The sequence below is a fragment of the Gossypium arboreum genome, chromosome 8 (assembly GCF_025698485.1).
Source record: "Gossypium arboreum isolate Shixiya-1 chromosome 8, ASM2569848v2, whole genome shotgun sequence".
Taxonomy (NCBI): Eukaryota; Viridiplantae; Streptophyta; class Magnoliopsida; order Malvales; family Malvaceae; genus Gossypium; species Gossypium arboreum.
Window position 1 is genome coordinate 34,480,692 of NC_069077.1, and position 72,089 is coordinate 34,552,780.

Below are 72,089 nucleotides of genomic sequence, written 5' to 3' on the forward strand. Positions count from 1 at the left end.
ACCAGGGCCTCAACTCCTAAAATCATTGTACATATAGGTGAGTACTCACAATTCCATGGCATGCCAACTATATCCTATGGTTTCAAGATCACAAGACCAAAATATCTGAAATCAAACACATATCACTTATAGACATCTGTGCACTTTCACTGCATATTTGCATATTTAGCAAAACACTATCACTAAAATTTAGCATATACATAACATATACACATTTTCAATTTCACAATGGTTATCACAACCACATATCACATATTATAACATCTCATCTTAAATCACATATTCATAAACACATAAGCACATTATTCACAAGATGGCATAAGTATGAGAAAGCTTACACTTGGAATTTTGAGTAGGGGCTTAGGCTACTACTAAATTCCCAAATAACACATTGAATCATGTCCATAAGCAATTATTCCAAACATTCACCAATTATGCTTTCGCTAAAAAGCTGGAGGTTCAAATAGCTTTTCCTTGCCTTTATCTCTACTCGTAGAAGGTCCTATCGAATCTAAAACTTCAACACAACAATTCACACAATAATGTAATCAATAGTCAGCCAAAAGATCACCACAAGCAATTAAAAACATAAGCTTAAGCTATGTTCCTATGTAACTGAAACTTTTAACATAACAAACTTAAAACTCAATTATCTCAGTCTATACTCAATATTTTCACATAAAACGAGTTTCATTCATCTAATTATTCATCCAAGACTAATTACCCACCTTTAAACTACACTAAAATACTCAGGTATCAACTTTTTTAACATGTTTTATGGCTATTTTCTAAAAATTCATTAAAACTCAAGATTTCTTTAACGAAACTTGAAAGTAAGTTTAGAAACTTCTTAATCATGTCAAAACTAATTGTAAAATACTTTGAAACCTTGTTTTTACTTAAAATCCCCAAATCCACCATTAACGACTCAATTTTTGGGCTTTTATTCAAAACATGTAATTTAATGGCTAAAAACTTAGTTTTAAAGACTAAATAACATTTAAAACTATTTAGGATTTGAATCATTACCTTAGATGATGAAAAATCAAGTGTTTGATCAAAAACTCAAAAAACTCACAAGCTTGACAATGGAGAAAATTATGGTGTTTTTGGGTGTTTTTCTTAACTTCTATGGTGATCTATAACTTAAGAGATGATAGAAATCAAAAGGAATTAGAATTTAGAATTCAAAATCGATTGGGAGAGTTGGGAGAACTATGGACGGTACAAGTATGAGAGGAGAAGGCTAACGTGAAAATAAAAATATAAATCGGGTTTTTAGGTTGGATTTTAAAATTTGGTCTAATTGCCTCTTGAAAACTCTAAGTTTTGACTCTTTTACAAAGTAGTCATTTTTTTTCAAATTTAAAGGTATTTAAAACTCATTTTTAGAAAATGATTTAATTTTCTAAAAACCATAGTAAAAAAACATCTACGATGTACCATGTCATAGAATTCCAAACACTCTAAAGCTAAAATCCTTAAAATACCCATAAAACTCCTAGGCCCTATTTTAGGGTGTTACATGGAAAATCTGTCTATCCACCTGTAATAGCCCAATTCCCAGAAGTGTTGAAAACAGTGGTTTCAGGACCACAATTCCAACGTGTCAGTCCATATATTTACGAGGTCATTAGTGTTGTATTAAATTTTGGTGAAGAAATTTTATCATTATTTAGTTAATTAAAAAAAATAGACCAAAACGTATAGGTTTGAAAAGTTGGTTTTATAATTTAAAAGTATTAATTGGTTAGTGAAATGTCAGTTGTTGGGCCTATGTGTTAATTAAATCATTCAATAATTGGTGGAAAATTATGGGTTAAGTTTGGTTAAGCATTGTGTTATATTAAAAAATGGTAAAATGGTAAAAGAAAATTTAAAAATAACTTTAACAAAAAAATAATGAAATTCATCAATATCTTCAAGTGATAGCCAAAGTTAGGAGGGTGAAAAACAACCATTTTTCTAGTTAGGTTTCGACAAAGCTTGGAGGGGCGCATGTAAGTATTTTCTTACCCGTTTTTCATGAATTTTATGTTTTGGGATTGTATTGACTCTATCTAGCTAAACTGGGAATTTATTTACTAAATGGTTTAATATTTTGAAAGATGCCATTGATGAATATTATAGATTTTTGAAGTTTAATGATGGATTACTCTGCTTGAATGTTAATAAGAAGATTTTACTAAGAGATTTTCCATGATTTTGGGTTTAGGGATTTATTTGAATAAATCAAATTAAATATGATATGTATGTGAAATTGTAGTATGTGAGGATTGATTTGAGATTGTTATAAATTTGGTTTAATAGTTATAAAGTTTAATTAGGGGGAAATAAGCTTGTTTGGTTTTAAGGACCAAATTGTATAAAGTGTAAATGTTGGGTGTATATGTGCAAAATTGCAATTAAAGAATTATATGAATTGAATTGAATAGAATATGAAAATTTAGGCTAATAATTGAAATAAATTATATTATAGATCAAGAACAAGTTGATAATCGTGGAAAAGGGAAGGTTGTTAATTAGTCCATGAACTTTTTGTATTTCTGCAATATGGCCCTAGTAAGTTCGTATAGTTTAATTTTAGTATATTTTAAACATTTAATTACTTACAGATGGAAATATTAAAATGACTTGGAAGTATTGAATTGTGGTAAGTGGAATGATTTGGAAAAGAAATTGTATTGAATGTTGATACATAGTAAATATGTGAGTTGATGAATGTAGGATAGGATATGATTGGCATGCCAATAGGTTATAATGCGTGTTGTACGGGATTTGGTTGATGTTGAGATTGTTATTCTAGTTTTATTCATGTTTATTGAATATATCGAATTTCAACATTTTTTGCGAACTATTGCGTTATATTATAGTGCTTTAGGTGTTTTCTGGGGGCAGATATTAAGCCTACGGTCTTGCGCTCAGGTGTGTCCTCGGTTGGACAGCTCATTTGACCGATTTGATGTGTTTGGTTGTTTAAATTTGTATCCAAATCCATTAGGTATATTTAGTGTTATAATGTAATTGATTGAATTGATTCATTCGTATACAAGTTTATGGCTCACCTGTGATTTGATTATGAATGATAGGACTATGATTTATAACTTTTCTGTATTAATTAAGTTTATTCAGTAAGTTAATTGTTTAATTTGTAGAACTTACTAAGCTTAAGTAAGCTTACTTGTATCTTTTCTATTGCTTTTTGTAGATTTGTTTTTGAGGCTTCGGGTGATCGAATCGATTTCAAGAATCACACTATTTGGAAATTTATCATAGTTTTTTTTTTTGAATGTTCATTTTAGGTTATATGGCATATAATAGGTGAATTGAATTTATGATAGTAAATTGTAAAGTTAATAGTTTGGAGAATGCTTATTTGAGATGGATTTTGAGTATAAGTAAATATGTTTTGGTTTGGTATATGTGTGAATTTGGAACCTGTTTTGTATTTTGGTATAAGGCTTATAGAATGAGTGAATATGGCATGATGAATTATGAATTGTAAATAGTGATGTTTTGGTATGAAATTCTAATTGTGTATGAACACTTTAAATGTCATTACTTTGATTGTAAATGTGATATTGATGTGATTATTGAATTGTGGTGTCAATGAAGATACATTGGTTAGTCTATTAGGTGTTTAAATAAATGAATTTTGGCATGAATTGAACTTTTGAAGATGAGGTTTTACCATTTTAAAAACAAGTATCGATACTTTGGGATTTGGTATCGATACTTAACCATATGAACAATTTTAAAAAAAACAAAATGCTAAAATGGATTCAATTTTTATTTGAGTATCGAAACTCTCATATAATATCGATACCCTAAAATAAATATCGATATCATTGTTTTGCAAAGGGAACAATATTCAGTTTTGGCATCAATTTTTAGAAATGTATTGCTTCAGTATTGATACCAACTACGGATTTTCAGTATTTTCATTAAAAATTTAGAAATTTTCTAAACTTATCCTATTCTATGCTTGGATTTTACAATTAGCTACTTTTAGAGTTTAAAATTTAATGTTTGATTGTATGGAATATCAACTATCAATAAGTAAGTATTGTTTAGTAAGTGGTTGTTTAACGTTACTATATCATCTCTTTACTTGGGTTCGGTGACCAGGCCGGGTAAGGGGTGTTACACCACCCGTGTTTATTGTCTCGGTGGACTCCTTCATGCCGCTATAGTCAAGCTATGGTCTTACTCAACACAACCCCTTGTTTAACGTCTTGACGATCTTGTTGGAAAAATAGGTTTGGAAAACGCAACAGAAAATAAATTTAGGGAAAAAGCCAGACAGGGGAAGTAATTTCAGCTGAGTTTGGAAATAAAAAAGGTGTTGTTAGGGTAATTTCAGCCTTTTCTGCTCAGAAGTTGATACAGAAAGGTAATGAAGCATTTCTAGCTTATATTTTTAACACCCGAGGTTCTGAATGGAAGATAGAGCAACTACCAGTTGTTAATGAGTTTGTTAATGTGTTTCCTGAAGAATTATTAGGTTTACCCCCAGACCGTGAAGTTGAATTTGTGATTGATGTGATTCTGGGAATAGCTCTAATATCAATAACATCGTACAGAATGGCACCGGTTGAATTAAAAGAGTTAAAGACACAGTTGCAAGAGTTATTAGATAAAGAGTTCATTAGACTGAGTACGTCACCTTGGGGTGCACCTATCTTGTTTGTGAAAAAGAAAGATGGATTTTTAAGACTGTGTATTGATTATCGATTGTTGAACAAAGTCAAAAATAAAAAATAAATATCCTTTACCTCGTATCGACGATTTGTTCGATCAGTTGAAAGGTGTTGCAATGTTTTCAAAGATAGACCTTAGATCCGGGTATTATCAGTTAAAAGTTAAAGAGTGTGATGTACCGAAGATTGCTTTCAGAACTCGGTATGGTCACTATGAATTTTTGGTAATGCCATTTGGTTTAACAAATGCTCCTGCTGCTTTTATGGATTTAATGAATTGAATTTTTCAATCACATTTTGTAATGGCCCAAATTTTAGTAGTGTCGGAATAGTGATGATAGATCACTAAATTCGACATATGAGTTAAGATATTAGTAAGTAAAAGTTAAGTGTGATTTTAGAAATGTTTTTGAATTAGTGAAATTGTGAATTAAAGGAAATTTTTAGATAAAATGAGATAAAAACGAGGTATCGAGACCTCTAATTCCTCAACCGAGCCATAAATATTTTTAGAAATATTTATGGAATGTTACTAAGTTAGTAGTAAGGTTTTGTTAAGAAGTTTTAACATTTTGGTAGACAATTGAATAAAAAAAAACTAAATTGAATAAGATGTAAAATTGTGGGAGGTGATTAAATAGCTTAAATAATAAATAAGAGGGACTTAAAGAACAATTTGACCCAAAATAAAATGGGTTGGACAGTTAGGTAAATATTAGTTGAGAAATGGTGTGAACTAAGGGTAAATTGGTAATTTAGTTGAAATCGAATAGTTAAAAATTGGATTAAATTAGGAAATTTAGAGTTTTCTTTATTTTCTTCATCCTCTCCAGCAATAACACTATTGAAGGGTTCTTTTAAACTAGTCAATCATATTTTTACAACATGTAAGCTCAATTTTTGATTATTTCTTGTAATTTCTTTTATTTTTGAAACTTTTACAACTAGGTCCACTTGTTTAATTCATTAATTTTTTATTTCACGGGTAATTTTGAAAGTTTCCATGAATAAGTTCTGAAATTTTATGATGATTTATCATGGAATTGGGGTTTTAATTTTATTATATGATGATTTTATGAAGAGATTTTTATAATAATTGATTTTTAGGATCTAATTGTGAAAGTTGTTGGAATTAGGGTTTTGTGTTGAAATTTTGAATGTTAAAGGCTTTGAAGTAGTTTATAATGTCTTGATAAAGTGTTATTTGAGAGAAATTAACTCAATTGATGAATAAATTGAGCAGGGACTAAATTGTAAAAATTGAAAAGTTTAAGGTAATAGTGTAATTTCAAAAATTAAAGGGCATAAATTGTGAAGTAGAATAGAATTGAAATATATTCTAATGAAGGAATGATTTTGTAATTATAGATAAAAAACGAAGTGAATCGTGGAAAGAAGAAATTGCAAGAACAGTCCTTGAATTTCTACGACTTTTGCAAATTAGCCCAGGTAAGTTCATATGGCTAAATTCAATGTTGTGGTAGGTAAATTTCATACATGTCATAGTATATTATGGTATATGAATGTCATTAAACTGTGATAATTATGAAATAATATTTGAGTAAAAGTGCAAATTAAGTGGGATGATGAAATTGGGTACTTTCGTTCTGTGTTTAAGATGAATTGATGGAAAAGACCATGGTTAGACCATGGCAACATGTGACATGTGCTCCCGTATAAGACCATAGCTAGACTATGGCATCGGTGTGATGAGATATGTGCTTCCGTATAAGACCATAGTTGGGCTATGGCATCAGTGATATATGTGCTTCTGTGTAAGACCATATCTGGGATATAGCATCAGTGTGATTTGTGATCCGTGTAAAACCATGGCTGGGCTATGGCTTCAGTGTGCGACATGTGACTATGTGCAAGACCATAGTTTTACTATGGCATTGTGATAATGAAGTACTCAATTCCATAATTGTTCCCTAAATTGGATAAGAAAGGTAAGTGATAAATGGGCCCAATAGAATAATTTTTTTTTATTATGTGACATTGAATCCAAATAAGTGAACTTATCATTGATTTTGTGATAGTAGGAATTATTGAATTGTATAATAAATGATTATTGTTAAATGTTCGGTAAGATTTATTTTCTATGCCTATGAGCTTACTAAGCTTCTATAAGCTTACTTACTTGTGTATGTTTATGTATATTGTAGATTAACGTATATAAATTTGGAAGATCGGATCTACATCGAGGATCACACTATCCAGATTTACTCCGGTAGATTTTGTTAAATAACTTTTTGATTTATATGGCATGTAAATTGGTTTATTTGATAATGTAATAGGATGAACGATTAAGTATGCAATGTAGTTTGAATGTGTTAGTTATAATAGATAATGAAATATACATGTTTTGGATTGAATTGGTTGATTGGTTGGACTTTATTGGTATATAAATGTGGTTTTGTGTAGGAGGTTAGTATGAGGGTGAGAAAAGTGGTCTTAAAGGGCCTATTTTCGTCCACACGGGTAAGCACACGGGTGTGTGTCAAGGCCGTGTGTGACACACGGCCTACCATATGGGCATGTGTTAAGGCCGTGTTTCCCCTGCAACTTAAAAATGAGAAACAAAATGTCTAGGTTTAGGCACACGGCCTAGCACACAGGCGTGTGCCTTGGCCGTGTGATGCACACGAGCTTTAACATGACCGTGTGATACGGCCGTGTGAAGTCTACACCTAAAATGTGAAATTTAATTATCACACGACCTAGCCACACAGGCGTGTGCTCAGGCCATGTGACTCAAGTTTCTTCTTGAATGCAAGTTAGGAGCTCTCCGGGCTTGGGACATTGGCGTGTGTGATACACGTGTAACATCCCTAACCCACATCCGTTGCCGAATAGGGTTACAATACAAAATAATTACACATAATTCCACTATTTATTTATGTTCATATCAAAGCTGTCCACTTGAGTCATAGTCACTAAATTATTTATATATTAAGCTACGGAACTCCAAATTAAGATCCGCTAATTTTTACTAAAACTAGACTCACATATCTTATTACCATAAAATTTTAAGAATTTTTTGTCTAGCCAATAAGTACAGTTTATTCTTTAAATTCTCCCCTGTTTCGTTGTCCAACAGTTCCGAACTCTCTTCACTAAAAATTAATTATCTCCTCATACGGGATTCGGATGATGTTCCCATTTATTTCTTTTGAAAATATAATAATTAAGTATTTTAATAATATAAATTATAACTCATAATTATTTTTGTACAATTTTTAATGATTTTTTCAAATCAGAACAGGGGAACCTAAAATCATTCTGACCTTGTCTCACAAAAATTAAAATATTTCATAATATGAAATTAGTTTTCTTACACAGTTTCTTTTATGTAAAACTAGACTCATTAGGATTTAATTTAATATTTTATTAAACCTATAATTCGATTTCCAAAATTTTTGGTGAATTTTAAAAGTTGGACTACTGTTGCTGTCCAAAACTGTTTTAGTGAAAAATGTTGATGACTAAGTTTATAACACTTTCACTTTCAATTAAACCCTATACATGCCATATAAACATTAAGATGCACAATAAAATTTACCGAAGTAATCTGGATAGTTTGCCCTGATGTGTTGATCCGATCCACCAATATCACGTAAATCTACAGAAACCATTAACACACAAAGTAAGCTTTGGAAGCTTAGTAAGTTCATTGGCCCAAAACATAAATCTTACCAAAATACTATAGCAATTCAATAAACAAGTATTATACACATATCTCTTAGCTCAATTCATAATTCAACACTTAGCCTCATCTGTCACTTACCCACACATGTCAAAATAAGGGACGGCTTACGAATTTGAGTACGTCGTTTGCTCAGTGCCACGATTCACAACTCAATATGGTTAATACCATACCTACGTTTCATAGCTCAGTATGGACAATACCATACCTACGTTTCATAACTCGATATGGGAAATACCATACCTACGTATTATAGCTCGGTATGGATAATACCATACCTACGTGTCATAGCTCAGCATGGATAATTCCATACCTATGTGTCATAAATTTGCCATGGATTAACCATGCTCTTATCCGTCATTTCATCACTTGTCACTGAACATACGTACTCAATCCTACGTATCCCTTAATTTTGAACTTTCAATTCGATTTTTACATTATTTCAATTTCATAATTCAATAACAATATATGAAGTAATACATTATATCATTCTCACATTAACAATTAATCACAAAAGTTCAGCCATATGAACTTACGTGGTTAATTTGCAGAAGCTATAGAAACTCAGGGACTATTCAGCAACTTTTCTTTTTCCTCGTTTATTCTCGGATTCTTAATATGAAGCAAAATTATGAATAACCAACTTAAGAGCTCTCTCCCATGGCGTTTTGGCTGTCCATTTTGAAGAAAATGTCTAGATTTCTCTTTTAATTAGATTTTTATCTATTAATCTTTTCTAAAATTCCAATTTTGTCCTTGTATCTTAAATTTCCAGATTTTTCTCTGCCCATGCCGCCCAAAATATCTCTCTTGGGCTATTTTTCTCTTTAAGTGCTTCCTTGTTTGACAATTGAGCTATTTAATCCTTCTAGCAACTTTTACACCTTTTTTCAATTTAGTCCTTTTTATTTAATTGACTACCCAAACATTAAAATTTTCTTACAAAATTTTAATACTAACTCAATAACACTCCACAAATATTTCTAAAAATATTATGGCTCGGTTTATGATTTCGAGGTCTCGATACCTCATTTTCGGCCCAATTTTTTCTAATAAATTCATTTCAATCACAAAATTCACTAATTCAAGAATATTTCTAAAATTCACACTTGACTCATCAATATCAAATAATAGATTTTTAACTCACTTGTCAGATTTTAGTGGTCTCGAACCACAATTTCTGACACCACTGAAAATCGGGCTATTACAACACGGTCTACCCACACGGGCGTGTTCCTATCCACACGGGCGTGTGGCCCTGCTTCATGATAAAACTTTCTTAAGTTTTCTCAAAACTCTGAAAGTTCTTGGTTTGTTCCTGAACTATCTCCAACGTATGTTTTAGGCCTCACAGGCTCGTATAAGGAACTTTAAGCATGTATTGAATAATATTTAATTTGGAATGAGTTTTATGATCCGGATTTGTGTATGTTTAATTTTGTTTAAGTTTGGTAATGCCTCGTACCCTGTTCCGGCGTTGAATACGGGTGAGGGGAGTTACACATTCGGATAGATTTGTAGTGGTGTTTATTGATGATATATTAATCTATTCCAAATCAGAATTTGAGCATGCACAACATTTGAGAATTGTGTTATAGATTTTGAGAGAAAAACAATTGTATGCAAAGTTCAGCAAGTGTGAATTTTGGTCACACGAGGTTGGATTTCTAGGTTATATTGTGTCAGCTGAAGGGATTCGAGTGGATCCAAGCAAAGTATCTGCAGTGGTGATGGTAAACCGTAATTTATACATATTTTTACCCCATGCTTAACACATTTTATAGATGATTTTTCCTTAGAATTGGTGAATTCGATTCTCCTAATGCTTTAATTTCATATTTTATACTCAGGTGAGCATAGGAGAGAAAAGGAACGAGAAACGGGCCAAAAACGGAGAAAATGGGCCAACATATGAAATCAACACGGCCTAGACTTCCTCACACGGGCAGACACATGGTGGTGTCAATTTGGCAGAATCGAAGCATGACTCACATGGGTAGAACACACGCCCGTGCCATTCTAACAGGTTCGAGCACGGCCTGAAGTAGTCTCACACAGGCATGTCCCTGCGGAGCCCAAGTTGAGTCCAATTCAGAAAAGGCTAATTTTTAGGGCTTTTAGGCATTCTAAAGCCTATAAATACACCCTAAAGGAAGAGGAAATGGGGCACGGAGAAAATGAGGCAGGGAATTGCTCAAGGGAAGCCGATTGATCCATCTCAGAAGCTGGATTCACCATCAAGACTGAAGATCTCCCCTCGATTTTCCTTCAGGAGTTTTGGGTTTTCTTTATGTTTTATATTCATTATTCTTCTGAGATGTTTTCCTTTTTAGTTATGAACTAAATCCCCTAAATACCTAAGGGGACTGAAACCTAAGACGAATCTTGTTATTATTTTCTGAATTGCATGATAAATATTTAACTTGTTCTTAATTATGTGTTCTTAATTCTTGTTTTGATATTCAAGGATACTGATTCAAGATAAGCTCTTATTCAGAGGAGGAATAGGCCCTGTCTAATAGTACATTTGTCATTATTAAGCGAAGTTGATTGTGCACCTAGAGATAGGGTGATAAGATTTTGCCGGATTAGGGTGAAACCTAATAAGAGGATCTATAGATCAAGTTAATGCAACCCTAGGGTGTTAATTAGAGAAAAGTATCAATTATTCAATCCAGGGATTAGGCGTTATTAGTGTTTAATAGGGATAACAACATAACTTAGGGATCTCTATGGAACAAGTTAAATGAATAAATCGTCTGATTCGGAGTCAGAATAACAAGTGAAGTCTAGGTGGATTCTTCCTTAGGTATTGTCTTAATTCAATTGTTTTTCCAAAAGTAATTCCCCAATTCTATTTTCTGTGAATTCTTAGTTTAGATAATTAGTTAGTTAAAACAAAACCCCCTTATTCTTGGGCTAGATAATAAAAAAGACAGCCATTACTAGTACTTTTAGTTTATTTGGGTTTGACAATCTAGTCTTGCTAAAACTATACTACTGTTCGATAGGTACACTTGCCTACATCGTGATAATAGTTAGTTTCAAGAATGATTAATTATAAATATATAAAACTTCCCTAACACGAAAATCGCGATCAAGTTTTTGGCGTCGTTGCCGGGGAACTAAGATATTAGGAACACTCAATTTTTATTACTTTTGCCAATTATTTTTTTTACAAGTTAATTCTATTTTATTTTTATTATTATTTATTAATTTAATTTTTCTTTCTCTTGGCAGGGTTTTATAGTTTATGACTAGAAGAAACCTGTCAAGACCACTACTTTTTGACAAAGAAATCGATCTCACAGTTCGTAGAAACCAAAGAGAAATAAGGCGAAGCTTAAGATACACAGAGAACGAGCAAGAGGATGATATTCAAACCCCAACCGAGGAGATGGCTGAAAACCAAGACAATCAGCTACTTCCTGCGATACTCGTTGAACTAGCAAATCAAAATCCTGCTCCTCGTACTGCGTATGATTATGCTAAACCTAATTTAACAGGAACTGAGTCAATTATATTAGACCTGCTATTGCTGCAAATAATTTTCAACTGAAACCTAACACAATTCAAATGATACAGCAATTTGTTCAGTTTGATGGTTTGCAGGATGAGGATCCAAACACTCACTTGGTAAATTTCCTAGAATTCTGCGATACATTTAAAATTAATGGCGTTTCTGACGATGTCATTCATCTTCGGTTATTCCATTTTCCATTGAGGAACAAAGCTAAACAGTCGTTGAACTCGTTACCACAAGGGTTAATTACTACTTGGGAACAAATGACCGAAAAATTTCTTTTAAAATATTTTTCGTTGGCTAAAATAGCCAAATTACGTAATGATATCTCTTCGTTTGTGCTGATGGACTTAGAAACTCTTTACGATGCATGAGAGAGATACAATGACCTACTGCGAAGGTGTCCTCACCATGGATTACCTCTATGGTTGCAAGTTCAAACATTCTACAATGGTGTGAACCCCTCGACAAGGCAAATGATTGATGCAGCAGCTGGGGGAACCATCAACAACAAAACTCCTGAAGAGGCTTACGAATTTATTGAAGAGATGTCATCGAATAACTATCGGTGGCAAGTCATGAGACTAAGCCAACTAAAACAAAGAAGCGTTTATAACGTCAATTCGATTACTATCTTTGTCAAACCGGTAGAACTTTTAAATAAAAAGATTGATGGTTTACTTGGTTCTACTCAGGTACATCCAGTAATGAGGTGCGAGACGAATAGAGGAGGAGCATGTACAGAGTATCAACGCTTAAACCCTAGCATCGGGGACGAACAAGTCTAATATATGGGTAACAATAACTCTAGATCCCAAAATAACCCATATAGTAACACTTATAATGCAGGTTGGAGGAACCATCCCAATTTCTCGTGGGGTGGTCAAGGAAATCAAAGACTACAACATCCTCCGGGTTTTCAACAACCACCCTATCAACAGGAAAAGAAATCAAACCTTGAAGAGATGCTGTCTAAATTTATCTCGGTGTCAAAAACCCATTTCCAGAACACTGAGACAACACTTAAAAATCAACAAGCGTTGATCCAATGGCTCGAAACTTAGATAGGCCAGCTTTCCAAACTAATCTCCGAATGACCACAAGGTAGCTTGCTAAGTAATATTTGAACCCAACCCAAGGGAACAGCTCAACGCGATTAATGTTCAAGATGAAGAAGGATTCGTTGAGTCTGAGCTAGAACTGAAGCAAGAAACTGTGATGAGCAGAGATCAAGGTGATGTAGATCATAATAAAAACAAATCAGTGAATGTCAAATATAAACCTTGTGTGCCATACCCCAACGCGACAAGGAAAGACTGCTCAGATGAACAATTTTGAAAATTCCTTAAACTCTTAAAAAAATTACATATTAACTTACCATTTATTGAAGCACTATCGCAGATGCCAAATGCAATGAAATTTTTAAAGTAGCTTTTAGCAAATAAACAGAAGTTGGATGAGGCGTCGCATGTAGAGCTAAACGCAGTTTGCTCAGCTATTCTACAGAAAAAACTACCTAACAAACTAAAAGATCCAGGGAGTTTTACGATTCCTTACTTAATTGGTAGTTTAGATGTTAATAATGCATTAGTTGATTTAGGGGCTAGTATTAACGTCATGCCTTACAAAATGTTCAAACAATTAGGTCTTGGAAAACCCAAACAGACTAGGATGATCATTCAATTAGCAGATAAAATTATAAGATTTCCTAGGGGTATTATTGAAGATGTGCTAGTTAAAATCGATAAATTTATATTTCCCGTTGACTTCATTGTTCTAGACATAGAGGAGGATAGCAACACTCCTTCTGATTTTAGGACGACCCTTTTTAGTAACTGCTAAAACAATTATTGATGTTGGCACAAGTGAGCTCACACTCCGTGTAGGAGACGAAACAATCACCCTTCAAGCTCGCAATTCTGGCAACACATCAGAAATTGAAGGTGATCGTCTAAACCATTCTACTAACAACTGACAATATGGTGCAACCTATTTTGCAGGAAATGGGTCTGAAGGAAGTACAAGAGCCATTCTCAAGTAGTAGCAAGGGACCTATTCATGAAGATCGAAGGCTACAAATCGATGAGCTACATGAATGGCGGACGCATAAACCGAGAACACATGATAAACCAAAACTACGCCAGAACAAGCTCAATACCTTCCCAAATTAACTTAAGGTTGGAGATAAAGTATTATTAGATGCTGCAGATCCTCATATTGTCACTACCAAACCGAATGAAGAAATCCCTCTTACGGTACTTAGCAATTTCCCATTCGGTACAGTCGAGGTAAGTCATCCCAAGTTCGGCACTTTTAAGGTAAACAACACCCGTCTAAAACCTTATTTTGATGAGAATGATAGTAGGAATGAAGAGTATAAACTCACGAACCACCATGACCATTCAATGAAGAGGTAAGTCGAGCTTAGACTATAAATAAGCGCTTCTCGGGAGGCAACTCAAGCACTAACTGTATTAACTTCTTTAAATTTTAGTGTTTAACACCTAACTTACTAACAGAGCTCTTGAATACAGGTTTCCCACACAGACACGGCCTATCCCATGGGCGTACCTTAGGCCGTGTGGAAACAGGGTAAAAGTTATCTTTCCCAGCATGGGCTACGATAAATCACCACAGCCGTACGACATAGCTGTGGACGAACCTGCCAAAACAACACGGGTGTGCGACATGCCCGTGCATTGTAACTGTGGCCAAACCTGTCAAATTAACACGGGCGTGGAAGAAGCAAACAACGCTAGACACGACCGTGCGCACGAATCAGACCCGCCCAAATTCAAAATTCGTGAATCACACAGGCTGAAATTGGGGAACACGGGCGTGTTACCTGGCTGTGTGCCCTAAAACCTATAAATAGGCTGCACTATTCATGGTCTTCTTCACCCAAAAAAACCCTAACCCTAGCCACTGCAAGTCTACACACCCTCCCTGTCACCCCTGTGCGCCGCTTCCCACTCCATTTTTGACGCTCAATCTTTCTCCCTTAGCGTTTGTTTATTCCTTTCACTTCTATCTTACTTATTTCTAATACTTATTATCAAAATAATCTTCATTTCTCTTGAACTATTTCTTATTTTGCTCATTATTCTATCATTTAATTTGCATTCTTAGGTTAGTTATCATACATTTCGTGTTAAATCGAGTTATTAGGCAAACCTCATACCTATAACATTACTATTCTTATTTTCATGCTATTACCATGCCAATGTCACGAAATTAGGCTATCAAATTAATTATTTTGGTTGAGTTTGCTTAATATTAGTAGTTTTGGCTGAAATAGTTAGTTCAAATTCATGACTTTTTCCTTTTTCAAATTCGTTTACCTACTATTATTATTCTTTATATTGCAGGTTTACAATGTCGTCTTCACGAGGAAAGAAGACTGCTGTCCCTGTTTCAAAAAAAGGAAGGGAGTGTCATCTTCTTCGAGTCCTACCACGAAAATTTGCCACCCTTTCCTGCAATTCCCCATCGGGTCCTAAGAAGAACTTTTTCAAATACTCCGGGCCCGACCTCTAATTGCGGGCCGCTGCATCGACTGGGCTACAGTAAAACAAATTTAGTTGGCTAATGCAATTCGAGCCCTCCTAACCACCGATCCTTGGGAGATTTCTTTGGGATCATTGAGCCAATATATCTCGAGCTCACGATGGAACTATGCTCAACGTTTTATCTTCAGACCGTAATAACGAACTACAATGATCCCGGACCAGTGCAATTTCGCCTAGGCAGATTAGTCCGCCAGCTCAGCGTCCTAGAATTCAGTACTGCACTCGGTTTATATATGGAGGAGTTCAAGGAGGAGAATGACTTAGATACTCTCAACCACCATATCCATCGTTCTCCTTCACGGTGCTGGGACACACTAGTACCAGGTTCAGCCGCCTATAATCCTAGCCGCTCCAAGGCATCGGCTCTCCCTCCATCTCTGAGGTACCTACACACCATTTTGGCTCACACATTAACAGGAAGGCGAGAGAGCACTGGCATCATCAACACTCACGACGCCTACTTTCTATGGTGTATGTCGCAAGGGCACGTCATCGACCTTGCCTATTTCATTGCCCTCGACATTCAACACTAGACGGAGCGGCATAGGAAGGGGGTCATCTTCATTGGCCCCAATGTTACTCGGTTGGCTTGACACTTCGGGCTCCTCAACACTGCAGCCCAAGAATCATCCTTGACCCTTATTGGCCAGATGTCTCCACAAGGCATCTTGAGCATGCTAAGCATTAGGATGATAGAAAAACGCCGAGGAACCTACCCTCCTCAATATCGTCTCGCCCAATCTACCGAGGAGGAGGCCCCTGAGGACATTACTGATGATGTTTCCCCTACAGCACGAGGACCCACCGTTTTAGCCACCACCACCCTCTCGTCCAGTTCATGCGGTGGCTTCATATGCTGACACTTCTGAGCATGTAACTCAATTCAAGCAGCAATGTTTTCAATGATTTGACAACATTGATACTACTCTACAGCAGATCTATCAGCACCTCCACATCTCATCGCCACCCCCACCTCGCGAGCCATCTAGCGATGAAGATGTTTAAAAACTTTCATTTATTATTTTATGCTTTTACTTTTATTTTATTTTAAGACTACTTTTTATTTTTCTTTCATCTTATTTTTATTAGGATTTATAATTTTCATTTAACAATTTTGAATTTCGGCTATTTCCTACCGAGTAATCATTCTTCCTTTTATATTTTCTAAAAGAGTTCCTAATGCTATCACAATTATAAAAAGCTCCACAGCTCATCATCACATAGGAACAAAAAACTCCACCGGGAAAGGTTCTCCACGACTGCCATGTCCTGCTTGACCACGACCATAGCCACCACTAGATATAATATTCTTTTGGCGCAGGACTTATGGACTAATGAACCTCTACCACCACCAGAGTATCCTCCTCTACCCTCACGCCGATTATTCTCCAAAACTCTAGTTCAAGGAAATTCATTCATCACTCAGGAAGTTTCACTTCTCTCCCTATCTTATTTTTATATTCTTATATCTATCTTTGTACATTGAGGGCAATGTACATCTTAAGTGTAGGGGGTATTTATTTAACTATTAGAAAAATCCCTAAATTATTGCCTTATTCTCTTGAAAAGCTTTCATATCATGTTTAGGATAAATTATGATTGATTTATGACTTTTATTGATATATCTTGAATTAAAACATAGGCATTTATGCATTGATTGTTTAAACTTTAAGACATTAGGGAATCAAGCATGATAAGTTGATTTTTAAGAATTTAAAAATTTTAGGTTGTTTCCCCAAGTCTAGGTATTATCTTAAATTAGAATTCACAAGTTTAAACATCAAAAAGCCATAATTTTTGTGAGATTTTTTGAGCCTTTTGAGCATCTATTAATTCTTTCATGCTCAATTTTGTTATTACTTTGAGTGCGTCAGTATTGAACTGTTATTCTAGAACTTGCTTGATTATGCATGTCAAGACCACACCATTTGATTTGATATGTCAAAATGATTAAAGCACTTAAGATTAACCCACTCATGCCATAAAAAGCCTACCTCCATGATTAACCCTTAGTAAACCCCGTTGAGCTAACAAGCCATTTCTTGTATTACCTTTAATATTAACCCTTAACCTATTATTGTTGAAATCCCCTAAATTAAATTTGATCCCTATTTTTGTCGAGATTTGAATTGAAATAGTTGCTCAGCTACGTCTTGTTCTTAATAGTTAGTTTATGTTATTTAACTTGTTCTTTAAAAAAAATGTGTATACACATTAGTAGTATTCTTTTGTTTTTGAACTTAAGTATTTAAATTCCATATTCTGAGAAGAAGCTCTGTTGTACACAAGTGATGATTAAATCTTTTTCTAGTTAAGTGATTTTTTAATTTAATCTCAATTCTAACTGTTTCTTTCAGCTTATGACCACACCCCTAACCAAAGTCACGTTACAACCCTTTAAAGACCTTTTGATTGATGTCTCATCTCAATTTATAGTGGTGGAGATTTGATTTTCATGCAAGCTTATGATAATAACTTTTCATAGTGACTGCTGAGTACTACTTTCATTGTCCTTAAACACTTTGAATGATTTGAGTGAATCTTTAGTGAGGATGTTAAACTCCGTGAGATTTCGAATCGAGGTAACCACTTAGATAAGGGGAGATGCCTAAGTTTTGTGTGATTAAATACTCAACTTGGAATGTTTGAAGCTCTAATGTTCTTTTAGTTGAATTCTCAATTTATGATTACCTGTGGATTATTTTGAGATATTTTCGATAGAGATTATAAGTTGAGAAGGATTTATTTTGATTATGAGTTGAAGATTTTGCTTGAGGACAAGCAAATGCTTAAGTGTGGGGGTATTTGATAAACCGTAATTTATACATATTTTCACCCCATGCTTAACACATTTTATGGATGATTTTTCCTTAGAATTGGTGAATTCGATGCTCCTAATACTTTAATTTCATGTTTTATACTTAGGTGAGCCTAGGAGAGTGAAAGGAACGAGAAACGGACCAAAAATAGAATAAATGGGCAAACGTACGAAATCAACACAGCCTGGACTTCCTCACATGGGCAGACCACACGGCCGTGTCAATTTGAAAGAATCGAAGCAGGACTCACATGGGTAGAACACACGCCCGTGCCATTCTAACAGGTTCGACACGACCTAAAGTAGTTGTACACGGGCGTGTCACACGGCGTGTCCCTGCCGAGCCCAAGTTGAGTCTAATTCGGAAAAGGGTAATTTTGAGGGCTTTTAGGCATTCTAAAGCCTATAAATACACCCTAAAGGAAGAGGAAAGGGGACATGGAGAAAAAGAAGCAGGGAACTGCTCAAGGGAAGCCGATTGATCCATCTTAGAAGGCAGATTCACCATCAAGACTGAAGATCTCCCCTCAATTTCCCTTCAGGAGTTTTGGGTTTCCTTTATGTTTTGTATTCATTATTCTTCTGAGATGTTTTCCTTTTTAGTTATGAACTAAATCCCCTAAATACCTAAGGGGAATGAAACCTAAGACGAATCTTGTTATTATTTTCTGAATTGTATGATAAATATTTAACTTATTCTTAATTATGTGTTCTTAATTCTTGTTTTGATATCTAAGGATACTGATTCAAGATAAGCTCTTATTCAGATGAGGAATAGACCCTATCTAAGAGTACGTTTATCATAATTAAGCGGAGTTGATTGCGCACCTAGAGATAGGGTGACAAGATTTTGCCGGATTAGGGTGAAACCTAATAAGGGGATCCATAGATCGAGTTAATGCAACCCTAGGGTGTTAATTAGAAAAAAGTCTCAATTATTCAATCTAGGGATTAGACGTTATTAGTCTTGAATAGGGATAATAACATAACTTAGGGATCTCTATGGAATAAGTTAAATTAATAAATCGTCCGATTCAGAGTCAGAATAACAAGTGAAGTCTAGGTGGATTCTTCCTTAGGTATTGTCTTAATTCAATCGTTTTTCTAAAAGTAATTCCTCAATTCTATTTTCTGTGAATTCTTAGTTTAGATAATTAGTTAGTTAAAACAAAACCCCCTTATTCTTAGGCCAGATAATAAAAAGACAGTCATTACTAGTACTTTTAGTTCCTTTGGGTTCGACAATCCGGTCTTGCTAAAAGTATACTACTGTTCGATAGGTACACTTGCCTACATCGTGATAATAGTTAGTTTCAAGAATGATTAATTATAAATATATAAAACTTACCTGTCACGAAAACCGCGATCAGGTGAATTGGAAAGTTCCAAAGAATGTAACAGAAGTGAGAAGTTTCTTGGGTTTAGTGGGATATTATCGCCGTTTTGTCAAGAATTTCTCGATGATTGCTTCACCAATGACCCGATTATTACAGACGAATGTTGAGTTCATGTGGTCTGATCAATGTCAATGAAGCTTTGATCAATTAAAGAAAATGTTGACGGAAGCTTCGATTTTGACTCAACCAGAATCGGGTGTGCCATATGTTGTATATAGTGATGCATCTCTGAGTGGCTTGGGTTGTGTATTGATGCAGTCGGGAAAGGTAGTGGCTTATGCTTCTCGACAGTTAAAAACCACACGAGAGAAATTATCCTACACATGATCTCGAGTTGGCTGCAATTATGTTTGCATTAAAAATTTGGATACACTATCTATATGTCGAGAAATGTTATGTATACACAGATCATAAAAACTCTGAAGTATTTAATGACTCGGAAAGAGCTAAATCTGAGACAAAGATTATGGTTAGAATTGTTGAAAGATTATGACCTTGTTATTGATTATCACCCTGGAAAAGCTAATGTAGTTGTTGATGTACTCAGTCGAAAGTCATCTTTGTTTGCATTTCGAGCAATGAATGCTCATTTGGTTCTTAATGAAGATGGTGCTGTATTAGCAAAATTGAAAGCAAAACCTGTATTTCTTCAATGGATTAGAGAGCTGCAAGATGATGATCCAAAGTTGGTATTGAAATGACAAATGGTTCAGGACAATCTGAATTCAGAATATAGTATTGATGATAGTGGTATGTTGCATTATCATAATAGAATTTGTGTTTCGAATAATTCAGACTTGAAGAATGATATTCTTTTTGTAGCTCATTTTAGCAGGTATTCTATTCACTCGGGTAGTACGAAAATGTATTGTGATCTGAAAACAATGTATTGGTGGCCTGGTATGAAACGGGAAATTTGTGAAATTGTATCCAAGTGTCTGATTTGTCAACAAGTTAAAGCAGAACATCAGGTACCAATGGGATTATTACAACCTATCATGATTCCTGAATGGAAGTGGGAGCATATTACAATGGATTTTGTATCCGGATTACCTATGACACCAAGAAAGAAAGATTCAATCTGGGTGATTGTTGATAAATTGACTAAGTCAGCACATTTTATTTCTGTTAGAACAGATTTCCCATTTGAAAAGTTAGCAGAATTATATGTGTCTAAGATTGTACGATTACATAGAGTTCCAACCTCCATAATTTCAGATCGAGATTCAAGGTTCACATCGAGGTTTTGGAGTAAATTGCAAAAAGCTCTGGGCACTAAGTTGAATTTCAGCATAGCATTTCATCCCCAGACTGATGGGCAATCAGAACGAGTGATTCAGATTTTAGAAGATATGTTGAGGTGCTGTATACTTAAGTTTGGTGATTGAGAAAGGTATTTACCTTTAGCTGAATTTGCTTACAATAATAGCTATCAGTGTAGCATAAAAATGGCACCATTTGAGGCTCTTTATGGCAGAAAATGCAAAACTCCATTGTATTGGTCTGAATTGAGTGAATCTAAGTTAGTTGGAGTGGATTTGATTCGAGAAACTGAAGAAAAAGTCCGAATCATTTGAGATAATTTAAAAGCTGCTTCAGATTGTTAGAAGTCATATGCAGATTTGAAAAGAAGAGAAATAAAATTTAATGTGGGTGATCAAGTGTTCTTAAAGTTTCTCCGTGGAAGAAAGTGTTACGATTTGACAGAAAAGGGAAATTGAGTCCAAGATTTATTGGACCGTATGAGATCATTGAAAGAGTTGGCCCTGTAGCTTATCAGTTAGCTCTACCTCCAAAACTTAAGAAGATTCATAATGTGTTCCATGAGTCTATGTTGAGACGGTATAGACCAGATCCTTCACATGTAATTCCTCATACAAAAATTGAGCTTCAATCGAATATGACATATTCAGAAGAACCAGTGAAGATTTTGGCTCGTGAAGTTAAAGAATTACAGAAAAAACGAGTGCCATTAGTTAAAGTGTTATAGCATTGTCATGGTTCGAAGAAGGCAACTTGAGAAACAAAGGAATCAATGAGATCATAATATCCAAATCTATTTTTAGGTAACAAATTTTGAAGACGAAATTTCCTAAAGAAGTAAGAGTTGTAACAGCCTAATTTTCAGTGGTGTTGAAAATAGTGATTCGATATCACTAAATCCGACAAGTGAGTTCAAAGATTTAATAAAATAATATATGTGAGACAAGTATGACATTAGAAGAATTTTTGAATTAGTGAAGTTGGAGAATTAGAAGAATTTATTAAATAAACTGGGTTGAAAGTGAGGTATCGAGACCTCGAATTCATAAACCGAGCCATAAATATTTTTATAAATATTTATGGAGTGTTATTGAGTTAGTATTAAAGTTTCGTCAGAAAATTTTAACATTTTGATAGTTAATTAATAAAAAAAGACTAAATTGTAAAATGTGCAAAACTTGCAAAAGTGATTAAATAGCTTAAGTATCTAATGAAGAAGGATTTAAAAGGCAATTAGACCCAAATCATTTGGGCTAGACGGTATGGGTATAGAAATGGACAAGAAAACAATGTGAACTAAGGACAAAAAGGTAATTTGGTTAAAATTAAATATAGAACAAGTGACTAAATTGAAAAATCTAAAGATATCTTCATAATTCATTAGCCAAACGCCATAGGAGGTATGAAACAAGCTGGTTTTTCATATTTTTTCACCATGTGAGTTCAATTCTTGCTTTTTGTTTGAAATTTTTATGTTTTTGTGACTTTTACAATTAGGTCCAACTAATGATTTCATAAGTTTTTGATTCTATGGGTAAAATTGAAAGTTTCCATGGATAAGTGTTGTATGTTTAAGAGAAATTATCATGGATTTGAAGCTTTTAAATCATTATAAGATGATTTTATTAAGTGATTTTAATAGAAATTGATTTTAAGACCTAATTGTGAAAAGTTGTGAATTAGGGTTTAATGTTTAAAATTATGAATATCAAAGGTTTTTTAATAGCTTAAAGTAACTAGATAAAGTGTTTGATGGTTAATTGATAGGGACTAAATTGTAAAAATTGTAAATTTTAGGGTAAAAGTATAATTTTGAAAATTAAAGGGCATAGATTGTGAAGTGAATTAGAATTGAATTAGATGCTAATGAATGGAAAATTTTATATTATAGATCGAGAATCCGAAGATAAACGAAGAAAAGAGAAAATTTTCGATTAGCCCCTGAATTTCTTTGACTTTCATAAATTAGCCCAAGTAAGTTCATATGGCTGAATTTTTATGTTCAATTGTTAATTTAGGATCGATACAATATTTATAATTTATATTTTTGCTATTGAATTATGATAATTGTAACAATATAAAAATTGAATGGAAAGTTCGAATTAAGGGAAACGCAGGATTGAATACGTTCATTCAGTGATCAGTGATGATTTGATGGATAAGACCATGGTTAAACCATGGCAAAGTGTGAAGTGCAAGACCATAGCAGAGCTATGGCATAGTGTGAAAGACCATAACTAGGTTATGGCATTGTGAAACTGAACATAAGACCATGATTAAATCATGGCAGTTATATGTGTGTGCAAGTGTAAGACTATAGCTAAGCTATGGCAATGTGATAAAGTGTACAATCATGACTAGGCAATAGTAAAATGTGTGCAAGACAAAAGTGAATGTAGCATTAAGCTAATAACGTACTCTATTCCGTAAGGCGTTCCTTAATTTGACAAATATTGGTAAATGTTATGTGAATTTAAGTGTTGGGATTTAATTAGATATTGTTATTGAGCTCAATCAAGTGAATTCATTGTTTGAAATTGTGTGTTGCAGGAAACATTAGTGAAAAACTTATTATTTGAATTGTTATTATAATTCAATAAGATTTATGTTTTCAGCTTATGAGCTTACTAAGCTTTCTTAAGCTTACTCTTGTGCGTTTAATGTTCTATGTAGATTGACGAGAGTTTAGAAAATCGGATCAACACATCAATTCACACTATCTAGAATTATTCCGGTAGCTCTTGTTTTACACCTTAAGGTTTATATGGCATGTATAGTATGGACTGAAATGAAAGTAAACTTGTAATAGGGTTATGAATGACTATTATATATATATGTATGTGTTTAATAGAATTTATTGTTAGTCAATAAGTGGAATTAAATGATAAGTTTATGCAAGAGAGTAGTGTAATGACAGGTATAAAACTTGATAATTGACTTGAATTTCTTTATACCTTATAAGGCAGAAAGTTATACGGGTTAGGGACACGGACGTGTACAGCCACACAGCCTAATCAAACGGGCGTGCCCCTAGACCACACGGGCATATGGGCACTATACATAAGGAAAATTTTATAAATTCGCGAAAAATTCTTAGGGTTTCCTACTTAGTCTCGAATCATTTCTACTGTTCATTTTGGGCCTTGAGGGTCCATTAAAGGGACTATATAATTATTGTCGAATGTGAATAGAATTTTTTATTCGAATTATCTATAAACCCCAGTAATATTTCATAACTCTGTTCTAGCGACAAATATAGGTTAACGGGTGTTACACGTGTGGCCACTCGTGTGGTCACGAAACCATATCGAAAATGACTGAAAGTCTCATTTTTTGATCACTAAAATGACCCCTAATCAAAGTATTTCAGAAACACACCATAATAAACTGAATTCATGCTATTTAAAGCCCATAAAACCCTCAATTACTCAACTACCAAATCACATGAAAAGGGTTGCCGAATTTCAAAGCAATCCAATACCGAGTTATATAGTTTAGAACACGCTCATTATGTCGAATTACACATAATCAATTCATTATTTCAATAACGAAAAAAAAGAGTTCAGAACCTACACCTAATTTACGATCAAAATGCCTAGAACTCAATCAACCAATGTCGACACCCTCAATACGAACTCGATGCTCAAGTTGACAAAAAATATAAACAACCCAATGCCACAGGAAAATCCAAGAGGTTAAGCAAATAAATTAATTGTGCAAAATAAAAATTGGGAGAGAAGGAAGAGAAAAGATATGAAGAGAAGGAACATCAAAAAACTTTCTGCCTCTTTTATTTTCCTTTTTTTAACCAAAAAAATAAATTAAATAAAACAAATAAAAGTAAATATCTAACCCTTTTAAAACAAAACAGTGCTAAATCAAAATAATTCTTTCAAAGCACACCTGAAAACTTGAACCTGGGACTCCAGGCTAAACTAACACACAACTAACCACCAGACTAGTAGGCCAATTCTGACACTAAAACACAGAAACAAACTCAAATGCTTGATCTAGCCACTGACCCTACCTACAAACATCAAAACATCTAACCCTAAAAAACAGGGTGTAACAACTTACCCCTCCTTAAAGAAATTTCGTCCCTCAAATTTCCAACTAACAGAACAGTGGCCTAACACAAGCTATCCCACTACACTCCCACTGCGTACTCTAAACCTGAGCAATACCATACCAAACTTGACCTCAAACACACATCCAGAACACCTCACCACTGAAGTAGGTACACATATTAACAACACACACACTCAATCGTTAACCAATGAATAGTCAAACAAATTATCCTCAACAACAAAACACCATGTCAAAGTAACCTACACCCATACTTGTTTCAATGACGTCGAGGACACTCCTGGATCCGATGTTCTGTAGAACCACATCAAAAAAATACTTTCGCCTTTTTCCAATAATTTCTTAGATGACGCTTCTTACAGTGCTCACAAAATGGAGCGCTCACACCACTACCAGCACCCTCCGCCAAACTTTTATTATCACTCAAATGTGTTCTCACACGCTTCGCAGACCGAGGCTCCAACCTCGGAGGACTGCGATCTCCTTTCTTCCCACAATCAACACACCTACTTTGCACTAAATCTCCAAGCCTCTCTAACCTAGCTTTAGACACTTGCTCTAGCACTTCTCTCACTATCCAAGTCAATGCCTCAGTACCGAGCTCCGAGTTATTGCTACCCAAAGTTGGCGGAGTCGCATTGACTTCCGATTCCTGAACAGTCACATGTCCCGCAGAAGTTAATGACTCATCGAGAGTCTCGCCAGACTAATCTTCGCGATCTTGCTTACATTCAGAATCCATACCAGTCTTCAACTAACTTAAAGTAATCTACATTTCACAAACAGTCACAATATAAATATCTATTGGGATAGTTCTAATCTTATAGTTGCGAATTTCCACCCAGACTAGCATCAGAGTTTCAGACATTTTATTTTTACAAAATCTTATTCCAAATACAAGTCATTTCAAAACACTGTAGTATGGTTTTCCAAAAAAAAAATTAAACGACCACACGGTTATGTAAAACATAGGCCGAGTTTTTACAAACCTAGCTCTGATACCATAAATATAATGCTCTAAAATTGACCCAGAAGTTTTGGCCGAATTTCAGAGGTCACATTGATCACCGAAGTGATCGTAGAAAAATTTTAGTGTAAAAAATCGAAAAACACTACAATATTTAAGTTGTGTAAAAATGATCAGTTATAAAATTGTACCACAATTCTTATAATTGTTTACATTTTAAAACCATTTACCAAAATAGAAATTGAAAAGAAGACTCTTAAACATGTTTACTTATCGAGACTATCAGAAGCCTCCGTGTACCGGGTCCAAGCTTTAAAAAGGGCAAGTAAGTACCTAAAAAGGAAAACACTATGAGGGTGAGCTACACGAGCTCAGTGTGAGTTCGAGACATGACTAATAATAGAATTATAGGAAACAATTCGATAGTGAAACATACTTACAAAGATACATGAAATCAAAAAGTAAACTCGGAACCAAAGTCCTAACAAAACGTAGCAATTCAAGCACACCATGTCACACACAGACACTCAGTCACAAATTTCAATCAGTCAGACAGAATACAAACAAATAATCTACATTCAGTCACTTAAACAAATGCGTATGAATGCAATTAAGTAATAAAAAAACCCACTCGTCCAGCCAAAACACCTCTATGTCCCCCGATCACACCCCAAAAGAGTTATTTAAGCTCATCCAACCAAACACTCCACATAGGACCTCGAAAGGCCTATCCAAACCTATACACCATGTATGTGGACTAAGCCACTCAGATAATAATACGTAGCAAGGCAAGTGTATATGCAGTACAATGCATTGTAGTAAACCATTGTACAGACATGTTATAGTTTAAACTGCCAGATCAGATAATAGTACGCAGCAAAGCTGACGTACATGTGGTATAGTGTGGTAAACTGTTGTACTAGTAAGTTGTAGTTAAACTATCAAATTAGATCAGAATCAGTCTTCCTTCTCTTCGCAACCAACTCAAAAATTACTTTATGCAAATGTATGTATGCTTAAAACCTCACAGAAACAATGAACACATCGACAAACAGTTAGATAGAAATAGGCATGCACACACCCAGCTAACCGGGTTTAGAATCAGATATTTCGCACAACAATCACAAATAACACATAAGCCGAAGCCTAGATCAGAGTCTTAACTACTTTCACTAAAGCCTAGCCAAGGGAAAGAACACATAGACACATTTTCAAATCAAAAACATACACAGAGCAAAAATTGGTAGCTTAGGGCCACACGGCCATGTGGGGGTCGACATGCTCGTGTGGAAGGAGGCACAAGGCCGTGTGGCTAAGGCACACGCCCGTGTGAGCCAGGGACATGGCCATGTGAACAGGCCATGTAACTCTCTGTCTATTTGTGCTAAAATAGAGTACAGGGCAGACATGGCCGTGTGAGGGTCTCACATGCCCATGTGCTAACCAGTCATAGCCGCGTATCCAAAAGAGACGTCCGTGTGGGATCTCTAAATCCCCAAATTTGCACAGGCCGTGTGACTAGGACGTGTGGCACCAAATCACTAAAACCCTAATTCTTAAACGCACACAGTGATTTGAAAATAGACTAATTTCCCCAAATCAGCCACACGACCATGTGAATTGCCCGTGTAGGGGAACACGCCCGTGTAGCCTCTTGTGTGGTCACTAAACCACACTGAAATTGACTGAAAGTCTCGTTTTTCAATCACTAAAATGACCTCTAATCAAAGTATTCCAAAAACACACCATAATAAACTGAATTTATGCTATTTAAAGCCCATAAAACCTTCAATTGCTCAACTACCAAATCACACAAAAAGGGTTGCTGAATTTCAAAGCAATTCGGTACCGAATTATACAGTTCAAAACATGCTTATTTTGTTAAATTAGCCAGAATCAATTCATTATTTCAGTAACGAAAAAGAAGAGTTCAAAACCTAACCTAATTTGCGATCAAAATGCCTAGAACTCAATCGACCCACGTCGATGACCTCAATATGAACTCAAAGCTTAAGTTGACGAAAAATATAAACAACCCAATGCCGTAGGAAAATCCAAGAGGTTAAGCAAATAAATTAATTATGCGAAAAAAATTGAGAGAGTATGAAGAGAAAAGATATGAAGAGAAGGAACATTAAAAAACTTTCTGCCTCTTTTGTTTTCCTTTTTTAACCAAAATAAAAATAAATTAAATAAAAAAATAAAAGTAAATATCTAACCATTTTAAAAAAAAAAACAGTGCTAAATCAAAATAATTCCTTCAAAGCACACCTAAGGACTTGAACCCGGGACCCCATGCTAAACTAACACACAACCAAATGCTTGATCTAGCCACTGACCCTACCTACAAATATCAAAACTTCTAACCCCAAAAATCAGAGTGTTACAGAATCATGCCATCATTCAACATTCTTGGAATAGTAAGTAGAGACTCACCTACTATTCCTTTCCCTTCTCAGCTTAGCCTTTCCAAAATGTCAAAGCTTCCATTCTCTTGGCAGCTAAACATTACAACCAATACCATAAATTAATCTCAGCATTTTTCAGCAAAAAATTCAATTTTCCAAAAACATGCAGAACCCCTAAAATAGTTTTGGAAATATTTAACTTTATTTCCTAAACTTACAAACACTGAATGTTTTAATACCTTACTAGCTCACTAGATCCTCCATTTTTCTAACTCAACTCTTGCTATCACCACTCTATGCAAAACTCCCCATCATTATTTCTTCTTTAAGGCAATCAGGGAAGAAGATGAATAAGAGAAAAAAATGAGACAGAATAGAGTTGAATCCTCCCCGGGAAATCATTTCCTGATTATTTATAGTCCTTCCCACACGGTCTTCAACCATGTAAAATCCATTTATTAACAATCATTATGTCTCCCACTAAGAGACCGGTAGGTTCTAATCCAACCGAACCAAACTTGAATCTCAACCATGTCCAATTTTGTTCTTAAATTTCCTAGTTTTCAGCAGAAACCGCCAGCTTACAACCTCTTTCAATTTAAATCCCAAATTGTTCTTAATTTTTGAGTTTAAAGAAAATTGGGTGTGACATAGTTGAAGTCAAAACTCAACTTATTCGTTCAAGACTTTATCAAAAAGAAATTTTGAGAAGAGTTGATGTTTCAAGACGATGGACTGTGGAGTTCAATACCGAATGAGGATGAATTAGGAGGGACCGATTTTGTTTGTAGACTTACAATCTTAATCCATGACGAAAAACCCATGTGGAAAATGTCAACAAGCTTAGGTGTTGCACTTCAAGGACCCCAATCAAGCCCACTCGCCTAGCCATGTTACAATCAATCAACTTGCAGTGATTTTTTTAAAAGGATCCAAGCATTTCTGGGTTGATATGTCTCATAGTGTTTGAAGATCTATCTTTTATATTTAAAACGCATTTTGAATCACTTGATTTCGAGTTTAGGAACTCAAGTTATAATTGTTTTAATGAAGACTATGCAAACAATATTTCTGGACGAGATTATTACGACAATTACGAGTTAGCTTTTAGTTCGAGTTCAAATTATATTAGGCTTGATTTTTAGGCTTGATTTTTATTTCATATGATTCTAATATTGTATTTATTAGGTATTGTTATTTTATTATTTATTTAATCTAAATTTTGGATTTTTTTTAAGTATTTTAAGTTATTTTGGAGCTTTATGTTTCTTAGTCAAACAATAAAGTCTAGTTTAAAACTAGTTGTTTAGATTAATTAGAGTTTCAGTATAATTATGAATTCTATTTGGACGTGCTTAACTACTCTATATAAAAGCCTCTTCATTTTTAATTAGAGGCACAATTTTTTTCATTAATAAGTTTTTCAACTCTGGGAGTTAGTTTCTTTATGCAAGATTTTTTTCTTGTGATTTTTAGTAGTAGTTTTCTTCTCGATTTTCTTCAAGGAGTCGTTGAAATTCATTATTCATTCTTAAATTTGCCAAGAAATTATTTCTTAGAGGGTTAATTAAAGTCATTAATTGAGTTTGTTGGGGTTTATATCTCAAAGGGTTCAATTGGATACTTATCTATCTATCCATCATATCCGTAGATTTACTCGTTCCATCTTCCACTTTGTTTTTTTTAAATTTTTTAAATTTATTCTTTATTCTCAAAATTTTTAGTGTTTTTGTTTTCTTTATTTCCAAAATTTATTTATTTCTTCTTTACAGATCAAATCTGAATCCTTCTTTTTCTAGTCAAACAACTTGAATAGGATCTTTTTCTGCTATTCTTTATCACTTTACCTTTGGTTCTCTATGTAGTAAGTATTCATATATTTACAATTTAATCCTCATATTTTAAATATGCTCCACATTCAATCCAAACTAACATTATTCAATTAAAATATTTTGAAGTTTAAGGACTAATTTAAAATCTAAACAATTGTTTGAAGACATTCTATGGAATTAACCCTTAAATTTATCGTATTATTTAAGGTGGTGTTATATATATATATATATTTATGTTGGGTAGAAAATTTATTAGATTAGACTTTTCGGTTGGAAAGTGTTTCTACTATACAAAAACCTTTATGCTTGTTCGTTAATTAATAGACTATAATTGGCATTAAATTTTATAATGTGACCGCTCCGCCAGCATTTGATAAACTACATCCCTTTTCATATGAATGTTAAGAGAAGCTTAAATTTGTCATAACTTTCTCTAAGATCTCAACCACTTGATTTAATCTAACAGTCACCAATAAATCATAAATCCATATAAAAAAAAAGGAACTTCCAATATATAGATATTAATTGAAAAAAATATTCAATTTCAATTGTAGCTTTTATAATCACAAATAATATATGTTTAAATAAGTATAACTATAATCAACTTAATATAAATGTAACCAAATTGAAAATTAGAATAATTACGGATATCACCTACATATAATGAGATTTAAATATAGAATAAATTTAAAAGATAATCTACGCTTAGTATTTATTGATGTTTAGACTCAAACTTGAAAAATTTTGTTCTCAAAATCTCAACATTACTATTAAGCCAATGTCTCGTTAAGTTTTATCTCTTATACAGGTGCGCACACATTCCTTAGTGAAAGGTTTTGTTTCTCAACTCTGAAATAATAAGACCTAAAAAAATAACGTGTTTACAAGACACGATTCTAAAATTTTCAATAATTAATTATTTAAACGTCTTTTTAAAACTCGAGCTCTTAATGGAGTTTAGATTCAAAATATTATCAACACTAAAAAAAAATCATCATTTGGCTTACTTAACCCTCAGGATGAATAAAGTCCAAACACGTATATCCGAAGCGTTATAGCTAAAGCGGATCTCAAAACGACACAAAGATATGCTATTTGGTAACCGTTTTGAGATTTTCAACAACCAAAAGGTGCCTGTTACCTACCGGTCGGGATCAGCGGGGTCCGTCTTTCTCCTAAGTAATTGATTTGTTAGAAAGAAATAAATAAAGATTCAACTCTTGTAACCACATTGTTTGGTAAACAAGATAATAATTAAGGGTTGGTTTAACATTAGTTGAAACAAACTGTAATTTCAATTTGTTTTGAGCTGCTCTATTATTAACCATATCTTTTTCTGTTTTTAGGCACTTCATCATTTTTAAACAATATTGTAATTCATTTTACCCAATTTTTTTATAAAAAAACATATAAATTGATTAAACTATTTTTACTCACTTCAATTAATTTAACTGTTGGTTCAATAATAATTAAATAAATATTTAAAAATTATAAATAATTTGATCAGTTAAATCATTAATTTTATATTTATTTTTTACTAAATCACAAATGATTCAGTTTATATCCTTCAATTTTCAATTCAACGAACGAATCGAATTTTAATTTTAATATCACTGCTTGACCGTCATTTCGAGTATAACCCTTAGATTTTAACAAAAACAGAGTTCACTTCTGAGTTCTAACGGGGTGAGGTTGGGAAAGAGGTTTGGCGTAATAGTAGGTTTGGGAGAAGGAAATATATATACATATATATATATATATTCAAAGTGGTGTAAATGTATGCAACTATAAACTATAAAGCAGAGTTAGCTTTGGTTTGTACATTGTACAAAGAATCAGAAAAGCAAAAGCAAAAGAAAAAAAAGGTAACGGAGAATGTGATTTGTGTTGTCGAAGTTCAGTGTTAATATCATAAAAAGGAAACTTCAACTCCCATTTATTTCCCCCACCAAACTTCCCCCTTTTTTTTTTTTTTTTATCTCATTCTTCTGTTTTTGGTACCTCATTTTTTCATCGTCTGGGGGATTTTTTTTTTGGGATGGTGGAGTTGTGAGAGAAAAAAAAGAAGAAATTTCCGGGAATAATTTGTGGAGAGAAAATGGCGGCAGAGAGAACGTTGTCGTTTTCAGTTGCTTCAGTTGTGGAAGATTTCTTGGAACATGGCAATCGCTCCAAGGATTTTGATTTGGAATCTAAAAAAGCTGAATTAACTGGTACTCTTTTTCTTTTCTTTTTTCTCCTTTAATGGCAGAATCTGGATTTTGTTGAATGATGATTAATTTTCAAGTGCAAACACTGTGATGTAATTTCATGGAAAATGTGGGAATATATATATTTTAATTCCAATTCCAGTCTCTGATGCCTACTTACTTTGAATTAGTAAAAGGAAAACCTCCTGATCATTGATCATGTTACAGCTTTTATTTTCTTTTCAAAACAAAATAGAGATGAATTATGCCTTGCTAGTGAGAAGAGTAAATTTTGAATGACATTAATAAATTTACATATGGAATTTCAAAAGTGAACCCCCCCTCCCCCCAAAAAAAAAGAAAGAAAGAAAATGTGATGATCATCTGGATTTTGTTGAATGATGATTCATTTTCTACTGCAAAACATGCGTTCTTTCCATTTTATAACCTTAATCAGTCACAACGATGTAATTTCATGAAAAATGTTGATAAATGATGGGTTTCTTATTCTAAATCCAGCCTCGATCCCCTCCACTTCATTTTCTTCAAAAGAAAACAAAATTGAGATGAATTATGTTTTGTTGGTGAGTAAAATTTGAATGTGATGATCTTTTGTATGGCAGCATCAAGGAGGTACGAAGCTGCTAGATGGCTAAGGAAGATGGTCGGAGTTGTGGCCGCTAAAGATTTGCCGGCAGAGCCATTGGAGGAAGAATTTAGGCTTGGTTTGAGGAGTGGAATAATCCTATGCAATGTTCTTAATAAAGTTCAACCTGGAGCTGTGCCTAAGGTTGAGACTTTTTCTTTAAAATTGATTTTCCTTTTAATTACCAGTAATTAATTTGGTGGTTGGTTTTTAGGTGGTGGAAAGTCCATGTGATGCAGTTCTCATTCCTGATGGAGCTGCATTGTCAGTATTTCAGTACTTTGAAAATGTAAGGAATTTCTTGATAGCGGGCCAAGAATTGCGGCTTCCAACATTCGAGGCATCTGATCTAGAACAAGTATGTTTCCAATCTCGATTCTTTCGTTTAGTAAGTACTGGTTTCATTTTCCGAAATAGCTCGAGTTTGAAAGTTGGTCCGTACTATTCAAGCACGTAATAATTTGAGTTGAAGAAATCTTGAACTCATAATAGATTTGAGCTCGAAAAAATTTGAGTTTAAGAAAATATAAGACATAAAAAGTTTGAGACTGAAAAATTTAAGCCTAATAAAATTCTATTTTGAGAAAGCCTATAAAAATTTGAATTAAAGATTAATTTAGCGAATTTGAAATAAATTTGACTCAAAACTTAAAAATTTCTAATTTATAACTTAAAAATTATAAAAGGCGTTAATAATTCATTATATTACTTAAAATAATTATTATTATTTATTTTATGAAAATGTGCACTACACATTTATATTAAAAATTTTATTAGATTATAAAATGAAATATAACATATTTTTAATACTATAATTATATATGTATAAATATATAAAATTAATAATTCTTTCAATTTATATAATTAAATTTGATAATAATATAAAATATATAATAACATAATATATTAATTTAATAATATGATAATTGGTGTTATACTTATCTCAAATGATTAGACATGATTCATTATGCAATACTAATAACATTACTAATAAATTTAATTTTAATGATTTAGGATGGTAGGCTTTACCTTTAGGTTTTTATTAATGTTTAATGTTTCTATTAATATTTTTATATTTATATTAATTTTAATTTGGAATGTGTTTATTTTATTGTAGTTGGGTTTTGTATAAAATTTAAATTGGCTTAGGTTTGGGTTTGATTGGCATTGAGTTTGGGTTTGTTTGGTATTGGCTTGGGTTTTGAGTTTGTGTTTGGGCTTAAATATATATATATATATTGCATTTAATAAGTGTAAATTTAGTTAATTAATCTAAATAGTTTTGAATTTCAAAATCAAAACCGAACTGACAACATCAAATCAATCAATTGCCTAATCTGATCTTAATGCATATATATAAATTATTAATATATTAATCTATTATATTTAACAATTGATGTATATATATAAACTATTAATATATCATATATTGCATGATATTATAAAACATTATATAATATAATAGGAGGCTAACTTTCAAATGTACAAAGAGTATAATGACTTAAAACATATTTCAACTAGTATAATGATAAACAATAATATATAATAATTAATATATTATATACTACTATTATAGTATATGTATATTATTAATTGGTCCAAAATAAAATCGAATTTATTAACCAATTTGCTTAAATTGGCTTGATTTGGTCGATTAAGTTTGTTTCAATCACTAGCTATAATAGATGATATACTGTTATATAATATTGTATGTAACTATTATTAAAACTTTAATACATATATATAATTATTATTATATCATATTATAGATTCTAAAAAACGGCATAGTATTACATAATATTATAAGATTTATTTATTAATGCAAATATATAAACTATTAATATTATATATATATATATATATATATATATATATCATACATTATAATATAACATTATATAATATAGTAGTAGGGTTAACTTTCAAATGTATAAAGAGTACATGGATTTAAAACATATTTCAACCAATATAATAATAAACAATAATATATAATGATAATTAAAATATTACTTATTACTATTGCAGTATGTGATATAGTATTACATAATGTAATAATATATTTTCAAACTATTAATACATACATATATATAATTATTAATTTGTCCAAAATCAAAACTGAATTTACCAATTGGTTTGATTTAATTGGCTTGATTTGTTGGTTAAATTGATTTTAATCGCTAAGTATAATAGATGATATATTATTACATAATATATATCTCTCTCTCTCTCTATATATAGGATATAAGTAGGAATCACTTACACCGTTGTAAAATTACTTTTTACACAATTTTATGCAATTAATATTTTAACAATCTAATATTTGAATTTATCGATATAATTGTACTTGTCATGCATGTAACTTTTGAATCAATCGATATCTATATCACATTGATCTAAAATACTATATATATATATATTAATATTTATTAAATGGTAGAAGTTTTCTTACATAAAATAAATAGTTAGAAAATTTTAATTGACATCAAATTTGACATGAATGAAATATAAAATGTGATGGGTGAGTCGTTAAAATATTAATCGTATAAAGAGATATATAACTATTACTAAAACTATTAATATATATAACTATTATTATGTTATAAATTATAATAAAATATATAGCATTACATAATATTATAACGTTTAATTATTAATGTATGTTTATAAACTATTAATATATTATATTTTATATGATATGATAAACATTATATAATATAGTAGGAGGATTAACTTTCAAATGTACAAAGAGTACAGTGAATTAGAGTATATTTCAACTTATATAATAATTAATATATTATATATTATTATAATAATAATATATTTTAAAACTATTAATACATATCTATAACTATTAATTGGTCCAAAATCAAATTTGAATTTACTAACCAATTTTGGCTCAACCTTTACAAGTTGGTTTTAATAACTAACTATAATTTAGGATAAGGTATTATATAGTACATAATAGATGATATGCTTTAATTTGTTCGTAAATTGGTTAAAATTCTTCAGAGGGGCAAATCTACAAGAGTGGTGAACTGTGTTCTAGCGCTCAAGTCCTATAACGAGTGGAAGCTCGCAGGTGGAAATGGAATGTGGAAATTTGGTGGAAATACGAAACCTGCAACGACCTCGTTGGGAAAGCCGTTTGTAAGAAAAAATTCAGAGCCTTTCATGAACTCTTTTCAAAAGACTTCATCGATGAATGAAAACTTATCCAACGGTCACCCCACTGATATTGATCCTAATACAATGGTCGGTAAGCCTTAACTTTTTACAGTAGTCGCGGGTTTTTATGTTCTACTTGGTCAATGTGAATGAAGTTTTTTTTACTGTACAAGCAGGGTGGTGCTGGTTCATTAAGTATGTTGGTTCGCACTATTCTAATTGATAAAAAGCCTGAAGAAGTTCCCCTGGTAAGCTTTTATTGTCTCAATGTTGTTAATAAACATATCAAACATTGAGTCATACTGTTTTAGTTTCGCGTTGATCCTATTGAGTGCAAATGCAGGGGCTTGTTGACCACTATGATATTGCACTCATTTCATGTCTTTTCGATATTCTCTTAGAAATTTTCCTATGTTATTATTGTTTATAATAAGCTATCGATTATCCTTTTGCTATAACAGCTACTTACTTGGTCATATTTTGTTGTTGATAGCTGGTTGAATCTTTGCTTGGTAAAGTTGTAGAGGAGTTTGAGCATCGTCTGGCAAGCCAATATGAAGTGGTACATTCAATTTTGTAATCGCTAAACTTGTGCTTCAAAATTGATAGAAAACTGGAAGTTATTTACTATGTAACTACTAAAAATCTTTACTAACCACATGTTTTTCTCTGCCAAATTGTAAGATGAAAACAACTTCAACAGACATCACTGCTTCCAATTTCAACAAGCCTCTATCGGAACCAATTTCTGGGGATAAAAAGGTATACAATGATCACTTTTCTTCAATATGTTAATGATATGGCTTGAGTTTCTCCAACTCTCCCCACGTATTTATGATGCTTTAGATGGAGGAAAAAAATATCAAAATGATGAAGAAAGATGATTGCTCTCATAGAAGCATCACTAATGACGAATTAAAAGATCAATCTCTAAAACTGCAAATGATCCTTAATAAGCAACAAAGAGATATTCAGGTGAGAGCCAATCGTGTCGTATATTCCTTTTTCTTTTTGACTATGTACTTTACCAAAGCACTTATAAGAATAATAAATATTGCAGGTCCTAAAGCATACTATTGATGCCACAAAAGCTGATATGCAACACATGCAAACAAAATTTCATGAAGAATTCAATAATCTCGGTACTTATTGCTTTAATGGAAGTACTTATTTTCATTTTCTTGTGTTTTATTGAAATGCAAAGCATGATGTTAATCTCAAATTTTAGTTAATACACCTTTTCTTTACAGGTATGAATATTCATGGTTTAGCTCATGCGGCTTCTGGTTACCATAGGGTTCTAGAAGAAAACCGCAAGCTATACAATCAAGTGCAGGATCTTAAAGGTAAGATACCTTTTGCATAAGTTCTAACAATGATTTATGTCTTGTATTAAGTCCTCCAATTAATTACAAAGGTTATCAACTTTATTTGACCAGGAAGTATCCGTGTTTATTGTCGTGTGAGACCGTTCTTGTCTGAAAGATCTAGCTATGTTAGCACTGTGGAGCATATAGAAGATGGAAACATCACCATCAGCACCCCGTCAAAGTACGGTAAAGGATGCAAGTCCTTCACCTTCAACAAAGTCTTTGGGCAATCTGTAACTCAAGGTTTCAACACTAAATTTAATTGCTTGTCGATAATCTGTCTGCAATTTTAGCATTCTATACTTAGTTTATATCTTTATGGCACCGCAGCGGAGGTATTTTCTGATATGCAACCACTAATTCGGTCAGTTCTTGATGGATACAATGTTTGTATATTTGCATATGGCCAAACAGGGTCAGGAAAAACTTACACAATGGTAAGAATTGAATTATTCACTAAAAGTATGATAAAACATTCAACTAATACTTGTTTGAAATATGTGTTTTCTTTTGGATTTGTCGGTTTCTGTATATAGGTTGGACCCAAAGACCTAACAGAGAAAAATCAAGGAGTAAATTACAGGGCATTAGGTGATTTGTTTGTTTTAGCAGAAAAAAGAAAGGATAACTTCCGCTATGATGTTGCTGTTCAAATGATTGAAATTTATAATGAGCAAGTCAGGGATCTCCTTGTTATCGACGGAAGTAACAAAAGATATCCTTCTGTTCACTTGATTTTATTTCTTACAAGGTTATAAAACTATTGACTGATCAAAAGTTGGTCATTTGGTGTGGAACCTCTTTTATATAGGGTTAAATAGTTGCCACTTGCCGGTTAATTTTCGATCGAGGCTCATCCTTAATCAAGTAATACATTAGAAATTCACAATAGCTCTCAGACAGGTCTCAATGTACCCGATGCAAGCCTTATGCCTGTTTCATCGACATCTGATGTTATCGATCTGATGAACCTAGGACAAAGGAATCGGGCAGTTGGTGCGACCGCTCTAAATGACCGTAGTAGTCGTTCTCATAGGTATCCTCTTTTTTCTTTTTCTTTTTTTAACAATATTTGGTCTCGAAATATTCTTTGTTCTAAAACTAAAACTTGTCTCATCACTTGCAGTTGCTTGACTGTCCATGTTCAAGGAAAGGATTTAACTTCCGGTACTATTCTCCGTGGCTGCATGCATCTTGTTGACCTTGCAGGAAGTGAGAGAGTAAACAAGTCTGAGGTAACAGGCGGTCGACTAAAAGAGGCACAACACATAAACAAATCTCTATCAGCTTTAGGGGATGTGATTGCTTCCCTTGCCCAAAAGAATACACATGTTCCGTACCGAAACAGCAAACTCACTCAACTTCTTCAAGACTCACTGGGTGAGTTTAAACTGTTGAAATAATTTCAATTCTTTTAAGGTGAAAATTGACTGCATCCATTTTTTTCTTTCCGAAAGTTTTAATTATATTGGAGCTAGAAATGTATTTTCAGGAGGGCAGGCTAAGACACTAATGTTTGTTCACATAAGCCCCGAGCCTGATGCCTTGGCTGAAACAATAAGTACTCTCAAGTTTGCAGAGCGTGTGGCTACCGTCGAACTCGGTGCCGCCCAAGTGAACAAAGACACTGCAGATGTCAAACAACTCAAAGAACAGGTTATCTTGTTCTTAGTCACCTCCAAATATTGGTCGAGATGATTATCTTGATGGTTAGCAATTGTTATACTATTCCTTTTAGTAACTTGTTGGAATCGTCTCTTAGATTGCGAGCCTTAAGGCAGCTCTAGCAAGGAAAGAGGGAGAAACAGAAGAAAGTCGACATTCTATTTCGGACACTGATTGCTCTGAAAAATACATAACAAGTAGTGATTTGTTTCCGTTTACTCCTAATCACCGAGTTGGAGATATGTTGGTGGCTAGACAACTCATGGGTGATGTTGGCAACATTGAGGTACTTACTGTTTTCCACATATAAAGCTTGCTTGTTCATATCGTCATCATGCATTCTGTACATACACAATATATATGTGTAGATCAAGAGGAATTTGATAACCTTTTTCCACATTTTGTAGGCACGAGCGAACTCAATGTCGAGGCAAGAGAAGCAAAGCTTTTCTCTTGACGAGTTACTAACAAATTCACCTCCTTGGCCTCCTGTTATCAGTCCAACACAAAACTTCAGGGATGACGAGAAAGAGTCGGGCTCGGGTGAGTGGGTGGATAAGGTTATGGTGAACAAACAAGACAACATTAATAGAGTAGGAAGCCCCTTAGGAAGTTGGGAAGCAGAAAACGGGAATTCGCCCAATGTCTTTTACCCAAAATATCTCCAAAATTCTTCAAAAATTTACCAAGAACAATCATCATGTAATATGTTTATGGGGGGTAACAGGTTCAACATCGCCAATATTAATGACATAGATGATCTCGATGTCTCTACCAGCCACTTGTCCGAGCCCGATTTTCTTTGGCAATTCGATCAGTCCAAACTAAGCTGTATAACCAATGGGATTGGGATTGGATCAAAGACCAAAAAAACTCCTTCCAAGTCTACAAGTACTCCAGAACGGAGGTAAGGCAACATACATACATACATCCATATATGAACATGTCGAATATTCTAAATGCATTGTAAATCTTTTGCAGCAAAAAAGCATATCCCATGTCAGGACCATCACCATCAAGGAAATTAGGAAATGGAGTTGGCCAGCCTTTGCATCGAAATGGGAGGCAACCATTTCCTGCTGAAACGAAACGCAAAATTGGAAGTAGAAAATAAACATATATAAACATTAAAAAACACGCCGGATTGATTTTTTATTCTTTATTTTATTTTAATTTTCTTTTATATTTGTGAATGAATGAGAGAGATGACTTACATATATATCCATTTCATTGTAATTATATGATATAGTTTTGAATACAACAATACTATACAATTTATGAGGTTTTCCATCCAATATTAAAAGTAGAAATACCTATGAAAATTTGACAGTGATGTCTGGAAAACTTCGGCTTATTTTCTCGTATATATGAGTTTGTTTTAGAAATTAATAAAGTAGTTGACATCCTCAATTATTTAGCAAACTAATCGAGTTTGTGGAGGAGAAATGAAGTCGATACCTTGAGAGACCGACTTCAGTGCATTACTCAGCAACTTTACACCATGCAAGCATGCACACTGAAGTAGCACGTGAAGGTTGAGAAATACAATTTTCTTGTTGTCATGAAAATATAAAATAATGTGTAACTGTATACAGTTGTTAACAGTTAACAAGTAAAGCAGTTAGCATACTTCTATGCTCAACCAACTTCAAATTTTATTAAACAAACATCATAAAGGACTTATGCAAGGTAACATTATTGCTCAATAATATTACTAATTTAATCATTAGCATATATCAGACATGCACCATTCAAATATTGTGTCTAGTAATTTTCATCTTGTTTGGATTAAATAATTAGTTCTTATGCCTCCCTACGTTAATTATGCATGAGTAGCATGATCATGATTTTATCTGAATGAATAAATAACTAAAGCATTACAGCATCAACAAAGTATTAATAATAAAAGCTAAGGATATGCAATCAATCTATCATCAACAAAAGTAAGTCATTATAATTAAATTGAAAGCAGAAAAATAATTAGAAATCATGTTTATCAACTTCAACAAAATCAAAAGATTAAAGGGAAAGAAACTAGAAGTCAAATCCGATGTTTCTCTATGGCACTGCTTTTGCTGCTTTTCCTCCTTTCTTATTCTTTGCTCCTATGCACAAGTACTCTTCAAAGTGTCAAATTTGACTACTCAAAAGGACCTCTGAATTGCTCTCTCAAATAGAAAGTGACTGAATGAAAGATGGATGAAAGAATGATGAGTGAGTGATGAGTGAATAACCTTAAATGCTTGCCCTTATTTATACTTCTTTAAGCCCCCTATTTTTATCATGTCATCCCTTGAATTTCTCCATATAGATGGTTTTCCCTTGATTTGTGGAGGAGTGGACGACATGCTTTTTTCAAGGGAAAGAAGTCGCTTGAATTGTGGAGGATGGTGGATGGTTACTTGATTTATGGAGGAGGGAGATCATTGATTCTCTCCATACTAATTTGGTGGTTAAATTAGGTGAATACCAAATCTCATGGACGTTTTGGACACCTCAAGTGGATGGTTGGACACCTTTCTCCATTAGTGGGTGGTTTGGGCTCCTTCCTCAATTAATGGGTTGTCTAGGTCTGTTAACCAACTTTAAAGTTGGGTCAAAAGGAGTTTTGAGGTCCAATATGCATCTTTGAGGCGTTCAAAGATGACACCACATCAGCCCAATCTCGTAGGGTTTTTGCTGCAGAGATACTGTAGCACTAAACATTCATAAGTGAGTTTCAAGTCCATCTTTCCTTCTAGTGTACCAACTATCTTCAAAACTACAAAAATTATGTGTTTAGCATATAAAATGATCAAGATAACATATTTACCTTAGCTTTATTCAACAAGACAGAATTATAATAAAAACTACGAAATTTGTTATCAACCACTCAAAAATTTGTATGAATTATTAGTCTAAAAGTGCTGAAGATAACTTTATATTCTAGAGTTATTACTTGTGCATGCGTCTTGAGAGGTTGAAAAAAACAGAGGGTTGAGATGATTGAACAAGGCAGAAGGTTGTTTGAAGATGATGGAACAATGTGGTGTATTAGTAATGGGTAAGTGAAATAGTAATGGTAAAGGTGGAGGAGATTTTTGATATGGTTATGCAATTTTAGTAGTTATCCAATGTTGCAGAATGAATTTTTATATTTACACGTTGACACCAGGGCAAGTTAGAAGAGTAAGTTTATTCAATATTTTCTCCTCGAGTATTGTTATCTTTTTTATCTATTATCTTTTATATAATCTACAATCTTCATCCACCTTTTTAATCTTTGTAAGTATTTTTTTTATAATACATGTATTGATGCATTAACATCTATTAAGTATTAGTTTTAAATATACAATAGATTGTTGGGATTATTGTTGTATATGTATTGACATTTGTTTAAATATATATTAGTTTTGAATATTAGTGTTGAATATATATAATAAAATGTTGAATAATTATTATTTTTTCATTAGTTGGCAAAGGAAGAAATGATGATAACATTCTTTATTTATTTTTTATTTGTTCAAAATTTGATATTGTTGTGATGTTGTATATCTATGGTGAAGGAAAATATTATTAAGAAAAATATTTAATAAGCATAGTGGTATTGAATATGCAACGACGTTGTTGTATTGTTCAATTTTAATATCTACTAAGCATAGTTGTATTTTAATGCGAAAATGCTTATGTTTTAGTTACAAATATTATATTAGAAAGGAAATTATTATTTTTATTGGTTATACATTGATTAATTTTTAATCTAAATTAATATTATACGTAGGAATTCTATACAAAATTAGTAGCATGTTTGATGTTGTGGTGCACTATATTGGCCAAATTCATGATATAAATATTGGTATAATCTTCAAGTTCGAAAGCCCAATTAACATGATGTTTAGAAAAGACATCACTTCAATGGTGATGAAGCAAAAAAATTAGTAAAAAATTTGGAGCTCTTGTCAAGTTACTGAGGTATAGATTTGTTGCCTGTGATAGTCTAGTAAGATATTCTACAATTCATGTAGCGGATGATGATAATCTACAGAAATTAATTACACTTTATAAGTCAAATGGTAGTGTAAGAGTCAAGTTTTATGTCCAACTTGACATAATTGAAGAAGGACATGGGGGTCAATATTCCAAGCTTGTTTAGGACCCTGTTAGAAAAAAATCTTGTTCAAAAATAATTTTCTTACACAATGGAAAAATAAAATTTTCAAAACATAGTTGGTTTGTAATATTTATAGTAACGAAATTTCTCTGAAATATACATGTGCTTTGAGCGAGACGGATCATTGTCGTTCCCGAGTTTCAACCGAATGACCTTCTTTGTTATTCTTGTACCATGAACTCCTTCAAATGTAAGCTCGAACAATTCTAAATCAAACACATAACTAAAACTAATTTTCTTACTTTTAGTAGAAAAGTTAATCTCTCTCTTATAGAAACCGATAGAATTGTTATCTTTGAAAAATAAAATTTATACTTAGAAATAAATTCTAATTTTTTTTAAATTGAATAACAATTTCTCAAAGATATGTATAAGGAGAGGAAGTTGAACCCTAGTTGAATTAGTATAATGCATTTAATGACTATTTAATAGAAAAATAAATCCCCTTGTTGAACTAGGAGAAAGGGACAACTATTTGGGTGTACCTCCTTTCATATGTATTATAATGAGGATATGAGTCTCTCCCATATTGGATCCAACTATATGTGCTTCCTGAATTTTTAATCCAACACTTTATAATTTAATCAAATCCAGTGCATATTTTTCTATTTTCTCAAAATAAACATTATTTATTAAATTAATTAAAATTAACTAATTTTATCAAGATTCGAAGCTTGAACATTACTTTCAGCTTTGACTCAGCTGACATCTTTAATCTATAAGAAAAATACAATCTTAGAATGGATCAAAAGCATCACACTATCACAGGGTATATGTGGCATGTATATACTAAACTCTACTCCGATACGTTAGTGATAAGCTGTAAAAGTAACATATTTTAATCCTATTCTTAATGCGTTTTTGGATGATTAATTGCATAAATTAGTGAATTTGATGATCTTAATCCTTTAAATTCATGTTTCTATACTTAAGAGAGCCATTGGGAGCGAAAGGAGAGAAAAACGTGTTAAAATCAAACAAATAGGGTTGTTTCTAGGGTCCACACGGGCTGGCTATACGCCCATGTGCCAGCTCGTGTTGATATTGCACCCTGCTTCCCAAATAGGCAGAAAAACCCAATTTTTAAACTTTCTGAGCATTCTAAAGTCTATAAATACCAATTAGAAGAATATCTAACGGGGTACTCAGAGAAGATTGAAGAGAACACTTGAAGAATGCCATCAAAATCAATTCGGAAGCGGATCTCCTTCAAGATCGAAGATCTCCATTTAATTTCCTTTGAAGTTTTATTGAGTTTCTTTATGTCTTGTTGTTGTCCTAACTTTGAGATGTTTCTATTCAGGATTATGAACTAAATCCCCTAGATACCTAGGGAGGATGAAACCTATGATGAGTCTTATTATTTAATTTCTATTTTTACGCCATAAATACTTGATTCTTGTTCTCATTTATATATGCTTATTTCGTGTTTTAATATTTTTAGGATATTAATTCATGTTTAATGTGCTTATTTCAATAGAGCAAAAGTCCCTGTTTAAGAGTAGATCTAACATAATTGAGTGGAGTTACATACAATCCTATAAATAGGACGACATAAATCTACCGGATTAGAGTCAAATCTAATAGGTAAATTCATATATTGAGTTAATGCGACAATGGGGGTTTTAATTAGAAAGAGATTTCAATTAATCAACCTAGATCAGTTGTTCTTACGATATTAACATAATTTAGGGATTTCTACGGATCAAAACACAAGTGAATAAATTGTTTAATTCAGATTCAGAATAATAGGTGAAGTCTTGGTGGATTCTTTCCTGGGTATCGTATTTCTCATTGGTTATCTTCGATTACTTTCCCATTTCATTATCTGTTGCATTCGTAGTTAAATTAGATTAGTAAATTTAGATTAAAAATAATCACTTCAATTTATCGACTAAATAATAGGAAAATAGTAATTACTAGTACTTTTAGTCCTCGTGGATACGATATTCCCTACTCACCATAGCTATACTATTGTTCAATAGGTGTACTTGCATTTATCGTAATTATAGTTAGTTTAGTGATCATCAGTTAGTCCTAGAATCGACTAAATCATTACTCTGATACCACTAAATGTAACACCCCTAACCCGTATCCGTCGTCGGATTAAAGTTACAGAGCATTACCATATATTTGTAACATTTAAACATAAATATCATAAATCAATCATACATACTCATTCCGTCTCAAAATCGAGCCCTCGAGGCCCTAGAAACACTTTAGAAACAATTCGGGACTAAATTGAAAAATTTGAAAAGTCTAATAAAAAGTTACAAAACTTTGAATACAGAGTTCATGCGGTCGTATGCCTCACACAGCTGAGACATACATCAGTGTCTCAGGCCGTGTAACCTTCGAACTACGACCACATGACCGTGTCCTAGCCCGTATCCTCATCCATGTAACTCTTTGAGTAGGGTCACACGGCTGTGTCACACGCCCGTGTGTTAGGTCATGTAACTCATTGAATTTCATACAAAGGAAGCTTCAGGAGACACATGGCTGTATCGCAAACACACTGCTGAGTCACACGCCCGTGTCGTAGGCCCTGTGGACCTAAAATGCACCAAAAACATGTAACACCCCGAACCCGAGACCGTTTCCGGTGTCGGACACGAGGGGTTAACGGGCCAAAACCACTTATAGCACCGACCAATTTGACATTTCCAGACAGGCTGGAGAACTGCGTCACTGTCGCCTTAAAAAGCATATCTCGAGTTTCAACACTCGGAAACTGATTCCGTAAATTTTCCCTGAATTTAGACTCATATATCCATCCATGGATTTATTTCAAGAATTTTTGGTCGGGCCAATTGGTACAGTTTATTAGTTAAAGTCACCCATGTTACAGGGGTCGACTACACTGACCTTTGCGCGTTACAACTTGAATATCTCTCTGTACAGGTCTTTAATACTGGTTCCGTTTGTTTCTAATGAAACTAGACTCAAAATGAAATCTGCACATATAAGGCATGACTTCTAATTCTTTCTGGATAATTTATAGTAAATTTTCAAAGTCGCGACAGGGGACCCAGAAACCGTTCTGGCCCTGTCTCACGAGAACTTTAATATCTCTCGGCATACTGTTCATATGATCGTTTCGTTACTTTCATATGAAAATAGACTCGTCAAGGTTAGTTTACATAACTTACTCACTATTTAATACCATTCCTACAAATTTTGGTGATTTTTCACATCCACGTCACTGCAGCTGGCAGCATCTGTTTTTAAAGTAGGCTTTACCCATTTTGTAGTTTCCATGGACCAACTATAGTCTAGTCATACATAGGTCCACATATGATCATGTTTAGCCATTCCAATGGCTGATCATGTGACCAACACTCCCATTCCAATCCATAATAACATCATGAAACCATATAAAATTACAAACCACAAATGGTCTAATTCCATACTCCACTTTTACGAACCATTTTCGCATGGCCGTACACATATACATCACAAAGTACTTGAAAACAACCGAGGGTAGTCCTATACATGCCATATCCAAAGTTCAACCAAAAGAGTACCAAAAGGGGGTTTGATAGTGTGGATGACTTCACTTCAATGATCCCGAATCCGATCATTAATGAGCAAAATCTAAAACAGAGAAACAAAGGAACGGAGTAAGCAATTTATGCTTAGTAAGTTTCGAGCCATAATTTACACACAACCAAAGCATAGCATTCAAGTAGCTAAACAATAATTCATATGCACAATTTCTCAATGACATGCTTACTTCACAATCCCAACTCTTATATTCATACACAAATAACGGCTTAGTTAAGGCCGATAGCTCATTTGTCATTGGAGCGAATACTCACACGCACTTACTCATAGTGTGCCAAGCACACACAAAACGTACCTTGTTGTTGGGACTTTCACAAGCGCATAAACTGAAAATTTTTACAGCAAGCTTATAATTCTCAAATCACATACCTTCAGAGTTTAACCGAATATAGCTACTCGTTCAAACGCCTTCGGGACATAGCCCGGTTATGGTAACCCGCACAAATGCCTTCGGGACTTAACCCGGATATCACAACTCGCACAATTGCCTTCGGGCTTAGCCCGGATATCATAGCTCGCACCATTGCCTTCGGGCTTAGCCCGGATATCACAACTCGCATAATTGCCTTCGGGCTTAGCCCGGATATCACAATTTGCACATTCATACACATCTTTGTTTCAATTTCATAACAAACTTTTATGCACAATTTACTTAATCAAGAATATCATTTCGGCTCAATGGCCACATACAAGGGCACAATTTCGATTGCTTATTACTTCGTTCAATCGAATCAAAATCTAAGTTTCAATACTCGAAAACTTACCTCGGATGTTGTCGAACGATTCCGATGGCTATTCGACTACTTTTTCCTTCCCTTTATCGGATTTGGTCCCCCTTTGCTCTTGAGCTTAATTTAACAAATAAATTAATTCAATCATTTGAGTATCGAAAAGAGGAACTCAAGGCACTTAGCCCACATATATTCACTAGACATTAAAGTCACATAAGTACGAATTCATGAATCAACTCAACACACAAGCCTTCAACATGCTTACTCATGGCGAACAACACAACCTCTTAGGCACTCATTCATGGCCGATTATGCATGTTGATGTTGAGGCCAATTACAAGTTTAATACCACATGAATGGCACACATTTTACTAGCTAATGCTTTACATATTGTAGCTCAATACACATCTATCATTTACTTCATAACCAAAACATAATCACAAGAAAATACATACTTTGAGATAGTATGTATGTCATACCAATACATCATGTGCAAACATATGTACACTTATAGGTGCAAGGCCGAATCTCAAGGTGTTCATATCCATTCAAAACACAAATTTTTACCACTCAAGTAACAAGCATAAATCATGCTCATGAATGCACCATGGTCGAATACATCACAACCATACCCTTTCAACTTCGGTCATGGTTAAACAAAAAAATTCAATGTTTTACTCAAGATTGCTACGAAGAAATTTCAAGAGTAGTCAATCCATCACCACATGCATCATTAGCAAGCTTCACATTTAGCATGCAATGGCTTTAACACAATATCCACCTTGGCCAAATACCATTTCCATGGCATAACAAGGATTTGAACCATGGCTAACATGAACATCAAGTTAGCAACTAAAACATGCATGAATCTCATAACACAACCTCATACATACCTTAATCTTGATGCAAGTATAGCCAAATCTCCTTCTAGATCTCTTCTAAACCAAAAATGGAGCAAAATTCCCTCCTTCTTCCTTAGTTTTGGCTCAAAGAAAGGATGAACAAATTTTTTCTTTCTTTCTCTACAACTCACTAAGAATGGGGGTTACCACACTCACACACATTTTTTTTCATTCTTTTCTTACCCATACACCTTTGTTTATTATTTCTCCCTAATACACCAACAAAACATGTTTCATGACATGTTTAGCCCATACACCCTTGTCATGGCGGCCACTTCATGTTGGGGGAAATTTGACATGCAAATCCTTATTTCGCATGCATTATCAACTAGTCATCACACATTTCCCCATCATACTTTCAAAGTTTACTACTAGATCCTTTCTAGTGAAATTCACATTTATAACTCTAAATCGAAACATCAAAAATGTCACACATGAATTAACACATATTATAGGCATCAAAATAAATTTTAAATTATTTTTATGCCTCAGTTTTGTGGTCCCGAAACCACATCCCGACTAGGGTCAATTTTGGGCTGTCACAAAACAAGCCATTCTCAACAGCATATCATGCATAAACATTTGAAAATTTTGTGCACACCTACAAAGCATCAAACCATGCCTAAATATGTATTTATTTTCCATTCCAAAAGTCCTAATACAACTAACCAATATGCCATTTAAAGGCACCTCAAACACACAACAACGCTTACCTAAACATGCATATTTTACCATATTGCAATTATCAACTACTAGTTCAAAACTTACCAAAATATGCTACAAACATATTCATTAACACATCATTTCAAATATACCATTTGAACCATTCAAATATGCATCGTAGCATAACTAAGTTGACACAATTTGACAAAGATCACATGGTGCCAAAACAAGATAACATCCATAACTTATACAAGTCAATCCACAACTAAACATCCATCACAACAACATTATAATTCAACCTATACATGCCACTACCCTAGGAGATACAGAAACTACCAACGTTGATGGATTGTGTGAACCGATTGATTAATCTGTCCAAAATGTCAGCAACAATGATCTACAAAATAATCCACAAGAACTGATAAGCTTTTAGAGCTTAGTAAGAACATAGTATAGCTTTTAATCTAAAAATAATTAAATACGATTCACATATTATTTGATTCAAAGTTACCGAAGTGTAAACAGGGGCACGAAAGTGCATTAAGGAGAACTGAAGTACAAACAGGGGCACGTATGCTCAATTCAAGGGTATCGAAGTACAAACAGGGGCACATATGTGTAATTATACAATAATCTTCTGAAAACATAATAATTAAAGTATCATAATATAAGTACACAAATAGAAATTCGTTTACATATTGAAACATTACGAACTTACCTCAACGACTAGGGCGTAGAAATATGATCGAGTTAATCTTTAGCTTTCGCATTTCCTCGATTTAGATTTAGTTGAAGTTTATCTTGATCTAAATAAATAATTATATTCAATTAATCTCAAACATTCAATTCAATCCATATTACACATTTATGCATAATTAACATTCTTCCCTTCATGTTTTAACTTTTCATAATTTAGTCCATAAGCTTATAACTTAAAATCTAACCATTTCAATCAAATTCCATGTTAACCAAACATGCAAGATACCTTGAAACTAATCCTATTTCTCACCTTTTCACAATAAACCCTATAATTTATACCTTTAACAATTTAATCCCTAATTCTAAAATTCATCAAAATTCACTTAACAAAACTTGTTTATTTTTCAACAATGGTTCATAATGTATCATTTAACATAAAAAATCATTCAAGAACATTCATAGCATAACCCTTAACCTTTAATATATTTACAAATTAATCATTCAAGAACATTCATAGCATAACCCTCAACATTTAACAATTTTACAAATTAACCCCCAGGCTAGCTAAATTAAGCTAAAACGACCTCAAAAACATAGAAATCATTAAAAACGGGGTTGAATATCATACCATACAAGCAAAAGAGCTTAACCGAACCTTCAAACTTTAAAAATGAGGTTTCCTATCCTTAATTCCAGTGGAGAACAAAACTAAAGAAAATGATATTGTTTTCTTTTCTTTTGTTTTAACATTAATTACCTAATTACCATTTTAACCTTTAAAAACTTTAATAATTTCAATAAAACCTTACCATGAATATCAACTGATCGCCTGATTTCGTGATAGATTTTAAATATTTATAATTACTCGTTCTTGAACTAACTATTATTGCAATGTAGGCCTAGCGTACCTATCGAACAGTAGTATAGTTTTAGCAAGACCGGATTGTCGAACCCAAAGGAACTAAAAGTACTAGTAATGACTGTCTTTTTATTATCTAGCCTAAGAATAAAGAGGTTTTATTTTAATCAACTAATTATCTAAACTAAGAACTCACAAAGAAAAGAATTGGGGAATTGTTTTTGGGGAAAATCGATTGACTTAAGACAATACCTAAGGAAAAATCCACCTAGACTTTACTTGTTATTCTGGCTCCGAATCGGACAATTTATTCATTCAACTTGTTCCGTAGAGATCCCTAAGTTATGTTATTATCCCTATTCAAGACTAATAATGTCTAATCCCTCGATTGAATAACCGAGACTTTTCTCTAATTAACACTCTAGGGTTGCATTAACTCGATCTATGGATCCCCTTATTAGGTTTCACCCTAATCTGGAAAAATCTTGTCCCTATGTCTAGGCGCGCAATCAACTCCGCTTAATTATGACAAATGTACTCTTAGACAAGGTCTATTCCTCCTATGAATAAGAGCTTGTCTTGAATTAGTATCCTGGGATACCAAAACAAGAATTAAGAACACATAATTAAGAACAAGTTAAATATTTATCATACGATTTAGAAAATAATAACAAGATTCGTCTTAGGTTTCATTCCCCTTAGGTATTTAGGGGTTTTAGTTCATAACTAAATAAGAAAACATCTCAGAAGAATAAAAAATACAAAACATAAAGAAAACCCAAAACTCCTGAACGGAAATTGAGGAGAGATCTTCAGTCTTGATGATGAATCCGGCTTCTGAGATGGATCAATCAGCTTCCTTGGAGTAATTCCTTACTCCTTATTCTCCGTCTCCCTTTTCTTCCTTCTCTAGGGTGTATTTATAGGCTTTGGGATGCCTAAAAGCCCTCAAAATTAGCCTTTCCCAAATTGGACTCAACTTGGGCTCGGCAGGGACACACCCGTGGCACACGCCCGTGTTCGATTACTTCAGGCCATGTTTGAGCTTGCCAAATTGACACGGCCGTGTGGTCTGCCCGTGTGAAAAGGTCCAGGCCGAGTTAATTTCGTACTTTGGCCCATTTTCTTCGTTTTTCGCCCGTTTCTTGTTCCTTTCGCTCTCCTATGCTCTCCTAAGTATAAAACATGAAATTAAAGCATTAGGAGCATTGAATTCACCAATTCTAATAGGAAATCATCCATAAAATACATCAAACATAGGGTAAAAATATGTATAATTTACGGTTTATCATCAACTAACTATTCAAATGGTCTAATTACCATCTAAGTCCATTCCCTTTAAATTTTCATAACCATTTAACCTTTTAACTAATGAAACTCTACTTTTATATTTTTTACGATTTAGTCTTTTTCACCTAATTAATCATGCAAACATCAAAATTTCTTAACAAAATTTTTAACACGACCTTAATATACTTCTATAAAAATTAAATTAATAATAAAATAAAAATTTACTCGTCAAATTTGTAGTCCCAAAACTATTATTCCAATTTCACTGAAAATGGGTTGTTACAACTTTCCCTTCTAAAAGAATTTTCATCACCGAAAATCTTATCAGAAAAGAGGTTCGAGTATTACACTTTCATAACTTCCTCCGATTCCCAAGTAGCATCTTCTATTTCGTGTCGTTGCCAGAGAACTTTAACTAAAACTATACTTTTATTTCTCAATTCTTTAACTTTCCGAGTTAGAATTCTGATTTGTTTTTCACTATAAGTCATATTTGACTGAATTTCAACATCTATTGGGGATATCACATGTGAAGGATCTAATCGATACCGTCGTAACATCAATACATGGAATACATTGTGAATCTTTTCGAACTTTGATGGAACAGCTAACCAGTAAGCTACTGGTCCAATCCTCTCAATGATCTCATACGGTCCATTAAAATGCGGACTAAGCTTTCTTTTCTGACTAAAACGAAAAACTTTTTCCAAGGTAATACTTTCAGAAATACTTTGTCGCCAGCTTGAAACTCTATATCTTTTCTTTTCAAATCTGCATAAGATTTCTGACGATTAGAAGCTGCTTTCAAACTGTCACGTATCACTTTGACTTTTTCTTCGATTTCTTAAATCAAATCAACATCAAATAACTTTTTCTCACTCAGCTCAGTCTAGTTTAACGTAGTTCAGCACTTTCGACCATACAAAGCCTCGTATAGTGTCATTTTAATACTTGTCTAATAGCTGTTACTGTATGCAAATTCAACCAATGGCAAAAATCTCTCTCAGTTACCTTCACACTCCAAAACACAACATCGAAGCATGTCTTCGAGTATCTGAATTACTCGTTTAGACTGACCATCGGTTTGTGGATGAAACGGTGTACTAAAATGCAGTTGAGTACCTAAAGCTTCATATAACTTATTACAGAATCGAGAAATGAATCGTGGATCTCTGCTAGAGATAATAGAAACTAGCACACCATGCAATCTAACAATATCGGAAACATACAACTCTACCAATCACTTAAGTAAAAAATCCGTACACATTGGAATGAAAAGCACAAATTTCGTCAAACGATCTACAATGACCCATACAACATCTTTTTTTCTCAGAGATAGAGGCAATTCCGATATGAAATCCATCGTAACACTTTCCCATTTCCACTCTGGAATCATTACAAATTGTAACAAACCAGAAGGTACCTAATGCTCGGCTTTAACTTGCTGACAGACCAAGAATTTTGATACAAACTATGAAATCTTCAGCTTCATTCCTAGCCACGAGTACCTGTTTCAAGTCACCGTACATTTTATTGCTACCAGGATGTATCGATAAGGTACTACTATGAGTTTCTTGTAAAATCTTCTGAATGAAATAAGAGTTTCTTGAAATACAAATTTTGTTTTTGAAATACAAACTATTGTCAGAACTAACATGAAAATCTGAATCACATGTCGATTCAATTGTTTCCGTTTAGTGATTAAAACAACATCACATTTCTGAGTATCACAAATCTATTGTAAAAATGTCTATCTTGCTTTCAATTCAACTAAAATTGAACCATTATTAATCAACATCAATCGCATGTTTAAAGCCCGCAACACAAACAAGGATTTTCTGCTCAAAGCATCAGCAACAACATTAGCCTTTCCCGGGTGATAATTAATGATCAAGTCATTGTCTTTTAACAACTCAAGTCATCTTCGTTGTCTCAAGTTCATATCTTTTTGTGACATCAAATATTTCAAGCTTTTGTGATTCGTAAAGATATGACATTTTTCTCCGTACAAATGATGTCGCCAAATCTTTAAAGTAAACACAATAGCTACAAGCTCCAAATCATTGGTAGAGTAATTCTTCTCATGCGGTTTCAACTGTTGAGACGCATAAGCCAATACATTTCCTTCTTGCATCAAAACACAACCTAAACCATTCAAAGAAGCATCACTATAAATTATAAATTCTTTATCGAATTCTGGCCAAACCAACACAGGTGCCTCGATTAACAATGTTTTGAACTGGTTAAAACTTTGCTGACACTTCTTAGACCATTCAAATTTGACATCTTTTTGAAACAGTCTCATCAACAACATAGTAATCATTGAAAATTCTTTGACAAATCATCTATAATATTCGACTAAACCTAGAAAACTTCTAACTTCTGAAACATTTCTTGGAGGCTTCTAGTCCACTATACTTAAGAATTTATTCAGATCAACTCTAATACCGTGTCGATACCACATTTCCCAAAAAACCTACTTCGTAGAGCTAGAACTCACATTCGCTAAACTTAGCAAACAACTGTTTCTCACGTAGAGTCTGCAAAATGATTTTCAAATGATGGGCATACTCTATCTCATCTCTTCAGTAGATCAATATGTCATCATTAAACACAATAACGAATCTGTCTAAACACGGTCTGAATATTCTGTTCATCAAGTCCATAAACACAGCAGATGCATTGGTTAAACCAAATGGCATAACAAGGAATTCATAATGTCCATACCTAGTTCTAAAAGCAGTCTTTGGCACATCCGAGTCTTTAACCAGTAACCGATAGTAACCAGAACAAAGATCGATCTTTGAAAACACTATTGCATCTTTCAGCTGATCAAATAAATCATCAATGCGTGGAAAGTGATATTTATTCTTGATCGTGACTTTATTAAACTGTCTGTAACCGATACAGAATCACATTTACTCATCCTTTTTCTTAACGAACAAAACTAAAGCACCTCAAGGAGAAAAGTTGGGCCAAGCAAAGCCCCTATCTATTAATTCTTGTAACTGTGCTTTCAAGTCTTTCAAATTTATAAGTGTCATTCTATACGGAGGTATAGATATCGAAGATGTTCCCAACACTAACTCAATAGAAAACTCTACTCTCTGACCGGTGGTAACCCTAATAATTCCTTTAGGAATATATCTGCGAATTCACACACAATCAAAACTGATTCTAATTTCAATTCTAAAACTTTGGAATCAACTATATAAGCGAGATACGTTTCACAACCTTTTTTAACATATTTTTGTGTCATCATAGTTGAGATGATATTAGATGTACCATCTAATCTATCTTATTCAATTTGGATATGTTCACCGTTCTGACATTTTAACATAATATGCTTTCTTCTACAGTTAACAACTGCACCATGCAGAGTTAACCAGTCTATACCCAGAATTACATCAAACTCATTAAAGGGTAATAACATCAAGCTAGAGGGAAAATTGTAACCCCTAACTTTCAGTGGACATGTTCTACATATCTGATTAACTAGTACATATTGACCTAAGGGATTTGTAACTTTAACAGTATATTCAATGAACTCAACAGGTAATTTCTTTTTGTCTACTAATGCAGTGCATATATACGAATGAGTTGATCCAGGATTAATCAATGCATATAAATTAATATCAAATAGAGAAAAAAATACATGTAATAACGTCTGAAGTAGTAGCTTCCTCCCGAGCTCTAATTCCATAGGCCCTAGTTGGTGTTCTGGCTTCAGACCGTTCATTCATCTCGTTATATATTCCTCCCTCAACTGGGCATAGTGTTCCTAGTGTTTCTAGATCGTCTACCTCTTTGGGAAGTTGTTTCAGGCTTGTTTGATTGATTGCCAAAATCATTTTTCTTTTTCAGACAAGTACGAAGGAAATGATCAGTGGATCCACACTGAAAACAAGCTCTCGACTTTCACCGACACTCACCAAAATGCATTTTATTGCATTTATCACAAATAGGGGCGTTTCTCTCAACATTTCTTACACTTCCAACAGTAACCGCTAGAGAATTAACAGACTCGAAATTACTTTACCTTGGTTTCTCTCCACTCGTAAACTCTGAAGGGGCAACTAATCAACTTTTGTCATTTCTAAATTTCTTCGATGGAAACGTTTGTGCAGGCTTGAATGACCCCCTTTTATTAAAGTCTCAAAATTTCAAATCTGACTGTCTTTTACTTTTACAAATTTATTCAACTTTATGAGCCTATTCTAAAAATTCTATAAATTCTCATAATTTTGGCGCTGCCACAGACAAACTAATATCACCATTCAACTCGTCCTTAAATTTAATATACATTTCCTATTCATTTGATACGATGTTACGGGCATACCTACTCAACTGCACAAATTCCAGTTCATACTCAGCTACAGTCTGATTTTCTTGTTTTCACTCGAGAAATTCTTTCTTTTTCCTATCAAAAATAATGGACTAACTTATTTCTTCTTGAATTTAGTTTGAAAGAAGTCTCAATTAATACAATTATTCAATGTCATTGTGTTCAAAGTGTCCCACCCCAAATACGCCTCATCTTTCGGTAACGATACCACACATATTAAACAATCTTCCGGAGTGCACATCAATTCCGCAAAAATTCTCTTTGTATTCATTAGCCAATACTCGACTTTTGAAGGATCATCATCCACCTTACCTCTAAATTCTTCCACACCATATTTTCAAATTTTATCTACTGGTACTTGGCTAACTGTCACAGGAACAGGGTTTTGACTATCCAAGAGTGCCGAAGAAGGCACAGTAGGGGGTGGACGTAGTGAAGTTACACAATTTGCTTGCTTGAACTCATTAAACTACTGGTTCATCATTTCGAGGAATACATTTTTCATTTCTTCAACAATAGATTGTAGAATAGACGCATTATTACTTGCTTCAGGATTCGAAGTTGAAAGTAATGCTCAAGCTTTATTCACTATTAATTACTTGAACATTACTTTCAAATTCATGCACTACAGCTCGGTTTGACTCAGATGACATCTTGAATCTATAAAAAAATAAAATATTAGAACGGATCAAAAGCATTACACTATCAGAGGGTATATGTGCCATGTATATATTAAACTCTACTCTGCTACGTTAGTTCTAGAATCGACTAAACCGTAGCTCTGATACCACTAAATATAACACTCCTAACCCGTATCTATCGCTGAATTAGAGTTACAGAACCTTACTATATATTTTGAACATTTAAACATAAATATCATACACTATCATAAACATATCATAAATCAATCATACATACTCCTTTCGTCTTTCAATAGAGCCATCGAGGCCTTAGAAACATTTTAGAAACAATTAGAGACTAAATTGAAAACATTTGAAAAGTCTAATAAAAAGTTATAAAATTTTGTATACAAGGGTCACATGGCCGTGTGGCCAGGTCATGTGCCTCACACGGCTGAGACACACATCCATGTATCAGGCCGTGTAACCTTCGAACTAGTGACACTTGACTATGTTCCAGCCCATGTGCTAGGCTGTGTAGTAGGCCATGTAACTCACTGACTTACATACAAAAGAAGCTTCAGTAGACACATGGTCGTGTTTCCAGGCCGTGTGTCATACATAGCTGAGTCACACGCCCATGTCGCAGGCCGTATGCACCTAAAATGCGCCAAAAACAAGTCATTCTCAACACCATATCATGCATAAACATTTGAACAATTTGTGCACACCTACAAAGCATCAAACTATACCCAAAATTGCATATATTTGCCACTCCAAAAGTCCTAATACAACTAACCAATATGCCATTCAAAGGCACCTCAAACACACACAACAACACTTACCTAAACATGTATATTTTACCACACTGCAATTATCAATTACTAGTTCAAAACTTACCAAAATATGCCACAAATATATCCATTAACACATCATTTCAAACATACCATTTGAACCATTCAAATATGCATAGTAGTATAACTAAGTTAACATAATTTGACAGAGTATCACATGGTGCCAAAACAAGATAACATCTATAACTTACACAAGCCAATCCACAACTAAACACCCATCACAACAACATTATAATTCAACATATACATGCAACTACCCTAGAAGATACAAAAACTACCAATATTGATGGACAGTGTGAGTTGATTCATCGATCCGTCCAAAATGTCAGCAATAATGATCTACAAAACAATCCACAATAACTGATAAGGTTTTAGAGCTTAGTAAGAACATAGTATAGCATTTAATCTAAAAATAATTAAATACGATTCGTTTATTATTTGATTCAAAGTTACCGAAGTATATACATGGGCACAAAAGTGCATTCAGGAGCACCAAAATACAAACCGAGTCACATATGTGTAATTTAGGGGTACCAAAGTACAAACAGGGGCACGTATGTGCAATTCAAGGGTATCAAAGTACAAATAGGGGCACGTATGTGCAATTATACAATAATGTTCTAAAAATATAATAATTAAAGCATCATAATATAAGTACACAAATAGAAATCTGTTTACATATTGAAATACTACAAACTTACCTTGATGACTAGGCCGTAAAAATATGATTGAGCTAATCCGTAGCTTTCGCATTTCCTCGATTTAGATTTGGTTAAGGTTTATCTTAATCTAAATAAATAATTATACTCAATTAAATATTTCAATTAATCTCAAACATTCAATTCAATCCATATATCACATTTATGCATAATTACCATTTTGCCCTTCACATTTTAACTTTTCATAATTTAGTCTTTAAGCTTATAACTTAAAATCTAACCATTTCAATCAAATTCCATGTTAACCAAACATGCAAGAAGATGATACCATTTTCTTTTCGTTTGTTTTCACATTAATTACCTAATTACCATTTTAACCTTTAAAAACTTTAATAATTTCAATAAAACATTCCCATGAATATCCACTAACTATTCAAATAGTCTAATTTCCATCTAAGTCCATAAAGTTTCATAGCCATTTGACCCTTTTAACTAATGGAACTCTACTTTTACACTTTTTACGATTTAGTCCTTTTCACCTAATTAATCATGCAAACATCAAATAATAAAATAAAAATTTACTCGTAAGATTTGTGGTCCCGAAAACACTGTTCTAATTTCACTAAAAAACGGGCTGTTACAGATCCAATCATGTAATACCGCTTAGTATTAGTTAAATATTAGAAACCAGTGAGCTAATATTTGCTTCTATTTTGCTTCACATGCAAAAACTACATGAGGACATTACACAAAGAATATTAATGTAATTCATAAATCATTTTATTAACCAATTTTTTTGAAAAAATTACAAGTATACAAACAAATATACAACACTTAAGCACCAGATACAACAATATCGATGTCACAGACGTCTCATATAGTGGATTCCCAAATTTAAAAATCGAGCCCAGCAAACGGGTTGATTAATAATTTCATACTGCTATTGGAAATTCCTTCCATCTCCAATGGATCCAATCAAACAATAATACAATCAAGATATTTTCAATCATAGTTTCCAAAATCATAATTCAGTGGTGCTCCAAAACTTCCTCCAAAAGCAAAAAGACTTCCCTCGTGATCTGCAAAACGAAATGAGGATTTCACTTACACAATCAAGTAAATATTTGAGGATGGAATTAGGACTCATAAATAAAATATGTAAATTCTTTTAGCCAGTAATCGATAAAATGAAGTCCAAATTCTCACTGTGGAAATCAAAATTATTTAGTCAAGAGGGAAGTTAACCTCTAGTGTACCTATATTAACTATTTTATTTTCAAACCCTAAAAAAAATTTATGATAAAATGGATCAAGTTATGAGAAACTTTTTGGCGAGGAGATAAGTTGAATAGGAGAAAGATTCATTTTATTAACTGGAACAAAATATGTTCTAATAAATCCTCCAATGGACTTGTGGTAAGAAATATACAAGTGATGAATAGAGCACTATTGGTCAAACTTTCATGGAGAATTGTTAATAGAAAAAAAAGACTCTGTAACACCCTATACCTGACTTGACCGCCAGATCCGAGTATCAGATGCTACACCAAACCAAAAGACTTAAATGGTTCTTCCGTTTCAGATTTAATTACATACTTTAATAACTCAAAATTTTGATTGTCTAAATAATAAAAATCTTGTACACAACTGGTAGGTAATCCTTACGCCCCTAATTTTAACATTTAATTACAATCATTGGATTTACACTCAAATACGAACATAATTGACTTAAACCCTGAGGCAAGGCCTTTATAGGTCCCTCTCTATATACGTGAACAACAACAACATCACCACCTATTCTGGAAGAAATCAACTTGATCCCTCTCGTTGCCCATATTTTAATTGAATCCTACATTCAAGTAACAATTTCATAAGTTCAAAAGAATTTAGTGAGATCTGCACATAGCTTGTATATTTATTTACACCTGCATAGGTCTTAAGAAAATAAATCATCTGACTTAAAATCAACTCCCTGGTTTTCCAAGAATATAATAGGGAATATAAACCTGATATTGTTAGTCTGCTAGAAATAAGAGTTAGTGGATGCAAAACAGATAAAGCTATCGCCAATTTGGGTTTCTAGCATTCGCATAGAGTAGAGGTTGTTGGTTTTTCGAGAAGTATTTGGGTTGGTTGGAAATATTCTATTTTAGTTGAGGTAATTCATAATTACCCCCAATTCATTATCGTTTGAGTTATTAAGCGGGTCCAATCCCAGGTCGTTATCCTTGTCTTTGTATATGAGAGTCTTTATAGACAAAAAATGAGGAAACTCCGAGAGGGTCTTAATTTGATCATTCCGTCTAGAGGTGTTCCCTGGGCTACTATCATTGATTTTAATACTTTACTTTCATCTAGTGATAAAAAAAAAAAAAGAGGTACACTGGTTTGACTAGGGTGTCCTTTATTTGGAAAGTTTCTTGAATTGAATGATTTGTAAAACTTAGGGTTTAGAGGGCTAGCCTTCACATGGCGTCCGGGAGAAATTTTTGAGATGCTTGATAAGGTGATTAGAAATGACACTTGGATTAGAGATTTTCCCTATTGTTCAGTCACCCATCTTCCTAGGCTTAAATCTGATCATAGGCCATTGTTCTTCTTTTTCAAGCCAGTGGTCAACTTTCCTGGGGCTACCCTTTTAGACTTCTAGTCGGTTTGGTTGAACATCCAAATTTTCAAATTTTGTTAAAGATAATTTTCAATGGTAACATGGCTGAGTCTCTTCACCAGTTTGTCTCAAATATTAAATATTGGAATAAGTCTATCTATGGCCATATTGGTACCCGTAAAAAGTTTTTGTTGAAAAAACTAAAAAGGGTTCAAAAGGATATGGATAGGTTGGGTACCAACGCCTTAAGTCAGTTAGAATTGGAGGTCAGGAAGGAGTTGGAAAAGGGTGCTACATCGCAAGGAGCAATTTTGGAAACAGAATGCTAGATGTGATTATTTTTATTTTGAGGATCGTAATACTAAATTCTCCTTGTAACACCCCTAACCCTTATCCGTGTCGAAATAGGGTTACAGAGTATTGCCAGACTTTACGAGCTAATTTCGAATATTTCATTATCTTTATTATAAAATTCCAGAAACAATCATATAACACTCATATTGTCCCTTAGATGGGCCCTCAATGAGCAAAATACACTTTAGAAATAGATCGAGACTAAACCAAACATTCAAGAAATTTTTCCCAAAATTTTAAAAAATCTTCCTAGAAATAGGGGACAAACGCCCGTGTGGCCAACCGTGTGGCTCACAAGACCAGGAGACACGCCTGTGTCTTAGGCCTTGTGGGCAATTGATATGAGGCACATGATCGTGTCCCAGCCTGTGTCCTTACTCGTGTAACTCTCTAACTTAGGTTACACGACCAACCACACGCCCGTGTACTAGGCCATGTGCAAAAATCTGGGCATTCTGTTTTGAAATTTTAAGGCGCAAGAGACACACGGCCAGACCACATGCCCATGTGCCATGCTATGTGCCACACACAGTTGAGACACACGCTCATGTCTCCACCCGTATGGACAAAAATAGACCATTTAAGGCCACTTTTCTCACCCATTCTTAACTTCAACCTACACACTTCAAATTTCATACACATAAACCATAAGAATATTTCTAAAACAACCAATTTCTAACTTTAATATTTTCATATTATCACATATATTCTAACATTCTAATTAGAACATAAATTAATTCACATATGTAATCACCTATATTAACATGCTTTACCAATTCATTCAATACTCTTACCAATATTTATATCAAACATGACAAACTATACATATATAAGTTAACATGAAACATAACCAGATTGTAATTTTAACATTTTCACAACCATTTCAACCCCTATACATGCCATATAAAACATAATATATTTAGTAAAATCTATCGACAAGTTGGATAGTGTGATTCGATGTGTTGATCTGACCTCCTAACATCTCGTAAATCTACAAAGAACATTAAATAGTACAGTAAGCTTAATGAAGCTTAGTAAGTTCGTTGGCTTTAATATAAATTTTACCGAACATACTATAACAATTTATTTAGGTAAATCGTTTCACAAACGTTTCCTACCAACCACAACTTTGATTAATGAATTCATTTATTTAAACTCAATATCAATAATAACTTAATTTCTTAAACACTAATTCCATATGACACTTACAAATCCTTGTCAAATTTCAGAACGTCTTACGGATTTAAGTACATTGTAAACAGAAGCCCGAAGGCTGTACAGAAGCACATAGGTGCTAAACGGAAACCCGTAAGGGTTAAACAGAAGCTCATAGGAGATGAACAGAAACCCATAAGGGTTAAACTGAAACCCAAAAGGGTTAATCTGAAACTCTTATGAGTTGAATGAAGCTCATGAGAGCTAAACGAAAAGCAAATACAAGAATTTGCAACAAATGCTGAACCTCAGTTTACTTGGGTAATTTACCATCAATTCTTTTTTTGCATTGAACGACTGTACTCAAACCTGCATTACGTTCTCTTCGAACATTTGATTCAATTTCATAACTTTAACACATAATTTTACTTTCAAAAAATATTACAGATGAATTTAAAATACCATTTATCAGTTAACATATAACATTAAAATTTAACCATATGAACTTACCTAGGCTAAATTGTAAGTTTGTTGTAGTTCGAGAATTATTCGGCTAATTTTCCTTTTTCACGTTGGTCTACGAGCTCTTGATCTAAAATGTAAAATTATTTATTCATTAGCACATGCTTCAATTATAATTCACTTCACAATTTATACCTCTCAATTTTTGAAATTACACAATTACCCTAAATTTTACAATTTTTACAATTTAATCCCTCACTAATTAGCCCATCAAATAAGCTAATTTTTCTCAATTAAAATTTTATCTAAATATTTTAAGCTATTACACAGCCTTTGATACACAAAATTTAACACAAAACCATAACTTTTAATCTTTTTCACAATTTGGTCCTAAAATCAATTTCTATTAAAATTACCTGATAAAATCATCATATAACAAAATTAAAGTTTCAATTCCACGTTAATTAATCATAAACATCCAGCACTCATCAATGGTAACTTTCACAATTACCCATAGAATCTAAAACTAATGAAATAGATAGTTGGACCTAGTTGTAAAAGTCTTAAAAACACAAAAAATTTAAGAAAAGAGCAAGAATTGAACTCACATGGTGTAAAAATATGAAAAAACCAGCTTTTGAAAGACTCTTCTATGGTGTTTTTGGCTGAAGATTGATGAAGAAATGTCTAGATTTTCAATTTAGTCGTTGTTTTAATTTTACCCTAATTTCCCAAATGACCATTTTACCTCTAATTCATCCAATTTCAAGATTTTTCTCTACACATGCCATTTCGGCCTTCTAAAAATTATCTAATTGCCTTTTTGGTCCTTCTTTATTTACCTCTTAAGCTATTTAATCACTATTTCTTTAATTAGCAAGTTTTACACCTTTTTTAATTTAGTCCTTTTTAATTAATTAACTATCAAAACATTAAAATTTCTAACGAAACTTTAATACTAAATCAATAACATTTTGTAAATATTTATAAAAATATTTACGAGTCGATTTTTAAAATCAAGGTCTTGATACCTCGTTTTCAAAACCACTTTTCCTAATAATTTCTTCTAAAACACAAACCACCATATCAAAAGTCTTTCTAAAATCGCACTTAACTCGTAAATAATAAATAATATAATTTTCAAACTCACTCGACGGGTTTAATGGTCTTGAACCACTATTTCCTACACCACTAAAAATTGGGCAATTACAACTCTCCCCCTTTAGGAAATTTCGTCCTCGAAATTTATTACCTGGGAATAAGTTCAGATATTGTGATCTCATCGATTCCTCTATTTCCTAAGTAGCTTCTTCCGAACCATGGCGGTTCCATAATACTTTTACTAGTGGTACTCGTTTATTTCATAACTCTTTAACTTCTCGAGCTAAAATCTTTACTGGTTCTTCCAAGTACGTCATATCTGGTTGTAACTCAATTTCACTATGAGCAATCACGTATGAAATCAGATCTATACCATCTCAGTATCGATACATGAAACACGTTATGAATTTTCTCAAGTTCTAGAGGCAAAGTTAACCGATAAGTCACAGGCCAATTCTTTCAACAATCTCATACGGTCCAATAAATCTTGGACTCAGTTTCCCTTTTCTACCAAACTGCAATACTTTCTTCCATGGTGGAACTTTTAAGAACACTCGATCACCCATATCAAATTCTATTTATCTTCTTTTCAAGTTTGCATATGATTTCTGACGATCAGAAGCAGCTTTCAAACTGTCCTGGATGATTCAAACTTTTTCTTAAGTTTCTCGGATTAAGTCAACTCCCACTAACTTAGATTCACTCAATTCATACCAATACAATGGAGTTTTACATTTTCTTCCATAAAGAGCTTCAAATGGTGCCATTTTAAGACTGGATTGATAACTATAATTACATGCAAATTCAGCCAACGGTAAATACCATTCCCAGCTACCTCCAAGTTCGAGTATACAACATCTCAACATGTCTTCTAGAATCTAAGTTACTCGTTCTAATTGCCCGTCAATCTGAAGATGAAATACTGTGCTGAAATTTAGCTTAGTACCCGGAGCTTCATGTAGTTTACTCCAAAACCTCGATGTAAACCTCAAATCTCGATCCGAAATAATAGATGTTGGAACCCCATGTAGTCTTACAATCTTAGACATATATAATTCTGCTAAGTTCTCAAGTGAAAAGTCTGCTCTATTCAGGATAAAATGTGTTGATTTAGTCAATCTATCAATAATTACCCAGACCAAATATTTCTTTTTCGGAGTCACAGGTAATTCGGATACAAAGTCCATCTTGATATATTCCCATTTCCACTCAGGAATCATGAAAATTGTAATAAACCCGTTGGTACTTGATGTTCTGCTTTCACTTGTTGACAAATTAGACATTTAGCTACAAACTCACATATTTCCCGTTTCATACTCAACAACCAATACATCCATTTCAAATCACAGTACATTTTGTACTACCTGGATGAATAGAATACATGCTACTGTAAGCTTCAGAAAGAATATTATTTTTCAAATATGAATTACTCAGAATACAAATTTTATTGCAATGTCGCAACATACCATTATTGTCAATGCTATAATCTGAACTCAAATTGTCATGTACCATGTTTCAGGAACAATTTCGGATCCTCATTTTGCAATTCCTGAATTTGTTGAAAGAACACAGGTTTTGCTTTTAACTCTGCTAATACAAAACCATTCTCATTAAGATACAAATGAGCATTCATTACTTGAAGTGCAAACAAAGACGACTTTCGACTAATTGCATCAGCCACCACATTAGTCAATAACCAAATCATAATCTTTCAGTAACTCTAACCACTGTCTCTTCTCAAATTCAGCCCTTTTAAAGTCATCAAGTATTTCAGACTTTTATGGTCTGTATACACATAACATTTCTCATCGTATAAATAGTGTCTCTAAATTTTCAAAGCAAATACAATTGCAGCCAATTCCACATCATGTGTAAGATAATTTTTCTCATGGGTTTTTAACTGTCGAGAAGCATAGGCCACTACTTTTCCTAACTGCATCAATATACAACCCAAACCATTTAGAGATGCATCACTGTACACAATATACAGTATACCTAATTTTGGCTTAGTCAAGACTGGTGCTTCTGTTAACATTTTCTTCAACTGATCAAAACTTTGCTGACACTCATCAGAGAAAACAAATTCAACACTCTTCTGTAACAATCGGGTTAACGGTGAAGTAATTATCGAAAAATTCTTGACAAAGTGTCGATAGTAGGCTGCTAAACCCAGAAAACTTCACACTTCTATAATATTCTTTGGATTTTTCCAATTCACCACAGCAGATACTTTGCTAGGATCCACTTGAATCCCTTCAGCTGACATGATATGATCCAGAAATCTGACCTCATGAAGCTAGAATTCACATTTACTAAACTTTGCATAAAACTGCTTTTCTCTCAAAATCTGTAGTACAATTCCCAAGTGTTGAGCATGTTCAGACTCTGTCTTTGAATATATTAGTATATCATAGATAAACACAACCATAAATCTATCCAAATAATGTTGAAAAATCTGATTCATTAAATTCATAAAAGCAGCAGGAGCATTAGTCAAGCTGAATGACATTACTAAAAGCTTATAATGACCATATCGAGTTCTAAAAGCAGTTTTCAACACATCACACTTTTTAACCTTTAATTGATAATACCTAGATCTGAGGTTTATTTTCGAAAATACTACAGCACCTTTTAGTTGGTCAAACAAATCATCAATACGGGGTAAAGGATATTTATTTTAATTTTGACCTTATTCAATTACCTGTAGTCTATACACAGTCCCAAAGAACCATATTTCTTTTTCACAAATAAGACAGGTGCACCCCAATGAGACATACTCAGTCTAATGAACCATTTTTCTAGTAACTCTTACAACTGTATCTTTAATTCCTTTAACTCAGTTGGTGCCATACGATATAGTGTTATTGATATTGGAGTTATTCCCAGAATTACATCAATTACAAATTTAACTTTACAATCAGGTGGTAAACCTGACAATTCCTCAGGAAACACATCAACAATTTATTAACAACTAGTAACTGTTCTAACTTTGATTCAGAAACCTGAGTATCTAGAATGTAGGCTAAAAATGCCTTATTACCATTACGCAACAATCTCTGAGCTGAAAAGGTTGAAATAATTCTAACAATGTCTTCTGTATTCCCAAACTCAACTGAAATTACTTCCCCTATCTGACATTTCAAACCAATCTTTTTTTCTCTACAATTTACTACAGCATCATGCTTCGTCAACCAATCTATTTTTCTCTATAATTTACTATAGCGTCATGCTTTGTCAACCAATCTATTCCCAGAATGACATCAAATTCCCAAAAGGCTAGCAATATCAAATCAGTAGGGAATTCATAACCTTTTATTTTCAGTGGACAATTTCGACACACTAAATTGATTATCACACTTTGGCCTAATAGATTAGTGACTTGAACATCATAATCAGTAGATTCGATAGACAATTTCTTTTCTGATGCTAATGTAGTGCAAACATAATAATGTGTAGACTTAGGGTCAATCAATGCATATACAGTAACATCAAAAAGATAGAATGTACCAGCAATTACATCCAAAGTTGCAGCTTCCTCTCTCACTCGGATAGCATAAATACGTGTAGGTGCCTTAGCCTCTGACCGAGCAGCAGAATCTCTCATACTCGAATGAGTTGCTCTTGTAGCACTGTTTTGGTCCGATCGTTTGCTTCTTTTAGAAGTGGTCATCTGTTTCTCTTTCTTTTCTTCTTCTTCTTTTTGTAACTGAGGACAGTTTTGAATGAAATGATCAATAGCTCCACATTTGTAACAGGCTCCCGCTTTACCTCTACATTCACTAGAATGGTATTTTCCACAATATTTGCATTTATCCCTAGGAGCATTCTGTACACTGCCCACACTACTCGCAGGTCTAATAGTTACCCCAAAATCTTGTTGAGTCACTTTATTTTTATTTGATCATTCTGACATTGGTGCGGCTTGACTAAAATCATCTCTAGACTTTTGGCAGGTGCAGAAGAAAACGACTTGGAGGAACTTCTCTTGTAAGATTCTTTATTCCTTATGTTTCTCTGCATTTTCCTATTGTACACCTCTTCCATCTTTTTAGCATGATCTGATAGAACAAAAAATTCTCGTATTTTTATACCCCCAATCATCATTCTGATTTCATCATTTAACCCTTCCTCAAACCGAACGCACATTTCTTCCTTGGTTGGTATAATTTCTCAGGCATACTTGCTGAGGTATACAAATTCTCTCTCTATTCAGCTACCGATCGGTTCCCTTATCACAAGTCAAGAAATTCCCTCTTCTTTTTATCCAAGTATATCTTGCCGACATGTTTCTTTTTAAATTCACTCTGGAAAAATCTCAAGTGATTTTCTCTTTCGGTACTATGGCCACTATAGTCATCCACCAATTATAAACTTCTTCTTTTAGTAGTGACACAGTACATCTCAGATAACTTTCAAGAGAACAAGCTATTTCCTCAAAAACTCTTACCATGTTCTGTAGCTAATATTCAGCTTTGACATGATCATCATCCGACCTACCTCAGAATTCTTCGGCTCCACATTTTTAAAGTTTTTCAATCAAAGTATGTTTATTGGATTTAATTACCGGAGGAGGTGGAAGAGCAACCGGAGGCTCTATAGATGGTGCAATAAGGGGAGGAAGTTGTTGAACCTGATTTCTCTCTTTCATAAATTCATTAAACCATTGATTCACAAACTCATAGAACATGTTTTTAAGTTCTTTTTCTTGCATTGGAGAAATTGGGACGTTACTACTTGTCATGTGCTCAGATGTCTGTACTATACTATTAGCCTCATCGCGTTCAGCATGTTCAGATCTATCTGACATCTTTACGATCTATAAGAAAAGCAAGGGTTAGGTTGGATCATACATATCACACTATCACAGATTTATATGGCATGTATTTCTAGACATTTTGAAATTTACGTTCATTTCGAGAATTGACTAAACCAAAACTCTGATACCAATAAATGTAACACCCATAACCCTTACCGTCGTCGGAACAGGGTTACGGAGTATTGCCGGACTTTACCGACTAATTTTGAATATTTCATTATCTTTATTATACAATTCAAGAATCAATCATATAACACTCATATTGTCCTTTAGATGGACCCTCGAGACCCAAAATACACCTTAGAAGTGAATCAAGACTAAACCGAACATTTAGGAAATTTTTTCCAAAATTTTAAAAAATCTTTTTAGAAGTAGGGGACACACACCTATGTGGCAATGCCCGTGTCTTAGGCTGTGTGGGCATTCGATATGAGGCACACGGTCATGTCCCAGCCTTTGTCCTTACCTGTGTAACTTTCTAACTTAGGTCACACGGCCAACCACACACCCATGTGCTTGGCCGTGTGCAAGGTGCAGGGGTCAAACGACCAAGTCACACACCCGTGTGCTAGGCTGTGTGCAAAAACTTGGGCATTCTGTTTTGAAATTTTAAGGTGCAGGGGACACACGGTCAAACCACATGCCTATGTGCCAAGCTGTGTGTCATACACAGCTAAGACACACGCTTGTGTCTCTGCCTGTGTGGAAAAAAATAAGGCATTTTAAGGTATTTTTCTCACTCATTTTTGACTTCAACCTACACACTTCAAATTTCATACATATAGACTATAAGAATATCTCTAAAACAACTAATTTCTAACTTTAATATGTTCATACTATCACATATATTCTAACATTCTAATTAGAACATAAATTAATTCACATATGTAATCACCTATATTAACATGCTTTACCAATTCCTTCAATACTCATACCAATATTTATATCAAACATGACAAATCATACATATATAAGTTAACATGAAACATAACCAGATTGTAATTTTAACATTTACACAACCATTTCAACCCTTATACATGCCATATAAAACATAATATATTTAGCAAAATCTACCTGCAAGTTGGATAGTGTGATTCGATATGTTGATCTGACCTCTTAACTTCTCGTAAATCTACAAAGAACATTAAACAGTACAGTAAGCTTAATGAAGCTTAGTTAGTTTGTTGGCTTTAATATAAATCTTACCGAACATACTATAACAATTTATTTAGGTAAATAATTTCACAAACATTTCCAGCCAATCACAACTTCGATTAATGAATTCATTTATTTGAACTCAATATCAATAATAACTTAATTTCTTCCACACTAATTTCGTATGACACTTACCAATCCTTGTCAAATCAGAAAAATGTCTTACGGATTTGAGTACAACATAAAAAAAATCCCGAAGGCTACACAGAAGCACATAGGTGCTAAATGGAAACTTGTACGGGTTATACATAATCTCATAAGAGCTGAACGGAAACCCATAAGGGCTAAACTGAAGCTCAAAAGAGCTGAACTGAAACCCAAAAGGGTTAATTTGAAACTCATATGAGTTGACTAAAGCTCATGAGAGCTAAACGAAAAGCAAACACGAGAATTCACAGCAAATGTTGAACCTCAGTTTACTTGGAAAATTTACCGTCAATTCTTCTTTTGCACTGAACGACTGTACTCAAACCTGTGTTCCGTTCTCTTCGAACACTTGATTCAATTTCATAACTTTAACACATAATCTTACTTTCAAAAAATGTTACGAATGAATATAAAATACCATTCATCAGTTAACATATAACATTAAAATTTAACCATACGAACTTACCTGAGCTAAATTGTAAGTTTGTTGTAGTTCAAGAATTATTTGGCTATTTGCCTTTTTTCACGTTAGCTTACGGGCTCTTGATCTAAAATGTAAAATTATTCATTCATTAGCACATGTTTCAATTCTAGTGCACTTCACAATTTATAGCTCTTAATTTTTGAAATTACACAATTACCCCAACTTCTACAATTTTTACAATTTAGTCCCTCATTAATTAGCCCGTCAAATAAGCTAATTTTTCTCAATTAACATTTTATCTAAATTCTCTAAGCTATTACACAGCCTTTGATAAATAGAATTTAATACAAAATCCTAATTTTTAATCTTTTTACAATTTCATCCTAAAATTAATTTCTATTAAAATTACTAGATAAAATCATCATATCACAAAATTAAAGCTTCAATTCCATGTTAATTAATCATAAACATCTAGCACTCATCAATGGTAACTTTCACAATTACCCATAGAATCTAAAAATAATGAAATAGATTGTTGGACCTAGTTGTAAAAGTCTTAAAAACACAAAAAATTCAAGAAAGCAAGAATTGAACTCACATGGTGTAAAAATATGAAAAAAAAACTTTTAAGAGACTCTTCTATAGTGTTTTTGGCTGAATATTGATGAAGAAATGTCTGTATTTTCAATTTAGTCATTGTTTTAATTTTACCCTAATTTCCCAAATGAATATTTTACCCCTAATTCATCCAATTTCAAGATTTTTCTCTGCACATGCCATTTCAACCTTCCAATAATTTTTTAATTGCCTTTTTGGTCCTTCCTTATTCACCACTTAAGCTATTTAATAACTATTTATTTAATTAGCAAGTTTTACACCTTTTTCAATTTAGTCCTTTTTATTTAATTAACTATCAAAACATTAAAATTTTATAACGAAACTTTAATACTAACTCATAACAAAACTTTAATACTAACTCAATAATGTTCTGTAAATATTTATAAAAATATTTACGACTCAGTTTATAAAATCAAGGTCTTGATACCTCGTTTTCAAAACCACTTTTCCTAATAATTTCTTCTAAAACGCAATCCACCATATCAAAAGTCTTTCTAAAATCACACTTAACTCATAAATAATAAATAATATAATTTTTGAAGTCAC

At 33.4% G+C, this 72,089-nt stretch overlaps 1 protein-coding gene across 1 annotated transcript; it reads left to right on the forward strand.

Moving 5' to 3' along the window:
• The first annotated feature begins 31,863 nt into the window (after positions 1 to 31,863).
• Positions 31,864 to 40,648, forward strand: LOC108467499 (kinesin-like protein KIN-14I). Its single transcript, XM_017768129.2, has 19 exons — positions 31,864 to 32,482; positions 33,082 to 33,248; positions 33,319 to 33,462; positions 36,114 to 36,356; positions 36,446 to 36,517; positions 36,763 to 36,831; positions 36,954 to 37,031; positions 37,116 to 37,244; positions 37,330 to 37,411; positions 37,520 to 37,615; positions 37,709 to 37,882; positions 37,970 to 38,076; positions 38,176 to 38,354; positions 38,514 to 38,675; positions 38,766 to 39,019; positions 39,132 to 39,295; positions 39,402 to 39,590; positions 39,712 to 40,211; positions 40,286 to 40,648. Exons 1-19 carry the CDS (start codon positions 32,368 to 32,370, stop codon positions 40,416 to 40,418), a joined length of 3,057 nt encoding a protein of 1,018 aa, XP_017623618.2. The 5' UTR covers positions 31,864 to 32,367; the 3' UTR covers positions 40,419 to 40,648.
• Positions 40,649 to 72,089: the final 31,441 nt, after the last annotated feature.

Coding starts and splice junctions, on each gene's coding strand:
- LOC108467499 (XM_017768129.2), top strand. CDS start 32,368: ATGGCGGCAGAGAGAACGTTGTCGTTTTCAGTTGCTTCAGTTGTGGAA. Junction 38,077..38,175: donor CAGGAAAAACTTACACAATG/GTAAGAATTGAA, acceptor TTCTGTATATAG/GTTGGACCCAAAGACCTAAC. Junction 39,296..39,401: donor TCAAACAACTCAAAGAACAG/GTTATCTTGTTC, acceptor ATCGTCTCTTAG/ATTGCGAGCCTTAAGGCAGC.